At 50.6% G+C, this 60,948-nt stretch overlaps 1 protein-coding gene across 1 annotated transcript; it reads left to right on the top strand.

Moving 5' to 3' along the window:
* Window positions 1–17,867: 17,867 nt before the first annotated feature.
* SLC40A1 (solute carrier family 40 member 1) lies at window positions 17,868–39,160 on the top strand. The gene is made up of 8 exons (XM_059702535.1): window positions 17,868–18,167; window positions 18,606–18,673; window positions 23,232–23,391; window positions 25,943–26,058; window positions 27,046–27,172; window positions 33,611–33,856; window positions 34,770–35,429; window positions 37,577–39,160. Exons 1-8 carry the CDS (start codon window positions 18,125–18,127, stop codon window positions 37,888–37,890), a joined length of 1,734 nt encoding a protein of 577 aa, XP_059558518.1. The 5' UTR covers window positions 17,868–18,124; the 3' UTR covers window positions 37,891–39,160.
* Window positions 39,161–60,948: the final 21,788 nt, after the last annotated feature.

Raw genomic sequence — 60,948 nt, 5'->3', positions numbered from 1 at the left:
GTCAGGTTAGGATCAGAGCACTGGCCACTGCTTTGACCTGAAGGCTGTATAACCTTGTAATTACTGCCCCTCCCTGTGCGGGAGCCGGGAGTTCATTGTCGGATTCATTTTAGGCTGGATATGTAATAACCAGGCTTGGGAAGGGTGTGATGAATCATTGGTTACTGATAGTGTCATTTTTAATAAATAATAATTTATCATGATTAAATGGGGTTAGGGTGTTTTTGTTTCTATAGTTAAAAACACATAGTAAAGAAAGAAAAAGAAAATAAACATGAATAAATATGTTACTCAGACAACATTTAAAATATAATTTTGTATGGAGTTAAAAATGGCAAAATGCTTCACCATTAATACTTTTGGTCCCCCCCCCCATAACAAAATAAATCTGTTATTTTTGATATTGTTGGTATTATAGAGAAGTGTTAATATTTGGTGGCATTACATATATAAATACAATCTTAGCCTTAAATAAAACTGTAAGCAGAATGTGGCATCCATAGGAGCTTGCGGTAAGGTACAGATATTTTTGCATTTAATCTTGGTAAGTTTCATCCTTTATGTTCTGCTCCATTAGAGAGACAGGGGGAAAGGAGCAATCATTGGAGAATGAAGCATTCATCTTTCCCCCCCTGAAATTAAAACAAAATAAAAATATTTCAGCAAAATGCATTTTAATCAATGAATAACGAGCAACCTACCAAAATATGTAATTTGTATGTAAATTAGATATACAGATAGTCTGTATTTTGGAAGAATTTGTACTTTGGGGGAATTTGGTAATTCTGAGATAGAAGATGAGAGAGAAAGAAAAGAGAGGTTGACGTCACGTTTTGTCCATCACACAGTTTTCTAGTCTTTTTACAACTGTTGTGAAATAAAGATCGGCCTTTAGTTCTTCTTCAATGTCCAGTGAAAGTCCCTTCCAACTTCCCAGTTTCCTGTTAAGCACAGACCTGGGTAACAGTATCACACGCTTCTCCATAAAGGGTCTGGTTACTAGTGGTCGGCAAACTGCGGCTCGCGAGCCACATGCGGCTCTTTGGCCCCTTGAGTGTGGCTCTTCCACAAAATACCGACTTCTGCGCATGGGCCACGAAGTTTCCATCGCACTGTACGTGCGCGCCCGCACGTGGTATTTTGTGGAAGAGCCACACTCAAGGAGCCCAAGAGCCGCATGTGGCTCGCGAGCCGCGGTTTGCCAGCCACTGGTAGGCAGAACCTCCGAGTCTCCTGTCAGCTCCTGCCAGCTTAGGTTCCCTCTTAGCTCATCCCGGGTCCTCCTGTCCGCCATGGAGACAGGTTTGCAGGGCGGTGAGCCTGGTCCTTTGTGCTGTGGTGGCGAGTGTCCTCAGAGGGACGCCTGGAAACGGCTGGAGGGCCGGTAGCAGGGGAGCCGGGTCCTGGAGGGTGCCCTCCGAGTGCGCCCGGCTTCTCAGGGGCTAGAGCTGAAGAATTGCAGCGACTCTCATTCTCAGGGTGCTCCCTCAGGTGTGGTGTCAACTGGTGGATCCGAGCCACCTGAATGCCAGGGTTAGCTTGTCCCTGGGCCTGGAGGCGGCCCGGCGATTGGGCGTCTCTGGGCAATGGCAGAAGGCTTCCTCAGCGTGCTCGGACGGACGCTGGCTCCAAGGAACTGAGTCAAGGCTGTTGCCCTGGAGCGGAGTAGTGAGTCCAAGGGCCTACATGCCCCCAGGGCACCCCGTAGCCCTTCCAGTGTAAATATTTCATGAACTCTGAAAACAGCAAAAGGCCAGAGAAAGGCTTTAAAAATTTTCTATCATAGTGAAGCCCTCTGGGACTGGGTAAAAATAAGAATTACAAATGAGTGCTATGGATATGTTTCTAGTCCTTAAAATATGTTAAGGTTTGGGAAAGTCTGAGGAGTTTGCCATGATTGGAAATGCTTTTAAGCATTTGGATAAAAGCTGCTTGGGTAAATAAAAAGAATAAGTCATTTAATAGTAATAATAGTAATTTGGCACTTTAATATAAGGACTTCAATGCACATGAGATACATTAAACACATGGACAGGAGCTGACGTATAAAGGTTCACAGAGCAGTTCACCAGCATAATTTGAATTTCATTCTGTGACTTAGTCTCAATCCGGATAGCACCTATGGTTATACACCTGTACGGTGCTCATTTATTAATTAGCCAACATTTTTTTGAGTGGTGACTATGTACCATGCACTGCAATAGGTGGGGGTCTCCGATAAATACTACCGCGTTCTGCCTAGAGGAGCTTGTGGCCATGTCATGTCCACTCGGTCATCCTGTGGCGGCCACGTGGTGATCCTGGAAGGCTCAGGAGCCTCTTGGGTTTTACTCTGGCTCCAGCCTGGGACTGCGTGTGAAATCTACCCGAGAAATATGTTTTAGAGCTGGACTCACTTAGGCTGTGTGTTTAGCATACACTGAAAATTCAAGGCTGCATGGACCTTTGGGTGGGACCATGGCTTTTGTGATGTGAATGTGTTGAAATGCCCTCTTGGACGTTTTCAAATGTTAAATTATTAACAAATGAACTATGCCATCATCTCTCTTTTCACTCTTCTCTTCTTTTCATTGAAATAATAGATGCTTCTTCCGCTCTTGGGCCAGTTGGTTCTAAGCCATTGATTCCCGCCGCCTGGTATGCGCCCCAGGTTGGCTTCCTTTTGTAAACTCGTTTTGTGTTGATTTCTGACTTTGAAGATCAAAGATTCTTAGAAACTCCTTTCCCCCTTTTCTGTGCGGTGGGTCACTTCCTTGTCTTCCAGACAGATTTCTAAATGTGAGGAGACCTTAGAAACGGGTGCTGCTCCATCTCCACGTCCCCTCAGACCCAGTTTATTCCGAGGGATGAATGAAGCCTCTTTAGTTTCCCTCCATAAATTTCTGGATAGAATGAGAGAAGCAGCTGCCAACCACATTCCCAAGGTAGTAATGCTTATTGCTCACCAACTGTTCCTGTCATATGTTGATACTATGCTATAGCCATAGCCCAATAAAAATGATTTTTAGAAAGATATTTGGAACAGATTGGTGGCTGCCAGAGGCATGGGGGGAAGGGGGCGGGGAGGCCCAGGGGGAGTGAAATGGGTGAAAGGAGTCAAAAGGTTCAAAATTCCGATTAGAGAATAAATCAGTCCTGGGATGTACATACAGTATGGTGTCTAGAGTGACTAGAGTTAATACTGCATTGTATATTTGACAGTTGCTAAGAGACTATATCTTAAGAGTTTTCATCATAAGAGCAAAACATTCTGTAACTATATGTGGTGGTAGATGTTAACTGGACTTATTGTAGTAATCATTTCACAATCTATACAAATATCAAATCATTATGTTGTACACGTGAAACTAATATAATGCTGTGCCAATTATATCTCAATAAAAATACATTAAATTCAGAGCAAAGTAGTGTGTCCCCCCCACTCCAAAAAAAAAAAAAAAAGATATGAAGGTATTTGGGTTACGTTGCCACCATTCCCTATTAGCAGAGATAATGAAGGGAAGATTGTATCATAACACATGTCCCTGGAATGTGTTCTGGACTTGTATTTTAATGCGGGTGTGTCATGCTGAAAATGTATAATAATTCAAATACAATAATGAATTTACCATGAAGCTCATAAAGTGTAGAAGTGCCCTTTTCTTTGTAATCTTCGGGGCTTTTGCTCATCTCCTCCGGGCTCTCCCTCGTGTTGGGGATGGCCGGCATCTCCACTCGGCTAAAGAAATCCCATTCTCTCTGTTCACTGATGTTCCTGTCCATCTCTCCCTCTCCCTTCCTCTTGGAAATCAGTAAAAATATATATATATATTTTAAAAAAAGATATACCAGCCAAAGCAGAGGTGACTTCCCCCACTCCCGCTTGCTCTTGGTTTTCCCCTCCCATGTTCGCCAGGAAGGTAACTAAAATTTTCACTCTCGGCGGCGGCGGTAATTAAAGTCTTTCCCCTCGGGTGTGTTAGACTGTGAATAGACTTGAGGAAACAGTTAAGCAGGAAGATAATGAGGATGTGGAAAGAGATTGTGTTCTGCTACCAATAATTACCATTGTCATTCTGTAACCAAAAATTTACTCTGTTTGAATATTCTTCACGTTGGACAGAAAATTGTGCAGCTGCATTTCTTTTGCTCACGATTGGATTTCTTCCAATGAAATTATCCAGCCAATTAACAGACTTTTCTCTGTACGGTGCCTGTCTAGACATGGTTTACTCATTCCAGTGAGAAGGCCAATCCCGCGGACAATGTCTTTTGTGTTCACTAAGCAAACTGAACTCCTCCCCTTGACCTTCGCTCCTCCGCGTGTGTCCTTTGAGCTCAGGAAGGACAGCAATCCCCACTGTGTGTTTCTTGTGTTCCCAACATCCTTTTAGTTGAAGATAAGGGTCAGCCGGCCACCCTGGGATCTGTGAGTGATGACGGGTGCTGCTCAGGTGAAGGGCCTGGCACGGCCGCATGGTCTGTGTTTGTTTATAAAGAACGCTCATGGATTAAAGAAACTGGATGCTTGCCTGAAAGAGCCCTTCGCCCTGCTTTAAATTCTCTAAGCATCTTTATTTAGGCAACGTCCAACTACTATTTCTTTTAAGAAGGAAAGACAAAAACTTCATACGATGTCAAATAGCTTAATGTCATACAGTAAATAGGAAGTGATGAAGCTGACTTTTGGTGGTTTTAACATTTTTGTTAATTATGCTTTCAATCTAAAAATAGCTATTGCGTGTCTTCCATGTGCCCAGATTGTCCTGATGTGAGACTGTATTTCTATAATCGTTATTCTTAGAGACTACTGACTACAGTCCAAATTGGAGTCATATTTATTGAGGATCCAAAGTGGGAGGGGACTAGGATTTCTCAGTAGCCCTCTGTGTCTTTCTTGGCTGTGAGATCCACAAGTCAGCTGGGTTCAAGAGGGTCCGGGAAAAAGTCCACCCCCTCACCACTTTCCTTGTCAGGAACTAATACCTGAACCCCGAGTTTGCCATAGCAGATGTAAGCCTCATGGGGGTTCTGTTTACTTCTGTATTTCAGGACCTTGGATAGTGCCTGCACCTAGTAGGGCTGCAGGAATGAGCGTTGACTGTCAGCAAAGACATGCCTCTCCCAGCTCTGCTAGAACCCCTGGAAGGCAGCCCTCTCCCCCGTCCCCACCACAGTGCAAGCACCAGTCCTCTCCTCTTTTCCCAACCTCTTCAGTTGTGTCAAGGTTCATGGGGTAAGAACCACTCCTCATACACAAATCGGTAAGCCATGCTTTGCGTTTTTCCTCAGTCTGTACCTCTTGTTTCATTGTTATGTCGATTAATTTATGTTTCTTTTTTCAACATGGATACTATAACAATACTTGAGACCCAATTGCATAATATTAACTCCTAAAAAATCTTATTCTGACCAGAGTAACACAATTTAATATGTCTTGTTGGTTAAAAATAAAAGTTGATTGTTCGATGCTTATACTTCGTTGCTGTTTATGTTCAGTTTAACTACTAAAGATGTGGAGAATCACAAAAGAAAGTAGGCACTTCATATTGAACTTTCAGTCATCCACAAAAGATGCTTTGAGAAACTGCAGTGGTTCCCAGGATGCATCGAGTCTCTTGCTGGGCTGTGGGGTGAGGTTTAGTCACTTGCAACCTGAAAATGAGGTCCTACCTACAGGGGCAGTTAACCCTCCAGAACCAGCCTCTCAGGCATACAGTACTGCAGGTGACCCGGAACAGCACAGGGTCAGAGCTGCGGGCTCCTGGCACAGTTGAAAATCCATGTATATAAAATTGATTTCAGAGAGGAAGGGAGAAGGAGAGAGAGATAGAAACATCCATGATGAGGCTGCCTGCTGCACGCCCTCGACTAGGGATCGAACCCACAATCCTGGCATATGCCCTGATCAGGAATTGAACCGTGACATCCTGGTTCATAGGATGATGCTCAACCACTGAGCCACCAAGGCTGGGCCATGTATAACTTTTGCCTTCACAAAAACTTAGCTACTAATAGCCTAATGTTGATCCGAAGCCTTGCTGTAACATAAATAGTCGCTTAACACGTTTTGTATGCCATATGTATTATATACTCTGTTCTAACAATAAAGTATGCTAGAGAAAAGAAAATGTTATTAAGACAATCATAAGGAAGATAAAATACCTTTACAGTATTTACTGGGGGGAAAATTGGGACATCAGTGGACCTGAGCAGTTCACACCTGTATTGTTCCAGGGTCAGCTATACTTCAGAGCCAGGAGGGTGGATTGTGAGCACAAAGTTGTCCACATCTGTGCACTGCATATGCTCTGTGTGCAATGCATCTGCTCTGTGTGTGCTGCATCTGCTCTGTGTGTGCACTGCATCTGCTCTGTGTGCAATGCATCTGCTCTGTGTGCGCTGCATCTGCTCTGTGTGTGCACTGCATATGCTCTGTGTGCACTGCATCTGCTCTGTGTGCGCTGCATCTGCTCTGTGTGTGCTGCATCTGCTCTGTGTGCGCTGCATCTGCTCTGTGCGCTGCATCTGCTCTGTGTGCGCTGCATGTGCTCTGTGCGCTGCATGTGCTCTGTGCGCTGCATGTGCTCTGTGTGTGCTGCATATGCTCTGTGTGCACTGCATCTGCTCTGTGTGCGCTGCATCTGCTCTGTGTGCGCTGCATCTGCTCTGTGTGCGCTGCATCTGCTCTGTGTGCGCTGCATGTGCTCTGTGTGCGCTGCATCTGCTCTGTGTGCGCTGCATGTGCTCTGTGTGCGCTGCATCTGCTCTGTGTGCGCTGCATCTGCTCTGTGTGTGCGCTGCATCTGCTCTGTGTGCGCTGCATCTGCTCTGTGTGCGCTGCATATGCTCTGTGTGTGTGCTGCATCTGCTCTGTGTGCGCTGCATCTGCTCTGTGTGCGCTGCATCTGCTCTGTGTGTGCGCTGCATCTGCTCTGTGTGCGCTGCATCTGCTCTGTGTGTGCTGCATCTGTTCTGTGTGCGCTGCATCTGCTCTGTGTGTGCGCTGCATCTGCTCTGTGTGCGCTGCATATGCTCTGTGTGCGCTGCATATGCTCTGTGTGCGCTGCATCTGCTCTGTGTGCGCTGGTTGGATGACAACTTGGAGACTCACTCGCCCACAGTTGATCTGGGAAGAGAGCATAGGTTTTGTTTGCAATTCTCTGCTGCTGTCCTCATTCTCAAGAAAGAACAGAGTTGCCGAAGCAGGGCAGGTACCGCCTTGAACAGTAATATGATTGCTGGGGCTATTTCCAGCCAGATATGTGAGGGTGCATGTGGGGTTATTGCTGCTGAAGCGTTTAGCGTCTTAGCTCTCAGGTGTAGAAAATCGGTAAAATGCTCCCCCAGAGAGCTCAGCCTCAGTTTCCTTGTCTGTAAAAGGGGCACAAGAATCATGCTGACTTCTCGGGGTTTACTGTGAGGAGTAAAGGGATTCTTGTATGTCGAGGACTTAGAGTGCGTCAGACACATAGTAAATGCTCTGGAAGTGTTGGCTCTTATTTTAAAACGTGGTTATAACTCCATCATATTTGCTAAACTCAAGGGATACTGTTTATACCACGCTTTTAATTTGCAGAGAGGCACACTCCTTTCCAGGGAAAAGAACTCTCTGTAACATTCCCTCTGTCAGCACCGTGTGCCCCGTGACACCAGATCAGGACACACCAGGCTCCTGGCGGAGAATTAAGTGAGAAGCACGTGAATTGGATGGCGTGAAAGGATGTTCCAAGTAAGTGTGGCAAAGCCACGTAACCCTTATATCTATTCTGATCTTTCTAGGACTACAGTTAGGAAGTTCTCTTTTCCTTGAATGGTACTGACAACTTTTCTGTCTCCTTTCCTCTCTAACGTCCTATCTCCCTCCCTCCCTCCCGCCCCCTCCCTCCCCCTCCCTCCCCTCCCCTCCCCTCCATCGAGGGATTTTCATGCTCAGTTGACAAGCTGACCAAGATAGTCTTCATTTCAGAAGCACAGATTCTGGGATGATCTTCTCTTACATCTTTACAAGCATCCAGCACTCAGTAAATAAGTCCTACAAAAAGAAAGAGTAAACAGATACAAGAGGAAAAAAATCAAATTTGAAAATCTTCAGACTTTATATAATCTACTCGCTAGGAAATGGTGAGGGTGCCACCCATCCTGCATGCTGCGGGATTGTCCCAGTCCCACCAGGAAAGGCTCACATCCTGTAACCCTTACTTTCATATCTGAATCCACGCTTAACACTTTCTGGAGTGCGAGTCAAGCTGTTGGTTGCTTACGACTCATTCCATTACCGCCTCCTGTTTGCCTAGCATGTGCTCTAAAAAGTATGGAAAGCCTGCCCAGGACTATATGAAGACATTTGTTGTGGTTGCCTTTTATAGCAGATAACATTGCAAAGCAAATGCCCTTCCATTGTAATGTATTGTCTATTATTCTTAAAGGTACAGATGAGGTGATTGTTTTGGTTTGATAGCCAGGTTTACTCTTATCTATGTCTGTTTTTAATACAATGTAAATGCAGATCTATTTGGAGGCTTAGTTATCATGGGAAATGGACAAATTATGACTTTTCTCCTTTTATCTTAATGTAATTGTTAATACTCATTTAATAATTACTGGCAACAGCCATGGGCTGTTTGGCTTGGTTAGAGTGTCAGCCCATGGACAAAAGGGCTGTGGGTTCGATTCCCATGTTGTTGGTTGAGCCGGAGTTGACATATATGGCGGGACTTTTAGGGGCGGTTGCATAACCGAATTGTCTTTCTTCAGGACATGTTTGGCAGAGAGCAAGAAGTGTTTTGAACTGGAACTATCAAAACAGCCGGGAGTTAGTCTGAGCTTTTTCTGAATGAAGACAAAAGCTACTTATTGACCAAAAGGCATAGTCAGGGCACTTCTGAGGCATTTATATACTGTACCATGGGGCCTCTATACTGTTATGGTTTGCAAAGCCGTTTGGAACACGCGGTATTGGTGAGCCAACCAGTCCCTGAACTGTGTGAGCAGGAGAAATCCGAAGAGTTGCCATGCACTTTTATTCTAAAAAATGTCAACAGTTTGAAAGAGAAAATGTGCCAGATTTCCCCCGGGGCCAGATAGCACAAGGAAACAAAGATAAATATCAATTTAATGTAATTCCTGAGGTTTTGGTCAGAATTATTTCCTAAATATTGAATCACCAGCTCAGCTTAAGCTCACAGTTGGCAGATGAATACAGTCATTTGTTGTGCTGACCGTCTGTTTGAGCTCGTCACCTGCTGGGAAATGAGATTCTTGTTTTTAGGAGACAAATGCGACGCCTGACACATGTGGACCTTCCCTGAGCCACTTGATCCTTAGGTTCAACTCAAGCTCAGATGGTCCGCCCGCGCAGGACTGACGCACAGCTCATCATGCTGCATCCGTCTGCGTTTACCTCAAGGGCAGCAGATTGCACACAGAGGAAAACAAATTAGGCCTGTGTGGAGTAATTGGTACTGAGAAGACACAACTAACCTCATGTGAGGATACCCTTTCCCCTCACAAGCCGATAATGGCAGCCTAGGTGTTTTTCATTTGCAGCTTTAAATTAGTCAAGACATTCATGTTTCCAGTGTGCCTTCTTGGGATGCAGTATGATTTTTTTTCAAAGGGCGGGTCACCCACTGCTGAGGAGAACACACAGTGGGTTGTTCAAGAAGCGCAGGCCTCGTGACCACAGGGGATGGGGGCCGAGCTGGCCCTGGTGCAGGGATTGGCCATGGCTGTCAGAGGGAAGGGGCACACGGGAGAGGGAGACTCGGTCAGTGTGGATGGGGGTCAGGTGACCCTAAGAAAGCAACCCCTGAAGAAGCTAAAGGCATCCCACGCTGGGCTCCCCAAATCGCATGAAACCTAAAAGTGCAAGGACACATTCTTTGGGATTCACGCTGTGACTATGCTTTTGCCAGTCAGTCTGGTGCATCTTTTCTACATTGTTGGCATCTCTATGGGCATGCGCTGGAGGTCAGTCTTCACACGTAGACAAGATGCTCCTCAGGAAGCAGGACTCCAGGTGTCCGCTGTCACTCTGACCACAGGGACTACGTGATCCAAAGGCGATGAAGGGCAGAAGCGCCAACATCATTACCAGACCAAGGGCCCTACGCGGTGATGCTGTTTTCCAGATGACGAATGTTTGCATCCAGGAGATAAAGGAGTCGAAACAGCAACACGGACCCCATGTCGCCTTAATGAACACTTCACATTTCCTCAGAGGTATAGCAATGGAGTCGATTCAAGTGCAAAATCAAAGCTAGGAAACCATTACCACTTTCCTCTCAAAATAATACCCACATCTATGGCAGGCAGATCTACTGGAGTTTTTTGGACTATTATTGCAGCCCCGATGGTTACAAGTGTCATTGGTATTTTAGGGAGAAGTGTCCTTGGAGGGATCGCCATCAGCCCCGTTCAAAGGTTGAAGGGCATGAACTGACACAAGAAAGCCTTCTTGTGGTCGAAGGAATTGAAACTACAGGAAGTTTAATTTTTTTGTTTTGTTTCTGGATATATAATACATGCTCATCCATAGAAAACTGCTGAGAGGAGAATGTAAAAATATGGAAGCGACTACTGTTATGAACAGCAGACAGTTTCGATGAATTTGATCTCAGAGATCCACAAAGCCCTTCATTTACCAACGAGGGAGCAGACTTGTTACAGGAAAGCAAGTTGCCTGAGGACACCCAGCGGCTGATGGCAAAGAGGGCACTCTGTCCCCGATTTCTAGCCCAAAGCTTGCTCTCATGAACCTTGCTGACCACCCTCCCTCCCTGTTCTTTCATTCATTTTTATCTTCAGCCCCTTCCGTCCCCCTTAACCCAGTCCTCTTTCCAATCCCATAGTATCCCTCATCACCAACTCCCATCACTCAAGACCTCCCTGCTTCCAGAGGGACTGTGTGTGTGTGTGTGTGTGTGTGTGTGTGTGTGTGTGTGTGTGTGAGAGAGAGAGAGAGAGAGAGAGAGAGAGAGAGAGAGAGAGAGAAATATCAATGTGAGAGAGACACATGGAACATGGACTGGTTGCCTCCCGCACACACCCCAACAGGGACCAGGGATTGAACCAGCCAGGGCTGTGCCGTGGGACAGATCTAGGTGTGCGTCCCGGCTCTGCCCTCTGCAGCCCAGTGCCCCGGTGAGGACTTCACCCCCAAGCCTAGCTCCCGTGTGTGCACAGTAGGGATAGAAGCCCAGCTCCCATATGTGCACAGTGGGGATAGAAGCCCAGCTCCCGTGTGTGCACAGTGGGGATAGAAGCCCAGCTCCCGTGTGTGCACAGTGGGGATAGAAGCCCAGCTCCCGTGTGTGCACAGAGGGGATAGAAGCCCAGCTCCCGTGTGTGCACAGAGGGGATAGAAGCCCAGCTCCCGTGTGTGCACAGTGGGGATAGAAGTCCAGCTCCCGTGTGTGCACAGAGGGGATAGAAGCCCAGTTCCCGTGTGTGCACAGTGGGGATAGAAGCCCAGCTCCCGTGTGTGCACAGAGGGGATAGAAGCCCAGCTCCCGTGTGTGCACAGTGGGGATAGAAGCCCAGCTCCCGTGTGTGCACAGAGGGGATAGAAGCCCAGTTCCCGTGTGTGCACAGTGGGGATAGAAGCCCAGCTCCCGTGTGTGCACAGAGGGGATAGAAGCCCAGCTCCCGTGTGTGCACAGAGGGGATAGAAGCCCAGCTCCCGTGTGTGCACAGTGGGGATAGAAGCCCAGCTCCCGTGTGTGCACAGAGGGGATAGAAGCCCAGTTCCCGTGTGTGCACAGTGGGGATAGAAGCCCAGCTCCCGTGTGTGCACAGAGGGGATAGAAGCCCAGTTCCCGTGTGTGCACAGAGGGGATAGAAGCCCAGCTCCCGTGTGTGCACAGAGGGGATAGAAGCCCAGCTCCCGTGTGTGCACAGAGGGGATAGAAGCCCAGCTCCCGTGTGTGCACAGAGGGGATAGAAGCCCAGCTCCCGTGTGTGCACAGAGGGGATAGAAGCCCAGCTCCCGTGTGTGCACAGTGGGGATAGAAGCCCAGCTCCCGTGTGTGCACAGTGGGGATAGAAGCCCAGCTCCCGTGTGTGCACAGTGGGGATAGAAGCCCAGCTCCCGTGTGTGCACAGTGGGGATAGAAGCCCAGCTCCCGTGTGTGCACAGAGGGGATAGAAGCCCAGTTCCCGTGTGTGCACAGTGGGGAATAGAAGCCCAGCTCCCGTGTGTGCACAGTGGGGATAGAAGCCCAGCTCCCGTGTGTGCACAGTGGGGATAGAAGCCCAGCTACCTGTGTGCACAGTGGGGATAGAAGCCCAGCTCCCGTGTGTGCACAGAGGGGATAGAAGCCCAGTTCCCGTGTGTGCACAGTGGGGATAGAAGCCCAGCTCCCGTGTGTGCACAGTGGGGATAGAAGCCCAGCTCCCGTGTGTGCACAGAGGGGATAGAAGCCCAGTTCCCGTGTGTGCACAGAGGGGATAGAAGCCCAGCTCCCGTGTGTGCACAGTGGGGATAGAAGCCCAGCTCCCGTGTGTGCACAGTGGGGAAGAGAAGCCCAGTTCCCGTGTGTGCACAGTGGGGAATAGAAGCCCAGCTCCCGTGTGTGCACAGTGGGGATAGAAGCCCAGCTCCCGTGTGTGCACAGTGGGGATAGAAGCCCAGCTCCCGTGTGTGCACAGTAGGGATAGAAGCCCAGCTCCCGTGTGTGCACAGTGGGGATAGAAGCCCAGCTCTCGTGTGTGCACAGTGGGGATAGAAGCCTAGTTCCCGTGTGTGCACAGTGGGGATAGAAGCCCAGTTCCCGTGTGTGCACAGAGGGGATAGAAGCCCAGCTCCCGTGTGTGCACAGAGGGGATAGAAGCCCAGCTCCCGTGTGTGCACAGAGGGGATAGAAGCCCAGTTCCCGTGTGTGCACAGTGGGGATAGAAGCCCAGCTCCCGTGTGTGCACAGTGGGGATAGAATCCCAGTTCCCGTGTGTGCACAGTGGGGATAGAAGCCTAGTTCCCATGGGTGCACAGTGGGGGATAGAAGCCACAGCACTTCACAAGGTGTCACAGGGTTAGATGACACAATACCTGATACACACCTTGCAGAGTGTCTGCCACTTGTCTGGACTCCAAGTTGATGGCCTCTGTCATGCGCGTGGCTCCGTGCAGGCAGCAGTGCAGTGGCCGGTCTGACAGACTCCTCGGAGGGCCTTGCTGTTGTGATTGAACTGTTCCTAGATGCCAAGGCCATCGCTCTCGTCAGCATGTTCTAATCGCCTGGCGAGGCGGCTGTTCCAGGAGTGGGGAGGGTCTTGGTTGTTTTAGAGCCTTCCTGTTACATGCTGGGCCGTGGGGCCAAAATTCAAGAACAGAAGGTAAGGCATCGCGTCTCACCAGGCCTGGGGACCTGTAAGACACCGTTGTCTTCTCCAGGGTGGCACTCGTAGCTGCCATGCTGTGACAATCAGTCATTTACGAGACTTGAAGGGAGCAAGCCAGCCGCGTGGAAGGAGTCTTTACTCACATAGACCACCAGCAAGGGCGGCGAGCAGGCAAAGGGTCGCACCACTGAGAGGCCGGGGTGGGAGGGGGCTGGAAAGCAGGGCCTCTCGCTCGGGCCACGTGGGCCACGTCCCACAGAGAACACGAAGGAGCCCGAGGCCGTGGCTGAGAGCCCGGCATGTAGGTTTCGTGTGTAAGCACGCGGCGGGCTGAGTGGGAGTCAGCCCTCCCCTGGCTTAGGAGCAGGTGCAGTGCGCAGGGGCCGGGACAGACGACGGAGGGTGGGGATCCTGTCGCTCAGGAGCCCTCGGCTCAGGCGGTGCGGCCCTCGTGCTGTCTCTCAGGAGGGCCTGCAAGCAGATGGCGCGATGGAGAGGGCGCCAAGAAGGCCATCCAAGTGACCGAAGGCCCGGGGTGTCTGTCCCTGTTGGCAGAGCCTGGCTCAGGCCAGCAAGGGCCGGAGATGGGGAGAGCGATGCGATGCTGGGCACTGCCTGCTGGCCGCTGAGAGGGCCGGAGACGGGGAGGGCGATGCGATGCTGGGCACTGCCTGCTGGCCGCTGAGAGGGCCGGAGACGGGGAGGGCGATGCGATGCTGGGCACTGCCTGCTGGCCGCTGAGAGGGCCGGAGACGGGGAGGGCGATGCGATGCTGGGCACTGCCTGCTGGCCGCTGAGAGAGGGCAGGAGCGCGGACGTCATGCTGCAGCACGAGGGACTAAGGGTAGACAGCGGAAGAGAGCTGCCTGTGGCAACAGGCAGGATACCAAAACATGGATTAAATGGAATTTGGATGTATTTTCTGGCCAAACATGGAGAAACTGAACCAGTTAATTCAGTTTCAAGCTTCTTAAGTTTCCATAGAGTCTGATGGGCAAGATACCTCTGCAAATTCTTGCTTTTTGAGGAGACTCTCCTAGGACCTCATGTGGCCTACATTTATCCCAGGGGCCACTCTCCCCCCAATGGCCACCTTCCCACAGAGGAATATGTTTTGAAATGGAGGTAAGCTTCCCATAACATAAAATTCACCATTTTAACGATTTTAAAGCACATTTACAGTGTGCTGCAGCTACCGGCACCATCTAGCTCCAGAACATACTCATCACCCAGAAGGGAACCTGCACCCTGAGGCAGGCACCACCCATTTCACCTCCCACCCCGACACCTACTAGTCATATGCTTTCTGTCTCCATGGATTTGCCATGGGAATGTATTTCTTTAGGAATCTTTTACATTATGCACTTAATTCCTCAATTAGAAACCGTAGACTACTGATACATCTCTCTGTGTGTGTGTGTGTGTGTGTGTGTGTTTGAGAAAGAGAGAGAGAGAGGAGAGAGGGCAAGAAAGATGTCAGAGTAAGAAGTCAGAGTCAGCATTCATGAGAAATCTATTTGAAATATCCAAAGTGGAAACGGGGGGAAATGCTTATTTTTCAAGTAGAGGCCTGCAATTTGAACTAGGTGTCAACTTAAATTTCTCAAGGGCCCAGTCGGTCATAGGTTATAGAAATGTCAGACCGTTCTTGAAATATGCCTGTAACACTGAGAAAGGCTTGTGAATGGCAACATGGCTTTATCGATCCCAAACCACGCCCTAAAGTTTCACATTTTCACATCCGACAGCAGCCCCGGCCGGGACCAGCTCTTTGGAATCGGTGGTGCCAGCCCCGTTGCTTTTACTTGGAGCGGCGTCCTGGTGGCCATGGCTGTCTGCCTTTGTCCCAGTGAGCACGCCCGCTAACGCGGAGGAAGCTCAGAATGCCCTGACCGGTAAGTGAAAAAGCAACTTGAAATAAAATAATACAACCCCTTTATTGGCCAAGCGTAAATACTTACCGATTTCAAATTAGAACACACAGTTTATTCTGGTTGGACTTCTTACAGAGTTAGCTAACCTCGTCACAAACTTAAAAACCTTGGAAACGAACTGGGAAATGGTGTTTAGGGTGCCTGTTCTTTGTAAAATGGTTTAAAAATTGTACGGCCTTCTTGGTCATGATTACATGACAGGGAAGGTGTGTTTTCTGACTTCTGGGAAAATACCTAAAGATTTTGAAAGAAATCTGGATTTCCAACCCGTCAAATGACTCCTAGGAAAAGTAGCCAGGAGGTGCTTTGTGATCGCGAATGTCAAGGCCAGGAGATGACCGTCACTTTGCATTTACACATATTTTGAGGGTTTTTATTACATTTCACTTTTCATTCCTTTATATTTCATGCGCCCCAGCTACTCTATCTGGACTGCTCCCAGGAATACTAGGGTTCCCCTGCCAAGGCTCACCCCTCGCTGGTTTGGATGCTGTGGATCTTGCTCGTTTTCTTCCCAAAGTCCCTGTGTCTTTCCTACCGGCGTCACCGTGGTCCCTGTCTGATCTCTTCTCCATCCTCTTAGTGTTGGCTTCTGGGGTCTCCTCCCTGACAGTGGAAAACAATCTCTGTATCATGTTATGAGGTATACACTGACTAGGCTGCTACTCCCACAGACACTTCTCAAGCAGTGGTGACCAGAGGTACATTAAAAAATATATTGATTTGTATTGATTTCTGAGAGGGAGGGAGAGAGAGAGAGAAACATCCGCGATGAGAGAGAATCATTGATCTGCGGCCTCCTGCAGGCCCCCTACTCGGGGTTGAGCCTGAAACCCCCTGAGATGGAATCCAACCATGACCTGGTTCATAGGTTGATGCCCAACCAGTGAGCCACACTGGCCTGGCCAGAAATAAAATAAAAATATTTTTTCCCCTTTACTGATTTTTAGAGAGAGGGAGAGGGATAGAGAGAGAGAAACATCGTCCATCAGCTGCCTCCTGCATGCCCCCCACTGGGGATCAAGCCCACAAGCCCAGGCATGTGCCCTGACTGGGAATTAAACCATGACCTCCTGGTTCATAGGTCAATACTCAACCACTGAGCCACACCAGCTGGGCCAGACATAAACTTTTAAAAAAACAACGGAACCTCCTTGAAGGCACCTGGGAGTTGGCAGCACAGGGCTCCTCTGTGGCCCGGAGGCCTGTTGGCGAGAGGCCTGAGCAAACACCATTATCCCTGTGCTTTGCTGTGGACCCACCCGTCACAAGATCACCTCCAGGGAGAGGTGCCGCCTGGAGGGCTCACTCCTGTCTCCCCCCAGGAGCTGCCTCGGTTTACCTCCAGGGCGTGTGGATACCTGGCCCTCTCCTCCCAACCTCAGAGGACAGCCCCTCACCCCCCTGGGAGTGAAGAGGAAGGACGTGAAGGCCTGGGAAGAGGGGAGAGCGGTGCTGGAAGGGAGAAGGCGGTTGACAGCAGTAGCTAAACTGCACCCCTATCTCTGCCCTCCAGACCGAGCGCCAACCGAACCCCCTGCGCCCCGCCCGCCGCCACCCGCGGCTCCTGATGGCCGATCTGATACAGGGCGGTGTGCACGCGTGTCCCCGCACACCAGGCGCAGTCGGGCCTGGGCCCGCGGGTGGATCCGGCCGCTGTGGCACCTGTAGGACCCCCTCCCGGGATTTGGCGAGTTGGCGAAGGGTAAGGTCACGCCTGGGAGGCAGAGGGGCCGGGGCAGGCGGGATGAGGGGCGGGGAGGAGGGTGAGTCTGAGTCTGGTCGCTCCAGAATCCTTCACCTGCCCCTCGGGAGCGCGGAAAGGCTCTGTCTGGGCCGGGCCGGGCCAGGAATGACCGGGATAGCCGGTATTCCCGGTCCCTCAGTCCCTCACCGGCCGGGGCAGAGGGAGGGCGGGGGGGGGGGGGTGCAGGATGGGGAGCAGGATGGGGGAAGGAAGGGAGAAGCCTGGCTGCAGCCGGGGCGCCTCGGAGACCCGAGTTCTGGGCTGGACTCGACCTTCCCGCCGCGTTTCTCCCCGAGGCGGCTCGGTTCCCTGCGCCCTTCCTGCCCTTTGATGCTGGGCTCGGAGGGACCCGCTGTGCGTCCGTCCGGGCAGACCGGCGGGCCGACGGGAAGCCGGAGAGCGGCAGGGGACACACCTCTACGTGAAGGTTTTCGTTTAAAAAGAAAAGAAAAGAAAAAAGGCTTCCGCACGCCCAGGCTGCAGCTCGGCAGCGCTGCCCTCCTTGCCGTGCGCCCCTCTCGCCGCCCGTGCGCCCCTCTCGCCGCCCGTGCGCCCCTCTCCCCGCCCGTGCGCCCCTCTCCCCACTGCCCTCGCAGCCGGGGTCCGAGCCCGACGCCTGCGCCTCCCGATATCCCGGCCGCCGGAGCGCGCTCCCTGGCGGGGAGTCACCGGGAGGCCCCGCGGCCGCAGCTGTCCGCAGCCGGAGGGGGACGTGGGGACGCGGGGACACGGGCGGCGGCATGGGGAGCGGGGCGTGGAGGCGGCACCGCGGGTCTGTCCGGGCGGCCGGGCTCGCGCCCGGGGCGGGGAGCGAGGGGGAGGGAGGGGCGGCCGCACGGAGCCCCGCCCCGGGCGCCTATAAGGTCGGGCCGGGCCGGGCGGCGGCGGCGGCGCGCGGGGCAGCGATCGGCTCGCGCGGTCCGGCAGCAGCTCCGGCGCGTCCATAAGGCTTTGCCTTCCGACTTCAGCTACAGTGATAGCTAAGTTAGGAAGGAACCCCGGACCCCCAGACCCGCCTCTGCCCCGCAGCTGCCGTCGCTCCGGGCTGGGCTGCTGCGTTCCCGGAGGCGCTCCCGCCGTTCCTCGCACTCCCGTCCCGAGCACCTGAGCCAGGGCGCCGGCCATGACCCGGCCACGCGAGCAGGACCGCCCGGGAGGATGCTGCGGTGAGTGCCCGCAGGTGCCGGGCTCGCGGGCTCCCGGGACTGTGGCTGAAGGGCGAGCAGAGCGCCCGGTAGCTCCTCTGACTCCTGTTTTGGAGGGGGCTGGAGGGAGCCATGGGAGTCCGGGGGGGGGGGGGGGGGAGAGAGGCTTGCAGGCCGGACGGGACGAGTGGGCTGGGCAGCCGGGCGCCCTCGGTGGAGACCTGGAGCCCAGGAAGGCTGGCCCTGCTCTCCCGCTGCCGGGGAAGGCGCGCAGCCCACTGGCCAAGGTCCTGCTGAATGCGAGCGCGCGGGCCTGATAACATGACCGTGGCCGACCCCACCACGTCGTTCCTGATCGTCCTGCTTCACGGTCCTTTAAAACGGACACACATTCCAACCTCCTCTAACTCCAGGGACAAAATATGCTTTTGATCTCCCGCCCCGTGTGTGTCTTTGCAGGATCCTTAACAAACTACCTGACCTCGGCGAAGTTCCTTCTCTACGTGGGCCATTTCTTATCCACTTGGGTAAGTGAGCCTGTGCAGTCATTCTTACCTCACACTTGCACAATTCTGGTTTCCTTTGACTGGGGCCAGCTGTTTTAAGCCACCCTCCTGTTTGTCGGGCAGCGAGAGACATAACATTATCCAAACACATGCCTTTATGGAAAAGTGTTCCCCCCGCCAGGGTATTTTCCCATAGGGTTAGTAAATACTATTTAATTATCAGGTTATTACACTCTATGTAGGTTGAACAAGTAGTGAAGGACAGCTTTAACCCCAGCAGTAATACTTGCCTTGTTTGTCAATGGTTTGTTTTTTTCGTTACCAGGCTTAGTAAGTGGTCATATCTGCTGCTAAGAATGAATGGCTGTCTCAGATACCTCCTATTCTTTCCTTCATGTTCTATTTCTTGATTTTCTTTCGTTACATTTTTGTTTCGGCATACTGCACTATGAGATGACAGGAGAATAGTGGAGTGACGGACCTAGGCTGAACATAGCATCCTAAGGTTAATGTAAATAAAATGGACCCCCAACACAAATGTCTGAGTGATGAAAAGCCTGGTCTTTAAAAATGTTACCTGTAGGCAGGTATGGGTGGGGCCCCTCAGGCTATGTTGAAACCATCATGCACTGAAAGTCATCACCTGACCCAGTTTTTCCTCTGACTTCCTCTGTGGTGTTGTAAGGGGCCCTGTGTTTCTGTGGGCCTGGGTTCTGTCCTCAAACCGCTCCCCCCCTCCCCCCAAGAAAGACTAATCCCAAAAGGGTGTTGGATGTGTATTTAACTCATGATTAGACTCTTTAAAATTAAGCAATTGTTCTTCTGGTTTAGAAGCAATGAGTCTGAGTATATTCTCTTCACACCTTGTGTATGTTTAAGAAGAACCGTAGGTAAGGAGAAAGAGTTTAGAGAGGACCTTTGGTGATGGCTGCTTTCCTTTTAAGTTGGAAACGTCTCATAAATCGTCCTGAAGACGTGCATGCCCACTATCGTAGGAGGAAATCTGCGCCCGGGCCCTGGGGGAATGCTCAGCCGGGTTATCAGCTCCTGAAGAAACAGCAGCAGAGCCGGCCTTGCGGGAGGCAGGCGCCTCTCTCCGGGAGCCTAGACAGGGGCCCTGCAGGCACATGTGAGCACGGAGGAATCCCGCAGGTTTCATTTCCAGTAGCTGCCGGTTCTGGGTGGAAAGCTAGTGAGAGTACTCTCCATTAATCTAACTCAGTGGTTTGGTGTTCCAGTTTAACTCAGTAAGTATGAAGTATTGAAAAAGCACACAAAACAATCACCGGTGATGGAGAGGATCTGAAATTCTCACCTGTGGTCTGGCCTGTCCATTAGGGCAGCGATGTGCCTCATTTCCAAATCCCGGAACGTTTAGGGTTTGTGTGACCTTCTGTTCACAGGTGGGGAGGTCAGATTTGCCAAAAGAGGGTTGTTTGGTCAGAATGTAAATTCCATAGCAAAGTGACAAGCTTATGGCAATTTTACAAGTAAGTTGAGCAAAGGGAGTTCTTGTGGGAAAATTGTATTTAAAGCAAGCCCCCCCCTGCCGAAACCGGTTTGGCTCAGTGGATAGAGCGTCGGCCTGCGGACTGAAAGGTCCCGGGTTCGATTCCGGTCAAGGGCATGTGCCTGGGTTGCGGGCATATCCCCAGTGGGAGATGTGCAGGAGGCAGCTGATCGATGTTTCTCTCTCATCGATGTTTCTAACTCTCTATCTCTCTCCCTTCCTCTCTGTAAAAAATCAATAAAGTATATATTAAAAAAAATAAAAATAAAAAAAATAAAAAAAATAAAGCAAGCCCCCCCCAAAAAACAAACAAACAAACAAACAAACAAACAAACAAACAAACAGCAACTACAATCATAGCTGATGCATCTACATCTATCTATCTATTTCCCTGCCAACTCTGCCACACCATAGCTTCCTGTACACTGAATATGGAGGTGTTACCGTAGAAGGTTATACGAGCTTAAATGTGTGTAGGGTTGAAAGCTTTTATTTCTGACTTCATTTCTACCTGCCAGTGGATCCATACGTTTTCCTCTAGACCAGTGGTTCTCAACCTTCTGGCCCTTTAAATACAGTTCCTCATGTGGTGACCCAACCATAAAATTATTTTTGTTGCTACTTCCAGTCATGTTGCTACTGTGATGAATCGTCATGTAAATATCTGATATGCAGGATGGTCTTAGGCGACCCCTGTGAAAGGGTCGTTCGACCGCCAAAGGGGTCGCGACCCACAGGCTGAGAACCGCTGCTCTAGACACTATATCAAATACTAAGTAGTGTAAGAAGTGAATTCTATCAGGGAGCTTTTAATATAGGTTAGTATGGGCGTTAACAACTGTATCTAATCACAGAAAGATAACCGGTAGTGAAAGGCATTGAAAGGATGCCAGTTGCTTCCATCTTATGTCACCATCCTATGACCTGTCTCCCTTTATACCCCAGATGTCTGCGTGGCCCAGCCCTCCCTTCCTTCCGGTCCCTGCTCATAGAGGTCTCTGTCACTGCCTCATGCAGAATGCCACCTTCCAACCCCATCCTACCTTTATTTTTTGTCATGCATTTACACTGCTTGACCTATTCTAGATGTATTTTTGGTCTTTGTTCACTGGGATGCAAGCTGCATGGGACCATGGACCTTGATTTTCATGCACTTGAATCTCTGGTTCCTCCGTAGTCCCTCTCAACAAGAGAGGAACGTATTGAGGAATGACTGATTGTTCACACACTGATATGCAGTGGGTCTTCAGCTCTTAGTCCACTGGGTGCAGATGGACATGTAAGCAAGTATGGCCGGAGCTTATGGGAAGGCAGGGAGTGAACGTAAGGAAGGAACGGGTGGGCTTGCAGTTGTACTTGGTCAACATTTACTTAGAGTTTACCCGATTTGGGGGTTTTGTGAGCATAGAAGCTGTTACTGCTTACAATGAAAAGGCTTTGGAAATTGGGGTAACTGGAGCAATTTTATTCCCTTCTATCAAGGAAGGGCCATGCCATACGGGATAAGCAAGACAGAAAGTTGCCTCTGAATAGCACCCGTTTTGATGCTCTGGAGGAATCTAAAACAAATTCCGTTGGAAAAAAGATAGGAATAGAAAAACAAAACAAAGAAAGAGGAAGAAGCAATAGTGGTGGAATAATATTTCTTACTCTTTAGGTTAAAAAAGAGGAAACTCACTTGTTGAGGCAACCTCTCATTTGGCGCATTTATGTGTTTTAGTCTTCCTTGGGAGCTGTTCAGAGGAATGGAGGTCAGAATCAAGTACCTCCTCTCCCCCATCCCATAAGAATCTAGCCTGGAAATGTGTCCTGTAGTGATTTCCAGGGGTAGGTTATGATAGAACAGTGTTGTCCTGTTTTATGTTAACCTGTTAGGAATGGAGCCTAAAATATAACAAAGTCCATTATAGATTTCTTATACATTAATTTAACTGATTCATTGAAAAGTCTGTCATGCCACATTTTGCAGTGGCGAATTCCCAAATTCCCTGTATACTCTGGAATCCTATATAATAAGAGGCTAATATGCAAATAGACCCAACAGTGGAACAACTGGTTGCTATGACATGCACTGACCACCAGGGGGCAGACGCTCAATGCAGGAGCTGCCCCCTGGTGGTCAGTGTACTTCCACAGGGGGAGCGCTGCTCAGCTAGAAGCCGGGCTCACAGCTGGTGAGCATAGCGGCGGTGGCAGGAGCCTCTCCTGCCTCCACAGCAGCACTAAGGATGTCCAGCTGATGGGGAGTGGGCCTAAGCCGTCAGTCGGACATCCCCCAAGGGCTCCTGGACTGTGAGAGGGCGCAGGCTGGGCTGAGGGGCCCCCCACCCCACCCTCAGTGCACGGATTTTGTGCACCAGGCCTCTAGTGAAGAAATAAGTAGTTTCTTTCCCCTTTCAAAACCCATCTTTGTTAAAGTGTAAAAATGGCTGCTTGCTATGCATTTATTTCTGATGTCTTCTTTTATGCGGTGCCAGAGTTGGCCCATACTAATTTCATCCTCCTGATTGCCCTGCTGTTTTATGACTTTGAAATTTGTTTGTGAAATGGAGCATAGATTTTAGAACATTCGAGGTACAAAAGGCTTTAGAGATAGTTCATTCTTATCATTTTACAAATTAGGAAACTGGTGGTGTTTTTTGTTGTTGTTGTTTTTTGGCATTCAAGGCACCCTACTGTTCGTAAGCTCTGCTCTAGGTTCATGCTGATTCAGAGGTAAACTACCTCAGGACAGGCCCTTCCAGGCTCGGAACCTGACACACTAGGCATCGGCTTTTGTCTTAAAACACCTTCTTAGGTCCGGAAACGTGTTTTTTCTGGAATGGGAAGGATTCTGTGTGTTTCACTAATAGCATGTTCTTTCTGGTTTGCTTAGCCCTTGAGCCAGAGCAGCTTCCACGTGGCAGGATGGACAGTCTTGCCCGTGGCCAGTGCTCCATCCATAGAGGACCCGACCTTGAAAACCTCCTGAGGGACCAGAAAGTGTCCTCAGAGAAGCAAGCCGCTTCCTGAGAATAACTAACCAGAAACGAAAACGGTTCGGCCACCATTGTCTCCCTCTGGTTCCAGGGGGACCGGATGTGGCACTTCGCGGTGTCCGTGTTCCTGGTGGAGCTCTACGGGAACAGCCTGCTGCTGACGGCCGTCTACGGGCTGGTGGTGGCTGGGTCCGTGCTGGTCCTTGGGGCCATCATCGGCGACTGGGTGGATAAAAACGCCAGGCTCAAAGGTGAGTGCTGCCCGGCCGGCGTGGCTCAGGGGCTGAGCGTGGACCCATGAACCAGGAGGTCACGGTTCGATTCCCCGTCAGGGCACATGACCAGTAGGGGGCATGCAGGAGGCAGCCGATCAGTGATTCTCTCTCATCACCGGTGTTTCTCCTCCTTCTCTCTCTCCCTCTCCCTTCCTCTCTCTGAAATCAATAAAAACACATTTGAAAAAATAATCATAAAGGTGAGTGTTGTTACAGCCATGCCTTTGTATTCATGGACCAGCGCCTGAGCTGCAGGGAAACCCCTGTGGCGGCCCACTGTGTGCCCCGCTGAGTGCTGGGGGGCTGGGCAGCACCTCCCCACGGAGGCTCTGGGCCCCTGCGCCAGGCTAGGGCGACAGGATACTGAGCTCATAGGTTGGGGGAGCACCTCTGGCTGTTCAGACATCCCACATGTCAATGATTAACCCTGTAGGCTTTTCTGAGAACCGTGTTAAACATTGAAAGTTTGCTAGACTCTGGGTTCTTCCTAACCAGGACTCACACTGGAGTCTCTTTAGTGTGAGGCTCCTGGGCAGCGCTGGCTCCTGCGCCCTGGGCGACTATCTCACACAGAGGTGTGTGCAGGGAATTGGAAAGTACAGATTCAAGAGAGAATGTCTGAGTCTGCCGCGTGGAGGACCAAGTTATACATGTTTTAGGGCAAAGAAGAGAGAAATACATTCACATTTACTCCGGGCATGAATGCCGGCATCGTCAGGTTGCTACAGGAAAGGGAGACCGTGGGTGAGCAGTTCAGGTATCCGGACGAATAGGGCAGCGTTTCCCTCGGTTGCTCCGTTGATCCTGCGAAGGCCCGGCCGGGAGTTTGTCTGGACGCTGGGGGAGGGCTGGGCTACCCTTTGTTCCCGTCAGTGTAAGGAGAGCCCTGATGATCAAACCCCGGGGCCTTTTAGTAAAACGGTCAAGATGCACTTCTTTCTGTTGTGAGGATTCATAGACCCAAACGCGGATAGAAAAATGTTTTCTATCCCGGAAAGAATTCCTGGCTTTTTACATCATCATTCACAGGAACAGAGACATGGTATCCGTGGGGGTGTTTAGCCTATGATTGTGGCGCACTGACGCTGTAGGGCAGAGGGACGCCGAGTTGGAGGAGAGCTGGTGGGCCAGCAGGCGCCTGCTTGGGGCCCGTGGAATCAGCTCGTTGGCACCTCCATGAGAGTCTCCTCTGGTCTCCAGGCGGAGCTAACCCTTCTCCCTCTGTGCCCATCAGCCTCAGCTCATGCCTCTGCTGTGCTGCGTACACCCTGGTGGTTACCTGTTCACCTGTCCATCCTCCCTGGAGCCGGTGGGGTCCCGAGAGCTAAGAACCTTGTTCCGTTGCTATTCGGTCCTCGTGCAATCCGTGAATGCACCCATGGATGAGTTACACATCCGGGTTCTACTTCAGGCTAATTTCAAAGGGCTGTTTGTTGTTTCTTGATTTCTTACATAGAGAAAGGGAGAGAGAGAGAGAGAGAGTTAGAAACATCGATGAGAGAGAAACATCGGTCAGCTGCCTCCTGCACACCCCCCACTGGGGATGTGCGCAACCCAGGTACATGCCCTTGACCGGAATCGAACCTGGGACCTTTCAGTCCGCAGGCCGACGCTCTATCCACTGAGCCAAACTGGTTTCAGCTGTTTCTTGAGGCTGTGATGTGGCCTCCAAGCCAGGCTGCACGTGGCTGTCCTTGAAGACGAGCTGTCATGACACGCACACACGGCGCTTTGCTTAAGGAGCGCTCGGTGAGCGTTTCATTGGAGCATCAGACTCTGTGCAGGAAGGCAGGCAGGTGTGCGCTGGCCTCACCATCCAGACACAGCGTGGGGACCTCGGCGTCCTGCCCGGGGTCCTCTGCCTGGCAGGTGGGAGAGGAGACGCCCAGGGGTCCTCACCGGGCGTCACCTGTCCTGACGCCCGCGCTTCACTACAGGGATGGCTGCCTCCGCTCTGAGAAAGCCGCGTTTTCTGGGGGGGGAAGGGTAGCGTAGAGCATCACAGCGGTGACAGACCTCGATGCCAAAGGAAACACGCGCTGCCTCCCCGGCAGACTTTCACCCGTCTCTTCTGGGTGCCCGCACTTCCTATTGGATCAGGGTTGGCCTGTGCGGGGAGGTTATGGATCCAGGACCCCTCCTTCCCTTCTCTCACCACTTCCTACCTGTTCTGGCGTGAGCATCCATGGGTGAGAGAGCTGGGAGCTGGATCGCGCCTGTGTAATCTGTGTATCTGCCTGTGATAGTGAGCCTTCATGAGACTCAGTGGAATGGAACTGTGTCATTATGAAGGGCTCCAACTAAGGAAAAGGGATGGGCTCTCCATCCTTCTGTCTGCGATGCCAGTGCAGGGTGTGACCTGGTGGCTGTCCTGGGAGTGGGGAGGCGGGATCCGCCGCAGTCAGGCTGGTTTTATTTCCTGCCGTAGTTGGCATGGCACTGGGCAGTGGTACAGTGATGGGTGGGTAGGAGCAGCCCGCTGGGACGTCCTGGCATGGCGTGTAGTGAGCATGGTCTCTCCCTGCAGTGGCCCAGACATCGCTGGTGATACAGAACGTGTCGGTCATCCTGTGTGGCATCATCCTGATGATGGTCTTCTTGCACAAGGACGAGCTGCTGACCATGTACCACGGATGGGTCCTCGTAAGTCCTCCCCACCATCCGCACGGCGGGAGCTGAGCGTGGGGAGTGGTGCGAGAAAGCCCTCGGAGGCCAGGGAGTGTCTGTTTTTCAAATGGGACCTTTTAACGCTGATCTCTGTGCTTACAATATCCCCCCAATTTTTTGTTTTATTTAGTTACTGGTTTGTTGTTTTGGGGTGTGTGTGTGTGTGTGTGTGTGTGTGTGTGTGTGTGTGTATGTTTTGCCCATAACAGGTACTCATTAAGAGTTGTTTGAATTTAAATTTTGTCCTATGGGTTTTTTTCCTATTTGTTTTCAAAAGCATTTCTAAGAGTTCATAATATAATTCAGTTGTTAGTTTTCAGCCCATTAGTATTAACCTGTAATTCGTTCATACTACATAAGAAATATTATCTATATATGTTAATCAGTCATGATTGTGTTCTTCCAATAAAATTGGTATTTTTGGAGACGGGGCTTGGACTAGATAGCTCCTCACACTATGATTTTATGAGAGCTTCATGGAAAAGAGAGATGGGTCTTGTGGAAAGGGATGGATTTGATGTCACCATTGGATCTTCTCATGTATATTTGGGGCGATGTTGGGGAGTGTCCAAGCCAGGAATGACTGTAGAAATCTTCAGGCCCATTCCCTTTTTGTTGATGAAAAGACTAAGACAGCACTTTCCCCTTAACACTTTCTCCAAAGGAGACATCTGGGGGCGAAACAGTAAAACGGCCCCTATGTTAACACTTTACGGTAACCGTCACGTGACTATTCATGTGACTAGTATGATTTTTATATGTGCTACAGGGGGTACAGATTAGGAAGATACTGTGCTCTTTAGCTGGACCCTGGGGATCTATGGTTTCATGTGTATAAGAGAAAATGGTTGGTTAGAATGAAATTAAAATCAGTTTGATTGTTATGCCACCAACGGCCATGTTGACGGACGTTGCACGCTGAGGTGTAGGACCCTGACACTCCGCCTTTCCCTGTGACTGTAGACTTCCTGCTACATCCTGATCATCACCATCGCCAACATCGCCAACCTGGCCAGCACCGCCACTGCCATCACCATCCAGCGGGACTGGATCGTCGTGGTCGCAGGCGAAGACAGGAGCAGACTAGCAGGTGCTTCGCTTTTCTCTTTCCCCTAGTCAGCGGTTCTCAACCTGTGGGTCGCGACCCCTGAAAGTACATCCTGCATATCAGATATTTATATGACGATTCATAACAGCAGCAAAATTACAGTTATGAAGTAGCAACGAAAATCAGTTTATGGTTGGGGGTCACCACAACATGAGGGGCTGTATTAAAGGGTCGCGGCATTAGGAAGGTTGAGAACCACTGCTAGATGGACCATGTTAGGGTTCACTGTTCATCAGTGGTGAATAGGACTGCGAGCCTTCGTTTCTGGGTATTTCTTAAGGACAAATGGAAAGGATCGTCTTTTTCTTACCACATTATTGGTCTCAGTGCAAAGATTTATCTCCATGCTATGAAGCTAATTTATAGGATAATGAAGAACTTTTTTATTCTATGCAGGCCTGGCAAAGGAAGAACATTTCCTTTGAGCGGTTACTTTTTTAAAAGTTCTGTTAATGGTTTCTAAATGTTCACTTAATACTTAGAACATTGAAAATGTCACATGGGGTTTTATTGGCCATACTATGGAGATGATCACCAGTACTTACAGTCATACTGTGGATATTATTTTTCTCCAAACCAAATAGAAACAGCTTAATTCTAGGAGAGATTCTATACGTTAATTCCTCCTCCTTTAAAGTTATAACCTATAACTTCTATTACATTATATCTGATGGAATATAATCGCAGTTACAAATACTAAGGAAATAGAGGAGCGAATAGAGTTTTAGGAAGCTTATAGTCTTAGTCCTTCATTAGAAAACATACACAAGAGGCCACAGAAAGACTGAAGAATGCCTGCAAAGCTTCATGCCCTGTTACGTAGGCATTCCCAGGGCTCAGCATAACCTACCTCACTCAGCATCCCCCCCCCCCCCCAGCCCCTCACACAGCACAGACACCAACTGGATTGATAATGGCAGGTGGAGGAGGAAGACCACACCTATCTGCTGATCAGATCGGCTGAATCAGCACCGAGACAATGCGAATCACAAACACGTTGCCCAACCGTCCTGCCAGACAAGAAAGGCTTTCCTCACGCCTTAACCAGCTTTTCTAGGGCACAGAAGGCAAGATGAGTGCTGAGGTTAGCAAACAACTTTGGACCATGCGGTTAAAAAAAAAAAAGATAGAAAGGAAGGGGAGAGAGGAGGAGCAGAACCTGTGGCAGGCTAGAAGGGAGAGAATCTGCTGGAATCCTCACTTAGGGGTGCAGAGCGATGCTAGGTAGGATGGTGCGCACAGGATGCCGTTAGCTCAGGCGAATCTGCTGCAGGAAGTGCTCCCTGGAGCTGAAGTGCCCATTCGCATTGAGTTTTCTTCCCGTGGCCATTTACCGAGAGGAAGTAATCCCATATCTCTTTTTGTCGTATTGAACTGTAAGATAAGTCTTTTTTAACATACGAGTTTAGGTATGTAAGACATGTCCATGTTTTCAAATTCAGAGGGCATAAAAGGATATATTTTGAAAATAATATATCTGATGGAATATATTTGGGGGGGGGTGGTTTTCAAATGATTTTCTTTCCCTTATTTGAATTTCTTAACTCATTTAGACTCTGAAGTCTGAATAATCTGTAAAAAAAAAAAAAAAAGAAAAGTATTGCTTAAAGACAAAGTTACTTAGAATCTTTCATTTTTTTCTAAATATATAAACAAAACAAAGAAAAGGAAAGAAATAATATAACTTTGTGGGATCTTTTTGGCTGGGCAGTGATGCAGAATAACAGGAAATACATGACTGGCTGTTTCTCAGCAAGCTTTCTTTTTAAAAAAAATTTTTTTAAATTGAAATCAGAGGGAGAAAGGGAGAGGGAGAGAGAGATAGAAACACCTCCTGCACACCCCTCTCTGGGGATCAAGCTCACAACCCGGGCATGTGCCTGACCTGGAACCCAACCGTGACCTCCTGGTTCATAGGTCGATGCTCAAACATGGGCCACACGGGCGGGGCTCAGCTGTCTGTCTTCATGTTAGGAATGATTTTGGAGTGGGGAAGCTAGGCCAATCAGGCTGCTTTCCAGCCTCTGGAGTGTCTCGAGTTGAAGGAAGGAAGGGAGCTGCCCGCGTTAGCTTTTGGCCAGTGGTGCTCACTCGGCCAGCAGTCCGGCCAGTGGCCCCAGTGCAGGCAAACCTAGGCCTTGTCTTCTCAGCGTCTCACCCCGGGACTTGTGTTATAGGAACCATGTTTCAACACAGGATACAAAACCTTTCAGTCCTGAGGGCCAGCAGGGGTCTCACCATGGGCTTTGGGTGCCGTTTCTGCTTTAAGGCAGCGTTAAAGGACAACAGAAAGGGGTTAAAGAGCAACAAAGAAGGTAGAATAAAGGAAAAAGAGAAGAGAGAAGGAGGGGATTCCCGGTAGCTCTGAGCTTGTGTCTCTACACAGTGCGACCTCCTCCAGGCAGGAATCATACATGTGGTTCAGGCAAAGATTTAGGAGCCCAGCAGGCAGGGTTGTGGGTGCTCTGTGCGTGTGCTGTGCGTGTGTGAGCGGGTGGAGGGGAAGGGATGTGTATAAAGAGGACAGGTGAGCTGTGTGCTAACTGCTCCCATTCCCTTTCCCGTTGTTTCTTTCTTTTTTTAATTGCTGACTGTATTAAGATGTCCCCCCCTCACCATGCTTGCTCCCCTCCACCCAGCCCCCGCCCCACCCCAGGCCTTCACCGCACTATTGTCTGTGTCCGTGGGCTGTGCCTATATGCACACAAGGCTTTGGTTCATCCTTTCTGGTCCCCCCCGGCACCCCCGCCCCGAGATCAGTCAGTCTTGATTTCCGAGGAGTTTTGAAGTTGGGAGTTTACACTGTGGGTAAAGACAGGAGGACATGTCTGTGGGGGGTTGAAAAGTTTAGAATTTCGGGGGCATCAGGCTAGAGTAGCGCTGTTGCCACCTGGCTCAGACAGCTGCAGAAAAAGCAGTTTTTCACATAAATGCTGTCCACGGATCTGCTAACTGATTTGTCCAGGCGCGTGATTCAGGGTTTTTATTGAAACATCCTCTTGTGCCCCTCAAACCTGTTCAAAACTCACGTCCTTCTCACAGGCCTTTCGCTCCATCTGTTGCTTAACATCCTTTCCCCGCCCCTTTGCTGATCTCTCCTTATGAACAGCTTCGGGGGTTTTCCTCGCCCACCATCCTGAAGAAACACCTGCTGGCTAGCTTGGTCGAGAATGGCAGATAAGTTTCCTGTTTGAACTCTGTTGACGAAAAATTGATTTCGTGTTCGATGTGTACAAACCCGCCGGCTGCTATTTGCTCAGCAAATCTGCTGTTTTAAACGATTAGTCTGTGAGATGTAATATGCCCTGCATAACAGCCAGGGGCTGTTTAATGTCGTGTTCTGTGTCACAGCTGCTGAAAACAGTTAAATGGGTTTCGAATGAGCACACACTTGTCTGTTTGCGTAGATTTGTAAAGAGGACATGTTTGCACATTGGGGTGACTGATTCTTCTCGTGCCTGGGGCCAGGGAGGCGATTAGGTCTTTAAAAAAGCTGTTATCTAGTTCATTCTGCTTCAGAAAAACAAAAGCTTCTGACACTAGATCACGCCCAGGCGTTCCTGCGTTCCTAATAGAATGTAAGAGACAGAGGCGGTGGCATAGAAGTTTCCTGCTGAAAAGAGCAACAAGTTATGGTAACGAACTGATTCTGGGGCTTTCAGACCCGAGGGTCTCTCCTCACTAGAGCCTGGATTCAAATGGTCAAGTGGTGTGGATGGATGCTGGGCGTTGCTGTCGGCGCAGGAGTTGGGAATGTGTTCGTGGGGGCGGGCGGGAGCAGCGAACCTCAGCCGACAGGGTCGTGGCTGAGATGGGAGCGCTGCCTTCGCCTCTCGGGTGAAGGGGCCGTGTCAAAGTTCTCCTGTTATCACAGCAGCGTCACACACTCCGGGGACTGATTGGGAGGTAATTGAGGAGCAGGAAGCACGGGGAAGGAGTGAAGGCAATGTCCCTGACTGCGCTGTCGGTCACGTATGGCTTTTCCTCCGGGCGCCCTGCTGGCTGATAGGCCGCCTCATTAATTTCCACTCCATGAGATAGAGAAGGAGACAGTAGGGCATTTTCTTGACTTCTCTCCTTCGCTCCTCTTGTCCTCCACTCTGACTCAGCTGTATATTTCCATGGTCACAGCCTCGGCCTTGCCATCAGCACTAACTCCTCCCTTCCTTGATCTCCGCCGTAGGCGTCCACATCTTGGACGGCCACCTCCTATTTCCGGCTCACTCCTCCGGGACCCCAGCCCCAGCAATCCTCCCGCCTGGTCGTTACCTACCAGTCATCAATTCCACCACCTTTCCCGTGTCTGACCCTCTCGGCTCCCTGTTTACCAGCTTACATTCCAGGGTCCTGTGGTCATCACTCACCTGGCCTTCTCCCCTCTGTCACTGTCCTTTTATAAGACCCTGGGGAAGTCCACCTCTCACAGCAGAACATGGAGAAACGCACCCAACCTCGCTCACTGTTCTGAAAATTCATGACCACCGGGTGCAAGTTGGCCCTTTCATACCATTTTCTCCGCTCCCTGCCTCCGCCCCCTTCCTGAGGGACGATGCCATGCCGTCTCCCTTGTCCGGTAGTCAGGGGCTCCTCTCCCGTTCTCGCTTTCACCTGCCATCTTGCTTGTATTTTCCTGGGAAAATGAAAGTGAGAGGAGAACGTCCATGTGCTCCCAGCAGCTCAGCGCTCTTTCCGCCCGGACTTGAAGCCGTACGCGTGGCCCACACCCCTGTGTGTGCTCCTAAGAACAACTCTGCCACCTGGGCCGCAGATGTACACCCCGCATCTTCTCGTCTACTGTGTCATTCCCGTTACAGCATAGAAACAGGCTATCGTCTTTCTCTTCTCAATATCCCTCCCTGTCTCGCCCTAGCCGGTGTGGCTCAGTGGATAGAGTGTTGGCCCATGGACTAAAGGGTCCTGGGTTAGGTTCTGGTCAAGGGCAAATACCTCAGTTGCAGGCTCCATCCTGGCCCTGTCGGGGCTCATGCGGGAGGCAACTAATCGATGTGTTTCTCTCACATCGATGTTTCTCTTTCTCTGTCTCTCCCCCTCCCTTCCACTCTCTCTAAAAAATCAATGGAAAAATATTCTCGGATGAGGATTAACAACAAAAAAAAATCTCTCTCTTCACCCACCTACCACCCCATTTCTGTGTGTGTGTGTGTGTGTGTGTGTGTGTGTGTGTCTGCTCACCAGCTCCTTTCCTTGGTCAGGGCCTTGTTTCAGAGGCCAGGGAGCAGCGCTGACATTGTGCATGCAGGCCACACCACTCACTCAATATAGACGGTGTCCCCTGGAGTGGGCAGCAGTCTCTTAAGTCAACTTCAGCCAAGCATTTGTCCTCCCTGCTCCCCCAGACGGCCCTGTGTGATGTCCCCAGTACCTGCCTGTGACCAGCCTAGAGCTTCTGCTAGGGCGCATTTTCTTGCCGTAGCAGCAGCACCTCCTTGCTGGTTACTCCCTGATCTTTGAAGCACTGTTACCTCTGAGCTGCTGGGGCACCATCTCTCCTGGTCTTTCTCCTGTTTGATTAGTTCCTCCTCACCTTCTTGACCTCCAGACAGCAGCGTGCCCAGGACTCAGTTTTCAAACCTTTCCTCTTCTTTTTTTCTTTTTAAAAAATATAATTTATTGATTTTTTACAGAGAGGAAGGGAGAGGGATAGAGAGTTAGAAACATCGATAATAGAGAAATATCGATCAGCTGCCTCCTGCACACTCCCTACTGGGGATGTGCCTGCAACCAAGGTACATGCCCTTGACCGGAACCGAACCCGGGACCCTTCAGTCCGCAGGCCGACGCTCTATCCACTGAGCCAAACCAGTTAGGGCCCTTTTCTCTTCTTGATCTACACTCACTCCCTAGGCGACCTCATCTAGTCTCATTACATTTAAAACCAACCAGCTGATGGATTCCGAACCTGCTGCCTACTTCTTCCCTAAACCCACATGCATGTGCTTGACTGTCTGCCTGGTGTGTCCTCCTGAATGCCAGTGGTCCTTTCAGAACCAAAGTCTCTAGAACCAAACGTTTCTTCTTTTACCCCAAACTTAATTCTTCTGAAGAGGCGATTCTTCATTCTCTTTAAGGTGCCGAAGGTGCCCAGCTCATCATCAGCATTTAATTAATGTTTATGGGGCGGGCGGGGAATGAATGGAGACTCACAATTGTATTCATTTTGAAAGCTGATATTAGATGATTTTCTATAATCCCAAGGGAATCATGATTTTTGAAGAACATTTATTATGACTTGATCCAAACAACAAATACTTTTCTAAAAAAATGGTCATGGTTTGCTGATAGAGCGCTTTTACAGATTTACACGTTAGGAGCCTGCACACATGGCCTCCGAATCAGTACGTGTTGGCCGGCCGTCTCCATGGTCGCAGACTTATCTGCGTCTTTCGCCTGCCCCTGTAGATATGAATGCCACGGTTCGCAGGATCGACCAGTTAACCAACATCTTGGCGCCCATGGCTGTTGGCCAGATTATGACCTTTGGCTCCGCGGTCATCGGCTGTGGCTTCATTTCCGGGTGGAATCTGGTGTCCATGTGCGTGGAGTACTTTCTGCTCTGGAAGGTTTACCAGAAGACCCCTGCGTTAGCCGTGAAAGCCACTCTCAAAGTGGAGGAAGCTGAGCTGAAACAGCTGAATGTACACAAAGGTAAACCCAACACAACGATCAGTCCTTTCCCTCTGCTGTCAGACCTTAGGTGCTGGGGAAGCCCAGACTGTTTCTAATTTATATCAGAGTTCACTCCCCCGAAGGCCTGCATGAGGCTGCACATGCCACTTTGGTGGGCGAGTCACCACCCAGGCTTTGGGGGGCCTGAGGAGGGACTCCCCGGGGGTTGGAATGGGACCCCTGGCCCTCTTCCTTCCTGAGCCGTAGACACAGAGGGGCAGCTCATTGAGGGGTGGCTGAGCAAAGTGGAGCCATAGGAATGGGAAGAAAGCTGAGAAGAGCAGAATTCCTAGGAGTCACACGCCCTGAGGTGCTTTGTCGGACGGTGGAAGGGAGCGAGGACCTGAAGGTGGCTATTCCCAAAGAGGAGGAAGATGGGCTTCCAGACAACGGAGCCTGAACAGGTTCCCCAAATCCGATGCTTTGTTCGCCCCGACAACCACTGTGCTTGTCTCTGACGTGGCCTCCTGAATGTCAGTGATCCTATCGGAACCAAAGTCTCGAGAACCAAACGTTTCTTCTTTTGCCCCAAACTGAGTGCTTCTGAAGGGGCGGTTCTCCGTTCTCTTTACCGCGCCGAGGGGGCCCAGCCCATCACAGGCGTTTAATTAATGTTTGCGTCTGATGGGTTTTACTTTGGTGGGCGCTGAGTTTCAGAGAGAGCACGTGGATCGAAATCAACAGCGTTTTGTTTATGCAACGCAGTTGCCACTGGGAGCTGGTTCCTCGGCTGTGATGCCCAGAGGAGTAGAAGAAAATGCCTCTTATACCATAGTAGCCCAGGGCCCCCATGGGGGAGGGAAAGAGAAGAAAGAACATTGAGTGGAATAACTGGCTCCCCCCCCACCACGCATGTCCTCTCCCCTCAATAACCGATGTATTTTATTCGCAGAAACTGAGCCCAAACCCCTGGAGTCCACTCATCTGATGGGGGACAAGGACCCCGCCGTGCACGCGCTGGAGCCGGAGCCCGAGCCCAGCTGCAGCGAGCAGCTGGCCGAGCCCTTCCGCACCTTCCGCGACGGCTGGGTCTCCTACTACCGCCAGCCCGTGTTCCTGGCCGGCCTGGGCCTCGCCTTCCTCTACATGACGGTGCTGGGCTTCGACTGCATCACCACGGGCTACGCCTACACGCAGGGCCTGAGCGGCTCGGTGCTCAGCCTCCTGATGGGCGCCTCGGCCGTCACCGGCATCGGGGGCACCGTGGCCTTCACGTGGCTGCGGCGCCGCTGCGGCCTGGTGCGCACCGGGCTCATCTCGGGCTGCGCGCAGCTCTCCTGCCTGGTGCTGTGCGTGGTGTCCGTGTTCATGCCGGGCAGCCCGCTGGACCTGTCCGTGTCCCCCTTCCAAGACATCCGCTCCAGGTTCATCCAGGCCGAGCCCCTGCCCGCGATGCCCACGGGCGCCCCCGGCCCCCTCTTCTCCACGGGCGGGCCCGCGGCCAACGGCTCCGTGACCACCCTCGCCGCCCCGGAGTGGGAGCTGGGGCTGAGCGCCGAGTCCGTCCTCTCCGTCAGCCTGCTGTTCGCGGGCGTCATTGCTGCTAGGATCGGTGAGTCCGCCTTGGGGTTGCGGGGTGGAGGGGCTCTGGTCTGCGGGGTTCAGGGGTTGAGCATCGCCCTGTGAACCGGGAGGTCACAGTTCGGTTCCCGGTCAGGGCGCATGTCCGGGGTGTGGGCTCCATCCCCAGTGGGGGGTGCGTGCAGGAGGCAGGCGATCCATGATTCTCTCTCATCATGGCTGTCACTCTCTCTCCCTCTCCCTTCTCCTCTGAAATCAGTAAAAAGACATATGAACACAGAATAAAATGCCCGCAATAGGGGTTCAGAGAATTCACCAATATTCCCTGAGTGTTAATATAAGCAGAATTCACTGTCCACCCCATGTATAATAGTCTCTCATAATGGCATTTTTATAGTTCAAAAAAGTATATTTGTGCTTTTATAAAACGTGGTTAGAGCTTGAAAGTTTTTCCTAAATGGATATTTTAAGTATTGCTGTTGTAATGTTATTAATTAACTCCTAAAAAGAGATTAGCGATGATAATTATATTGCCTTTGGTAATTTAGAGTCTTTATATGGCTATAACTCTCCCCATAGGACTATAATTTGGAGAATGTTTCTATGGTACAAGGCAAAAAGATAAGTACACAGTTGGTGGGTGTTTTTGGTTTAAATTTTTAAAAAGGACATGGCAGTTAGGAAAAAAAACCTTCCAAAGGTTCCTGTATTTATTATATACTCTGCCAAACAAATGGATTTTACTGCTCTGGAAGGCAACCTAGTGCAAAGACTTCTTTTACAAAGCAAAATGTAAGTAATCATTAATAGAGTACCGAGGGATTATTCTGGAAATGAAACCGTATTTTTATCTTCTGGTACAAAGCAGTTTGTTAATTTATCAGAGACATTAATATTCCGAGTGAGACAGCTTTATTGCAGGGGCTTTAGAACCCAAGCAGTAAAGGTAATAATGGTTTAACGTTTCCTTACACTCTAATCATGACAATATATAGGTCAGTTCATTTAAACTTGAAAAATACCAGCACAGTCATGTGCTTCTTAACGAGGCGGAAACGTGCTGAGAAGTGTGTCGGGAGGCGGTTTGGTTGTGTGAGCACGAAGGAGCGCCTTACGCAAACCTCATGGCATGGCCTACTGTCCACCAGGCCGATGGCACGGCCTGTGAGTCTCAGCCTCCAAGCCTGCCCAGCTCGCTCCTGTGCAAAACACCAGATTAAATCAAGCTCCAGAGAAATGATGCAACCAGGAGACGCGGTAACTTGAGACGGACGAGGCTGCTGCCAGCATAACATGACACACTATCTCACAGCAAACTTTTATTTTTTATCTTTTTTATTGATTTCAGAGAGGAAGGGAGAGGGAGGGGGAGAGAGAGAGAAACATCAATGATGACAGAGAATAATTGATTGGCTGCCTCCTGCACGCCCCCTACTGGGGATCCAGGAGGGAACCCAACCGTGACTTCCTGGTTCATAGGTCTAGGGACGCTCAAGCCACTGAACCACACCGTCGGGGCAAACTTTTTTTTATTAATAAGTAGAAAGAGCACATTTTAAAATAAGGAGAAAAGGTTGGTATAGTAAATACATAAACCAATAACCTAGTCAGGTATTATCATTATCAAGTATTATGTACTGGGTGTAACTGAACGTGCTATATTTTCTACATCTGTCAGGGCAGTGGGTGTGTTTACACCAGCATCATCCAAACGTGTAACACATCTCGCTAGCATGTCACCATGGCTATGATGTCACCAGGCAATAGGAATTTTGCAGCTCTAGTAGAACCTTGCGGGGCCACCATTGAATATGTGGTCTGTTGTTGACCATAACATCATTGTTTGGCACATGACTGTACTTACGATGGAATTATGTCTGTGATTTCACAGCTTTGCTTTCATAGTGTGAATAATCACAGAGAAACAGAATTAAGAAGTTTGTAGAGTCAGGTGGCTGTAAATATCATTTCTTAGAGCCACTGGTAACCCAGTACTGTTCCTTAATGAAAAATAACTCTCTAAGGCAAGGCTGTGATCAATATATATATGGTGGCTTTAAAGAATGGGGCCAACGTGACTTTTTCACGTGTCGACAGATTTTCAACCTATAAGTCTGAAATATATGGCTATAAATTCTAGAGACTGACCGTTTCTAAAAAAAATATTCTTCCTCACAGGCCTTTGGTCCTTCGATTTAACTGTGACACAGTTGCTGCAAGAAAATGTAATAGAATCAGAAAGAGGCATTATAAACGGCGTCCAGAACTCCATGAACTACCTTCTCGACCTCCTGCACTTCATCATGGTGATCCTGGCCCCCAACCCGGAGGCCTTCGGCCTGCTCGTGCTCATCTCCGTCTCCTTCGTGGCCATGGGCCACGCCATGTATTTCCGGTTCGCCCAGAAGACCCTGGGCAACCAGCTCTTCGCCTGCGGTCCTGTCGAAAAGGACGCCCCGAGCGCAGACCAAGCTTCCACGTCTGCTGTGTGAGCCCGTCTCGCCGGCTGATCCCTGTTACTAGGTTACACCGAGCGCCTGCTTGTTTTGTGCTTCACATTCCCCTACCTGGCTGGGTGTCCCTCTGGTTTTACCACAACGGTGTCTTGAAGGCTAAACGCTGTTTCCGAAACCTCAGTCAGCTGAGTGAACTGGTTGGCTTCCCTTCCATTCCAGGATGGGGAAAAGTAGGAAAGGAAAAAGCCTAAAGAGAGAGAGACTAAAATGGCACATACACTGATTTTCCCCTGTTTCTACCGAGTAGAGAAAATTTTCCATAAAAGAGTGGTGAGTCGGATGAATTAAGTTAATTTTTGGCAGAGATTTATTCTCTGTAGTAGAATTCAGATGTCAGTTTGCCCTAAGACTCACTCTCGTTCAAGTCCAGCTAATTTACTTTTCTTTGTGTTTTATTCCATTATAAAAACCAGTTCTCCTCCTAGCAGGAAGACTAAAGTTTCATAACCAGTATTATCCTCATTGATCCTGACAATCTTAAGGGATTTACATAAATGTGGAAAACAACACATTTCAGTAGAATTCTCTAACAGGGTTATGGTTGAACTCGAGAGAGCACCTTGGTATTTGTATTATCAGAGAGGGCGACATACCGTATTAACCTACACAGCACTCTGTAAAACGCTCATACGCTGCAGGTAGAAGCAACGCTGCACAGTAGATTTATAACACTGAATGCATAATGACTTCCAACGCGCCAACAGTCTGGCCACAGAAACTCGCACCGAAGGGCCAAGATCTGGAGGTAACTCCCGCCACCCTCACTGATGGCCTCTCTCAGCCGGGGAGGGAGTCTGCTTGCTGCCCGCAGGCTGAATGGAAAGCAGGCCCACAGGCGAAAGGGGCTGTGTTGTCGGTCACGTGACTTGTTAGGAGCTCGCTGGGGTGGGGCGTTTTCCCCTTGATTGTACCCAGGAGCTATTTTTACCCAGTCGCAGAGCAAGACTGCCCCTAAACGAATTCCTTTCAAATGTCTCTGAGAAGCATGGGGGGGGGGGGCGGGGGGGCGGGAGACGTTTGTATATATTTTTAAAAACTGTTTGGCGAGTCCTTTTGCAACATGCCAGTACCAGCAGGCACTCTGCCTTAACGTTTATGCACTTTCGTGGAGACGGCAATACGTCACGATGAGCACTTTCCTAATCCTTGAGGTCGAGTCTTTTTCTTCTTTCTATGGTATGTCATGATTTGCTACGTTGTGAAATCTTTGTAAAATATTTCTATATAAAACTATTTTTAAAATCTTGATGGCTTTGGCCTCAGTTGTGTTCTTTAATTTTTAAAAACAACTTATTTTGTCGCCAGTCCTCTGTTTTGATCGTGTGTTTTGTTCTCTGGGAAGGGCTACAGCCTCTTGGTGACCCGTCATGGCTGTGTGGCTGTAGTGGCGGGGGCGGGGGGGGGGGGGGAGGGGAGGACTAGTGAGTGTGAGGCCCGGCCCCCTTGCTTGGACCGGGAGGGACTGCATGAAGCTCCGAGCTCTCTGTTCTCTTCGTGAACTGGGGTGGTGGCATAAAGCCAGCTCTGCCCACCTCCCCGCCGTCCTGGTGGAGTCAAATCCTACGGAAGCACTTCGGCGACTGGAAGACGGGGCAGTCTCCTATCACTAGAAGTGGAGCCTAACCCATGACAGCTGAAACAGATTCCGCCCCCCGACATGGCTCAGGGGTTGAGCATGGGCCTAGGAACCAGGAGGTCACGGTTTGATTCCCGGCCAGGGCACATGCCTGGGTTTCGGGCTCGATCCTCAGTCGGGGGCGTGCAGGAGGCAGCTGATCCATGATTCTCTGTCATCATGGATGTTTCTCTCCCTTCCTCTCTGAAATCAATAAAAATATATTTAAAAAAATAGATTCCTGCTGATCGTCCCGAGAGTAGAGCCACAGTCTATCTTCAACACATTTACTGATGGGCGCCCCCATGTACTGGGGGCGCATTTGTGACTCACAGGATCAGAGGCGCCTTTTCTTCACCCTAAGTTGGGAGCTTGGGAGCCTGTGGCCTCACCCCGCAGCTACTGATCTGCGCGTGACTTCTGAACAGACTGCAGAGGCCTCCGTTGGGCTGGCAGCTGCCTGGAACCCATCCCTGACTCTCCCCGGGGGCGGAGCCGGGGCTGGAGATCGGCCCTGAGTGTTTGCAGCTGTGACTGAGGGCCGGCGACCTTGGGAAATGAATAGGAACGTGTTAGCCAAGGAAAGGCCAGCTCCTCATCGGGCCTCTTGCCAGGCTGTGGGCCCGGGGAGAGGGCCCCTGTGGGAGGAAGGAGCTTGGCGTTGCAGAGTCAAGAGGAGTGTTTACAGCTGCCCCCTTCTCTTCGCGGAGGGAGTGCGTTCAGGGCAGGAAGAGGAGGGGCGTGGAAGAGGAGCTGCTGGGCTGGGCGGCTTTTGCTGCTGATCCTCAAGGGCACAGAGGAGGATGGGGTAGGTGATGAGGTGGGCATCTCTCTGGTGTGTTTCTAAATGGCAGAACGAACTCAAATCCATGTAAGGCCAATCAGCTAAGGCAGACGAGGGGAGTAGTTAGATGCAGGAGGACAGCCTTTTCGTTAACACGTCAGTGCGTTTCACAAAAGTATCACATTTAAGTGTTTCCACTTAAAAGCAAATTCCTCACTTTAAAAAAAACATATTTTTACTGATCTCAGAGAGGAAGGGAGGAAGAGAGGAAACATCAATGATGAGAGAGAATCATGGGTCGGCTGCCTCCTGCAGGCCCCCCGCTGGGGATCCAGCTCACCACCTGGGCCTGTGCCCTGATCGGGAATCAAACTGTGACCTTCTGGTTCATAGGTCCAGGCTCAACCCCTGAGCCATGCCGGCCGGGCCCTCACTTTTTTTCATGCTTTTTACTATTCCATGCTGACTTCTTACTGTGGTTATTCAGTTATTTCAACATGGACATCCTTTGTTTGCCTACCAAACACAGGAACGCTAGCTATATTCACTTCAATAAGGAAATATGCATTACTGCCCTCCCCTTTTTTTTCTTGAAACCTTTGGCTTCCTTGATATTCCTTTTGTTACTGAGCCCCCTTTATTAAAAAAGGGACTATAAGGGTGTAAGTAAGAAATTACTTTCCGACTCACCATAAGACAAGAAGCAATGCCCGAGGGGCTGCTGGGAGGCAGAGTGTGGGCAGAGCTGTGGTGAGCAGGAGGGCAGGCACTAGGCTAAGAGACTGCCCTCAGCAATCCCAGCTGCCAGGCAGGAATGTGGGCCCTGTGTCCGCAGATCTTTTGATCTTTCAAGAGAGTGATTAAACGTAGACCCATGAACCAGGAGGTCACGGTTCAATTCCCGGTCAGGGCACTTGCCTGGGTTGCTGACTTGATTCCCAGTACTGGGCGTGCAGGAGGCAGCCGATCAATGATTCTCTCTCATCACTGATGTTTCTATCTCTCTCTCCCTCCCTCTCTAAAATCAATAAAAACTATATTTAAAAAACAACAACAAGAGAAGCTGAGAATCTTGAGTTTGATGTTAAATCTCAAAATTTTAAATACTGGCAACTAATTTGAAATTGCTTTTCTAGTCAAATAAAAATACATCTGTGGACTACCCGCGAGTCACCCTTGGGCTGCCGTTTTTTATTTTATTTTTTTAGCTTTTCTCTAAGAGATTGGTTTGTGAACAAGAGAATGGTATTTGAATAAAGTGTAGGAAGAGAGGATATATATATATATATATATATATATATATATATATATATATATATATATATATACAAAAATTGTGGAGTATAGCGAACAAGAAAAAATGGGGCAAACACATGTTTGTAGTGAAAAATGTTAAACTATTGGGCATTTAAAAATAAAAAAATCGATGGCATAGTGATGTCAGTGAGAATTCTGCCCCGTACTAGCTCCTTGTTCTGTGTGTTGTTTGCACTGATGGGTTAAAGGATAATGATTATTTATTAAAAAGGTTAATGATTCTTTAACTTAAAACACACACCAATGTTTAAAGCTGTCTGAATTATGAGTATAGTATGCTCCTGTTTTAACAAAGAAAGCACAGAATTTTAAATTGTCTGGATCCGGGCTTCCCGCCCACTCCCTCAATTCTCAGAAGTCCTCACTGTGAGCCGTTGAATGTATCTTTATGGATAATCTCTCCTAAATGAAATTACAAGAAATAACTTAAAGTCTCCCTTGGTTTGTTTACCAAGATTATATTGATACCTATATCTGTCGACTAACCAATCAATATATACCCCCCCCCCGAATTCTGAGGGTTAAAGTTATGTTTGCATTAAGACTCTTGTTATAGTAATTAAAATAAAACAATATATAGAACAGGGTAATTAAAAACTTCGAAAACACAGAAGTAGGCATACACATTACCTAGTCTAATGTGTTGATTCTGACAGAAATAAATTTAGTCTGAGATTCCTTTCAACCAAGACTAACGACTCCTGAGTTTTGCCTTTTTCCTCCCAAATGACACTTACTGAAAACCCGTTTCCAGTTAAATATTGCTTCTTTTCAAATAGTGCCTCTTTTTCTCTTTGGATCTGCTTTTCAGAAAAATCTCTGCTATCAGAACACTTTTCTTGTTTTGATTTACAAAACAGCAATTCGAAGACGAGAGTCCAGACGTTAGACGAACCCGTGACGTTTATCACGAACCAGCCTGGCCTGGCGACATGAAGCCATGACTGGAAGGTTGAGTGACTTTTTGCCTTGTATGGGGATGTGTTTACATTTCCCAAGTCCAAAAGGGAGCAAATATTTTATCCAAAGAGCGAACGAAGGAGAGTTCAAAGTACAGGTAAGCGCTTCCCGCCACGGTCTTCGCCGGCCTCTGGCTGAGCGCGTGCACGGTTCCTATCGGACACGTTCCTTCCTGCACGGACCGGGCGAACGGCCCTGGGGGTCCTGGGCTGCTGTGGGCAGGCTCGTCCGGAGAGCGGCTGTCCTGCCCCCTGTGAGGGGCTGTCCTGCCCGGTGTGAGCAGCGAGGACAGCCCGGGCGCTCGCGGGATGCAGGACCCTGGAGGTGGAGGCGGGTCACTGTTCTATAGGAAGCAGAATACCCCGGGAGAGACAGGTGTTTTGCAGGACTCAGTTTCAGAGATCTTACAGCAAATAACTCCTAATAAGTAGGACTTGGTCACATGGTAAATTATACCGAAAGGAACACTTGAACTTGGTGTATGTATATTCCAAAACGAATGGTGGTTCACTGATAGACTGACGTAACTTCTATTGAGGGCAATGCATTGACCAAATAGATACAGATCTTCTTGTCTATTCTTTCTAAAGCATTTAAGTAAAAGACATGACCTGGAATGGAACTAACATGTAAACATCTTTTACTTCTCAGCACTTTCTTCACTTAATCCTCACCACAGCAGAAATACATTATATGCGCTTAATAGGTGAGTCCTAGAACAAGGGCCCTGAGCTTACAGCTGGGAGTGGCAGATTCCAAACCCATTCCTGCCTCTCCTCAAAGGCTGTCCTCTCTCCTCCAGAGCCCACAACCCCAGCAGGACCTCTTTCTAACCGGCAGGTTCAGAAAATCTGTAATGTCCTTCCGGGATCCACTTGCTCATGGCAAGCACTTCAGCTTACACCGTGAAATGAGGATAGCTCAAATAACGGATCCATTAAGCACGAGGATTTCTAAATGCGTTTCCAGGGAGCTGAAGTTTCCCCCCGATATTGATAGATGGCATAAGTTCTAAATATCTCGGTAGGTGCCTGGGCAGAGCCTACAATACCATGGGCTCTTCTAGTTCCTTATGAGGCTGAACAGGGAAATGGTTAGGGGCGGCGGAGAGACCTGGGTCTGAGTGTTGGTCTTGCCGATTACTAGCTTCTGTGTTCTTGGGAAAATTGTTTAGTTTCCCTAAACTTCTGTGTTTGTGCAATGGGAGTGGGAATACCTGTCTCATAGGAGATTGGCACTCTGAGCCCAGTACCTGGTATGCATAGTTCTCTTAAATTCATGTGAGGAAAAACTGAGGATATGATTTCTTTCAGTACAAGTTGTTACCAATTAATTTTACCTGTTGATTGTTTTTCAAATGTGACATATTCACTTTGATAGTGGAAGTCAACACAGAGTGTCTAGAACAGTGGTTCTCAACCTCGGCTGCACATTAGAATCACCTGGGAATCTTGTTAAAATCCTGATTTCTGGGCCTCATCCTCCGGAAATTCTGTTTCTCTGTGACTAATGTTGTGGCCCCACCCCATAACAAAGAAACAGAATTTCTGGAGGATGGGGCCCAGAAATCAGGATTTTAAAAAGATTCCCAGGTGATTCTCATGTGCAGCCGAGGTTGAGAACCCCTGGCCTAGAACGAAGGAGAGAGGAACAGAGAGGGGAGGGTGGGGGAGGAGGGAGCGTACTGGGGGGAAGAGAGAGGAAATGCTCTGGTCCTTAGCCACAGGCAGTCAATGGAGCACAGGTATTTATCCACCCTTCCTTTTCCAACGCCACTGAAACGCCAGGAAGAGAGCAGCAGCCCTCAGCATGCTCCTTTGAGAACAGGCGAACCCTTTCCAGATCAGAGATAAATGCCTGGCGAAGGAAGACAAGGGGAACATGTTTACCGACAGGCCCCGGCCCAGAAGGCGGAGCACAGGTGTGAGGTCTGAGCGGCCTTTCCCGGAAAAGCCTGGGTTGGCAGGCACCTGAGAGCCGGTGAGGGAGGTGGGCAGAGGGTGGCCTGGAAAACAGCTGCTGCTTCCCACAGGCCCCGCGGGCAGAGCGCATCAGCCCGCAGAGGGCCCGGCTCCAGAAAAAGCCGGGTCTCCATATCGGGTGAACCCCTGCCTACCTCGTGTTTCCTGCCCAGGTACTTCATGCTGTTAGCGGCTACTGACTTGACTCAATATGTGGCAGGTTGCCTTCGTTTGAGAGTGAAAAGTATATTCGTGTGAAGTGGAAGGAAAGACTGTGTGATCTTGGAACTCTACGTTAATTGCAGTGTTGATCATGTAAATATATGTCCCGTTGTGTTCGAAATTATGTCATGTTCTCTTCATCAGATGCCATTGTGCTGACAGTAGCTGGTGGGTTACTTGCGTCTGGTACCTGTTTTTCGCTCTTCCCATTCCTAGTCCTTCTTGTTCCCTCTGTCTTCCTGGCGGTGTTTTCTCCATGGTCCCAGCGTGCTGCATTCCTGAGAGCTTGGGGCCGTGGTTCCCAGCCTTGGCTGCACGTTAGAATCAGCTGGGACTCTTGTTAAAGTCCTGATTTCTGGGCCTCATCCTCTGGAACTTCTGTTTCTCTGTTACTAATGTTGTGGCGCCCCCCCCCCCCCCATAACAAAGAAACAGAAGTTCCGGAGGATGAGGCCCAGAAATCAGGATTTTAACAAGATTCCCAGGTGATTCTAATGTGCAGCCGAGGCTGAGAACCGCTGGCTTGGGGCCTGTTGGTGTTAGGAAAATACCCACAGGTGCGAGAAGCAGCTTTCTGTTACCTTCAAAACGATGACACGTGCTCAGTGCAACACATGGTAGACACTCCAAGCTTAGTTTCCAAAAGATGAAGCAAACACTCGGAAAGACACCGCCTGACCTGTCCCGGTCAATATTTAGAGAACAGGAGTCACCGCCTTCACGCGATTGCGCAAAGCTGGCGCTTCCGCTGGCGGAGGCAGGTCCCCAGGCAGAGGAGGAGCCTCAGCGTGAGCGCCACCCAGAGAGCCAGGCTCATGTGCAGGGATGACCGCCAGCTGGTGCACCGAAGGCTGGCACGGCGACTGTGCACTGCTGCCATTTTATGTTTGAAATTCTACGTGCAGCAATAGCACCGCCAACGCCACACAACCGTCACTGTCCATGGACCATTCGGGCATGGAGTTTCGGCCTTCCAGTGTTTCCTGTAGGACTCCTTTTTACTTTCGGGGTATCTGATATGTTTTCCCCGTTTCTACCTTCAAGCAAGACACAGGGACTCAATAAATTCACTAACACCCACTCAGAACCCTCTGGTGAGGACCACTGGGAATGTCTTGGCGATGGGTATTTTATATTCCATGTGAATATCTAATAATAGCTACTATTTAAGGACCACTTTCCACCTAAATTACTATTGTTCAAAGGTACTAACCCCAGAATACAACTGGTAACCTGGCTAAATGGAAAACTCACACGGTGAACGCAGCAAATTGCTAAGAGGAGCCCATCGTGAAACATTTTTGTGGCACGCAGTGCCAAAACTTTGTTTTCCGATGTCAGAGTAGAGACCGAGTTCCCAGGAGATGGTGGAACTGGGGCACACACTGCTAGCTAGTCCTTCTCACTGGTCACTGGTGGCAGGGGCTGGCTGCTTGGTGAATTCGTCTCATTTCCAGGTTGCAGGTGCAGAAAGTGAGAGTTCCAGGAGAGTAGACACACTTTCGGTGACAAATCATGCCAGTCATCGCCAAGACGTACCCAGTGGTCCTCACCAGAGGGTTCCGAGTGGGTGTTAGTGAATTTATTGAGTCCCTGTGTCTTGCTTGAAGGTAGATTTATCCATTAAAAAAAGAGGCCATCCCTTCACATTTCTCCACAATTTATCCCATTCAAACCATTGAAAATACCTATTTTTGCCCGCTAGCATGGCTCAGTGGTTGAGCACTGACCCATGAACCAGGGCGTCATGGTCAGGGCACATGCCCGGGTGGTGAGCTTGATCCCCAGTGTGGGGTGTGCAGGAGGCAGCCAATCAATGATTCTCATCATTGATGTTTCTCTCTCTCCCTCTCCCTTCCTCTCTGAACTCAATAAAAATATATATTTTTAAAAAAGATATTAACTCCCCCAAATTAGAAGCATCCATAATGGGAAGGATGGTCCACTGGTAGATTCAGGACTTGCACATTAAAAAAAAAGAAGAAGAAGAAAGAAAAAGAAATTAACTATCTTCACCTCATAAAGCTCAATACAATACATCCCTTGGCAGGACGTTTGGTTGACTTCTCAAATAGGTTGAGTCACTGAGTGCTTGTTACGTGCTGGTCTCTGAGTCTGGTGAATGGAAGAAAAAAAAATAGATCTTGGGGAGATTCAGGAGCGGGTGGTCAATGTCTTCACATTGTCATGTGGATGTCCTGTGGTTGAGGTGTACACTGGGTGCTATGGGAGGTCAGAGGGCAACGCGTAACCAATCTGGAGGCAGGGAAGGCTTCCTGGAGAAGGCGATGTTCCAGCTGTGACCCTCCTGTCTCCTTGATGAGCGAGCGGTATTGACGGTGTTAGTGTAGACATAACTTTACTACATAAATGTGGCCATATCCCATGTGTTAGCTAGTCTCTTCATTTGTTTCTCATCCAGTGATATATCCTGGCCATCTTTCCAGATCAATGAATTTAGAATTGCATCACCGCTTCATGGCTGCTAGTACATAGCATTCCATTCTATTTTGTGCCCCAGTTTGCTTATCTAGTCCTTGATTACAGTACAATTGAGTTGTTGCCTTTTTTTTTCTGTGTTGAATAACGCCGTACTTAATGTCATTGCCCGTGATCTATATCTCTGCAAACTTGGGCAGTTATTTCCACAGATAATTCTCTGGGAGAATTGCTAGATCACGTTATACACATTTGAAATTTTGATTCACAAACACCAAACTGCTCGCCAGAAAGGTTCACCAATACAAATTCCATGTTTTCCTTCGCCTTTGTCAACATCAAATTTTATCTAGTATGTCTTTGCCAATCTGATAAATGAAAAGTGGTCTTTTATTCTAATGTGCGTTTCATTAATCATTAGTAAGTTTAAACATTGTATGTTTTTTAACCTATTTTACTTGTTTGGTTTTTTTTTTTAAGATAACATCTATGTTTTTATCGGCATGTTTATCAGCAGCTGGTTGATTTGTGAAAGATCTCGGTAAGCCAGGGATGTTTGTGTCTGCCTGTCACACATTCCATACTTATTACTTCACCCGGCGTGACTTTAATTGTGGTTTGGAAGTATTTGAGTCAGGTTTACCAGTCTTTTCTATTTTGATTTTGACTTTTGTGGGGACCGTCAAAAGGCCTGTCCGCCTTTAAAACAACAACACGCACCCATATTTTCCTCTATCACTTTTAGGGTTTTGTTTTCACAGTTACGTGTTGATAAGCCTCTGGAATCAGCTGTGATAGGAGATGTGAGGTAGAGTTTCTGTTCGTCACCCATGCTGCGTGACCTCGCCCCCTGAGTGGTAAGTGCTGCGTGGGAATACAGTGTGTAAGGGAACGGGTCTTGGCGTTAGGCTGCCCCGGTCCACATTCTGGCTCCATTGTTTGCTTCCTGGTGCGCCTGGCTCCTCCTACATCAGTGATGGCGAACCTCTTGAGCTCGGCGTGTCAGCATTTTGAAAAACCCTAACTTAACTCTGGTGCCGTGTCACAGGTAGAAATTTTTTGATATTTGCAACCATAGTAAAACAAAGACTTATATTTTTGATATTTATTTTATACTAGAGGCCCGGTGCACAAAAATTTGTGCACTCGGGGAGGGAGGGGGGGTCCCTCAGCCTGGCCTGTGCCCTCTCCCAGTCTGGGAACCCTCGGGAGATAACGACCTGCTGGCTTAGGCCTGCTCCCAGGTGGCAGAGGGCAGGCCCAATCCCTAGGTGCAGCCCCTGGTCGGGCTCAGAACAGGGCCATTTGGGGAGTTGGGGCACCGCCCCATGTCATGCACAGAGCAGGGAGGATCAGGAGGTTGCGATGCCACCCTCAGTCACGCTCAGGGTAGGGCCAATTGGGGGATTGGGGCACCGCCCCCTGTCACACTCAAGGCAGGGTCGATGGGGAGGTTGCGGTGCAACCCCCTGTCACGCACAGAGCAGGGCCAATCAGGGGGTTGGGGCGCTGGCCCCTGTCACTCACAGAGCAGAGCCCATCAGAGGGGTTGGGGCGCCGCCACTCTCACACTCAGGGCAGGGCCGAAGGGGAGGTTATGGCTCTACCCCGTCACACACATAGCAGGACTCGTTGGGGGGGGTGGGGTGGGGGGGGAGGGGGTTGGGGCACCACACCCTGTCACACACAGAGCAGGGCCGATCAGGGGGTTGGGGCACTGCACCCTGTCACACACAGAGCCGCAGAGCGATCAGGGGGTTGGGCAGCTCCCCCCTATCAGGTACAGAGCAGGGCTGATCAGGGGGTTGGGGCTCCTTCCCCTGTCCCGAACAGAGCAGGGCGGATAGGGAGGTTGTGGCCCCGCCCCCTGTCGCACACAGAGCCGCAGGGCGATCAGGGGGTTCAGGGGGTTTGGGCACTGCCCCCTGTCACACTGATGCCGGTGCTGGGAGGCCTCGCGGCTCCGCTGATCCCCGTGAACTGGGTGTGTGTGTGTGGGGGGAGTGTCCCTCAGCCCAGCCTGCCCCCTCTCACATACTGGGAGCCCTCAGGCGTTGACTCCCATCACCCTCCAATCGCAGGATCGGCCCCTTGCCCAGGCCTGATGCCTCTGGCCTAGGCGTTCGGCCCAGGCAGCGGCAGCGGGGACCCGCAGCTGCAGCGGCCCCACGATCGTGGGCTTTGCTTTAGGCCCAGGCAAGGGACCCCTAGCTCCTGGGACTGCCAGCTTCGACCGTGCCCAGCTCCCATCGCTGGCTCCACCCCTACTTCCTGCTATCACTGGCCAGGGCAGAAAAGGCACCTGATTCTCCTATCATGGCTGGGGGGCAGGGCAAAGGCGGCCCCAGGGCCACCTTTGCCCTGCCCCCCAGCTCTTAGCTCCCCCCTGGGTTTCCGATCACTGTCAGTGGCAGGGGGCTTCTTCCTGCTTTCCCTTTGGCCTCCCTGCATTGTGCCTACATATGCAAATTAACCGCCATCTTGTTGGCAGTTAACTGCCATCTCAGTTGGCAGTTAATTTGCATATAGCCCTGATTAGCCAATGAAAAGGGTAGCTTGTACGCCAATTACCATTTTTCTCTTTTATTAGTGTTGATATTTAAATGCCATTGAACAAAGAAACATCAACCAAAAAAATGAGTTCGCATGTCACCTCTGACACGCGTGTCATAGGTTCGCCGTCACTGTCCTACATGATGGGGACCGTACCAGCGCCCGTGTGTCGGGGCTGCCAGGGCTGCCTGGGTTAGAGTTTGTAAAGGCCTTAGTAGAGTACATGGCACGTAGTAAGCGCTCACTAAATAGTAGCTGTTATCGGGCCTCAGAGTCACATGTCATGTAAGACTATTTCTAGACGATTCTGTTAGACTCAGTAAGTCTGGACATTTATAAGTCGGTGCCCCTTCTAGCTGTGTGACCTACTTGGACAAGTTCCTCATTCTTTTCCAGGTTTCTCCTGATGCTTTGAGCACCTTCATTTTCCTAGATGAGCTTTAGGGTCACTTTTCCAACGTCTAACAAGCCTGTCCAGATGTTGATTGTCCTTGCAGAGAGTGGTTCCCCGTGGGGAAGTGGATCTTAGTAATTTCTAGTTTTCTTTTCCGTGTGCCCAGTGTTTCCTGGTGTCAGTGCCGGTGTAGGTGTCGGGCTTGAGGGACACAGGTCCTGTTCGTTTCTTGACACTGAATATTCTGAGCTCTGCCTGGAAGGATGCAGGCGTGAGCCAGACAGGCATGGAGACCCGGTCTCTGGTAAGTGCCTGGTCGGTGCCAGAAGCCCCAGCTCCGCGGGGAACATTCCTAGAAATAGCGTTGCTCAGTCAACGCCCAGGAGACCCGAGCAGTGAGCTGAGCTGGGAAATGCTCTTCCCTGCAGGAAGCCTGCCGGCCGGCAGCCACAGCAAGAAGCCCGAGCAGCTGCTGCCGGCCCAGTCCAGGAGCTCCTGGCGCCGGCACAGCAGCCGGTTCTGCTTCCCTGAACCGACTGGCGGCTTTCAACGCACCCAGTGCAACGTGCTTCTAACCTGCACGTGGGAAGCCAGGGTCTCGCTGTGGACCGGTGTGCGCTGTGGGTGCTTTGAACAGAGCAGAGTGGGATGTAGGCAGGTTTGGGGGGCGGTTCCGTGTTCCCTCCTTTGCCATTTGATCTCACTTTCAGCCCATCCCACCTCAGCCTCAGCACCGTGACCTTGGACCATGTCACCTCGAGGGTGAGTTTCCTGCTCAGGGACTGTGTTCTGGGCCCTGGTCAGGCTGACACGAAACAGACCCCTCAAGTCATCGCTCTGCTGGGTTCAGTCACCCGCTCAGCCAGGGGAAGGACACAGGACACGCTGCTGTTTCCTGCTGCAGAATGTGCCCAGAGCCCTCTGTCCTGAGTGTCCTTCGGATCTCAGCACTGTACACGGATTCATGAGGGCCCCTCCTGGCCTCTATACCACCCGGGAGGTCGGGCTGTGCTCTCCCCTTGACCAGCCCTTGGAAACACGGTGCATGTTTGGATCAGGGCACAAGTCCAGGTCATGAGTCCAGGTCACGAGTCTAAGGGCATGAGTCCAACCGACAACACAACTGCTGCAAAGAGCACTAATTAGGCCATGGCTGCTTCCTGTCTACCAGCTTAGTCCACCTTAACCCCCGGTGAGACAGCCAGGAAGACAGAGCTCATCCAGTGTTGTCTGCACATTAATGAAAATTTCACCCTGGCCAGGTGCTCAGTGGTTAGACCGTTGGCTGCGGACTGAAGGGTTGCTGGTTTGATTCCCATTCAAGGGCATGACCTCAGTTGTAGGTTCAATCCCCGGCCTGGGTCAGGGCATGTGCAGGAGGCAACCAATCGATGTGTCTCATCGATGTCTCTCTCTCTCTCTCTCCCTCCCTCCCCCCTCTCCTCCTTCCCTCCCTTCCACTCTCTCTAAAAATCAATGAAAAAGTATGCTCTGGTGAGGATTAAAAAAATTTTTTTTTAAATTTCTACACCTTCCCAACTTAAAAAACACTGGCAGTTTTGTTAATCAAGTGGTTCCCTCTACTATCCAACATAGCCTACAGGGACTGTAGGAAGAATGGTAAAGAGCAAATAGAGGACAATAACTTAAAAAAAAAAATTAGCTAATTTACTATGGAAAAAGCCTAGATCAGAAATGTTCTCAAGTTAAGTTGTAATGATGGTTGCGCAATTCTGTAGATACACTAACAGCCATTTCATTGTACACTTTGCCCACCCGAGGACAGCCGGCCAGCGCGCAGAGCCTGGCCTGCAGGGCCGGGCCACAGAGGCGGGACGGACACACAGCCAGGGGCGCCGTCAGCAGGAGGGCTCTGGGCAGGCGTGGCCACCGGAGGAGATGGCTCCGGCACAGGAGGTGGAGACGCAGGGCGGTGCTGTCTTTGCGATTCAGTGTCGCCGGGAACATGAAACGCCGGCCGCCCTCTCACCAAGTCGCCTTTTGTGTAAGTTTAGGCTTTGACAGCTCATCGCGGCTGCACCTGGTTTGGCTGAAGATTCGCACGGTGCAGTGGAAACCCCGTCTGGCCGAGTTGCTGAGTGGGCGGCGGGCCTGCCGTTCCTGTGGGCGCCTGTGTGCGCTCAGCTGCATGCGTGTCTGTTTACACGACCTTTAGAGGTGGTCCCTGGGCCAACGCTCTTCTCCCCGCAGGGAGGCAAACAACCCGATTCTGGCTGACTCGCACTGGCTTAAAACGTGATTTCATAAAACACGATGTAAATCCATCCAGGGATGAAATATTGCTGAAATCTGAGTTAGGCTCCTCTTCTCTCAAACTAAGAATAGCCAGGGCTTTCAAATGATCATACTGTGTGTGTGTGTGTGTGTGTGAGAGAGAGGGAGAGGGAGAGGGATAACTACAAATCACCCATGAAATAAACTGTCGAAATAAACCTCCTGAATCCAAGACCAAGAGGCCGTGGTGCCTCATGGTGACACCATGAGTTCCTGTCTGCCTGGGACACACTTACCTCCTTTCGTTGGTTCTTCCGGTTCTCTGTCCAGTGCTTTTCAGAGATGAAGGTCAAAGTACTAGCCTTTCACCAGCAGATTAAGAAAACACACAGAACTCTGCCTGGCTGGCTAATGAGGCAGTTGTTCACGTCAGGACGAAGGAAGGGGAGAAGGGGTGACCGCTGTGAGGACTGAGCACCTGTGAGGGAGGCCAGCGGGATCAGCACAGCCGAGTGATGATAATGAGCTACACCTGCTCAGCCCCTGCGTTTGGGAACGGAGGGAAGGGGGGGTGAAGGAGGGTGGGGTCCCCAGTTCTCCACCATCCGTCCCGTTCCTGGGTCCCCCGATGGCGGAGACCTGGAGACGCCGCTGTCCTACAAGACGCGGCTGCCACTCAGCTGCTTGCTGCCATGGAGAGGGCCAGCCTCTGGCAGACTTCCTCCGTTACGAAGAGGACAGGTGGATTTGTTAAATGTCAGGCCTTCTGTTTTTTAAATGTTGGGAACTGTATTCGTTTCCTGTCGCTGCTGTAACACATCTGGTGGCTCAACCAGCACAAACGTGTGATCTTACATTTCTGGAGGTCGGATGTTTGAGGTGGTTCCACGGGGCCCAAACCAGGGTGTGGCCGGCCATGGTCCCTCTAGCACAGCGGTTCTCAACCTTGGCTGCACATTAGAATCACCTGGGAATCTTTTTAAAATCCTGATTTCTGGGCCTCATCCTCCGGAATCAGGATTTTAAGAAGATTCCCAGGTGATTCTAATGTGCAGCCAAGGTTGAGAACCACTGCGCTAGCAGCTTTAGAGGAGAAGCGATTTCTTCACCTTTCCTGGCTTCTGGGGGCTGCCTGCATTCGTTGGTTTGTAACCTCTTCCTCCATCTTCAAAGCCAACAGCAGCCTCTTCTGATCTCTCTCTGTTTCACCTTCTCCTTTCTTCATCCCACATCCTTTCTGACTCTAACCCCTCCCCCCCGCTGTCCTCTTTCCTTATAAGAAACAGTGTGATGATGTCAGGCCCCCCTGAGTAACCCAAGACGCCCCCATCCTAAGATCCTCAGTCACACCTGCAAAGGCCCGTTTGCCTTGGGAGGTCACACAGTCACAGGTTCTGGGGATTAGGACTCGCACACCTGGGGCGGGCATTGCTCAGTCTGCCCCAAACTGGTTCTTCTCCTTGTAAGCGAGGGCCCAGCTAAAACACTGCTGTGGCCACTGCTTTGTGATTGGTGGCTGACCTCTGGCTGTGCCCTCTCTGAGAGCGAATGCAGGGCCTTCAGCGATGTGTGGGTCTGAGCCAGCAGTAAGCTCTGGATTTCTCAAGCAAGAGGATGCCTGCAGCTCACAGGGGTGGGGCGCTCTCCGAAGGGACCTGGACATGATGGTTCACACCCACCGGGACCGCTTTGCATGACGGGGAATTCCACACGCCCCCGTGGGCCGTCCAGCTGGAGCCCCTGGGCACGTAGTCTACCTGGAATGACTTGGGGCGAGGAGCAGTGACGGAAGGGCAACCACGGGGGGCCAGAGTGGGTTTCGCAGTGATGGAGGGCGGCATGGCACGGATTCTGTGTAAGGGGCCGAGACGGCACAGGAAACACAGGCAGGGCAGCAGGGGGAGGGGGAGGGTCACGTAGGGACTGCTGCAGGGGCTTACGCTTGTTGGGTGCTTCGCCCCGAGACTCTGCTCTTGAACCCAGTGACTCCTGGTCCTGTTCTGGCGTTACCGCGGCAATTTAGTAAAGGCGGGTGCATCGCGCAGCTGCACAGGGCGATGCTGGAAAACATGGGTCCAGCAGAACAAGGAATGGCCTGTCTTGTCTGCCCGTCTCCACGAGGGCAGCCTCCTCAAAAGGGCCGGGATTGCCAGGTCTAGATGCTTCTCTGATGCAAAAGGAGCCGTGCAGGGCGGGCGCCAGAGCGCAGAGCGAGGAGGGGGAGGAGCCGCCCTGACGGTGTAGCCCAGGAAAGATGTGGGGACAAGGCCCGTTCCAGAATCTACCAGAGGAGGCGTCTCAGGGGAGAAGTGGGCAGCGAGGGAGGTGGAGGGGAGCTGGACAGAGCTTGCGTCCTTCGCTCGGTTTCACAGGCTGGGATCGCTCACTCATCGCACCATCCCCTTGGCCTGTGGCCAGCAATGTGGAAGTTTGACATATTGGGGTTCTGACGACATTTCAGTGGAATTTAGGGGACAAGAGGGTGAACACTAATTCATGGCACCGGATTCCACTTGCGAGATCCGCAGAGCGACTTTGTATGTATATCTGAGCTATGGTCACCTGTGGCCCCTTTCAGGGCATGGCTCTCTCTGAGCTAACGTGGCTTCCTCTGGGTTTTTGCGAGGGAGGAGCTGGGCAGAGACGCAGCCTGGCACGATGCATGTCGCATGAACTGCCCTCGTACCACCGCTGCTTATTCCGGTTGCTTCTCACTCAGCGTGGCGGCCCCGGTGTGGTCTGGCAGAGCAGCGTGGGTGCGGTGCTCAGCGGCCTTGCTGTCGCGGCTTGTGATCTGCCCAGGTCCAGCGCAGCGGGGCGGGGGCTGAATGGAGCCATCCCGGCTGCCGGCGTCCTGTCTGCTGGCAGACACACTGCTCACCAGCTCATCCAGCGCGTGCCAGACACTTGACGGAGACGGTGCGCACACACAAGGCACACAAGGGTGAGGAAGGACCCGCCTTGCTCAGTGTTACAACCCGAACCCCTCAGTGTGGGCACCGGGTGGTCCGCAGTGAAGGAAGAACCCTGAGGGGAGTTGGCTGTGGTCATGTAGCACCGGTGTCACATCAGGCAGTTCTCAGCTTGTGAAATAAGAGACTCTGAAAGCGTGTGAGGACTGAGAGGCGTGGTTAAGGCGCTCTGTCCCTCCGAAGCCACACGCACGTGTGGGTTGTTATTGGTGCAACCTGGGTTAGGGTTGGCCTTCCTGTGCACTGCGTCCGTGAGGAGAAAACACGAAGAGTCCCACTGATTATCGGGCCCAGGTCCCTTCTACATATCACAGTCCTGTTCAAGGCCATCCCAGCTACCTAAGCTCTGAGGGTCCCGGTGCTGTTAGTCTAAGCAAATTGTTTTTGAACGCTTTTCCTTGAAAAAAACAACAACAAAAAAGCCAGAACTAAGTCCCGGTCCCGATCAAATAGAGCAGGGGTCCTCAAACTACGGCCGGCGGGCCACATGCAAATACAAATATTGTATTTGTTCCCGTTTTGTTTTTTTACTTCAAAATAAGATATGTGCCGTGTGCATAGGAATGTGTTCATAGTTTTTTTAAACTATAGTCCGGCCCTCCAACGGTCTGAGGGGCAGTGAACTGGCCCCCTGTTTAAAAGTTTGAGGACCCCTGGCCTAGAGTCTCCTGGGGACGAAACAGAGAAGGCTTTGCTGCGCTTGTAGGACAACGTGTAAATCCTAAGAACTGCTCAAGGTGGAGAGTGAAAGTGTGGCTGACGGCCGGAGAAGACGCCAGCAGAGGGAAAGGTGAGACGGCTGACACACTGCGTTCATGCTGTCGCTCATTCACTCACTGCTGTCGTGGCCGCAGGTACAGAGAAGGGAAAAGAATCAGGCGCAACTCTTATCCTCCTGGTCTTACACGACATTATGCCATCAGTGAGGCTGCAAGAGACACTGCGCACGCTGATGGAATAAGAAATAGAGATTTATAGATGGTGTTATTTAGTTTTAAAATATATCTTTATTGATTTCAGAGAGGAAGGGAGAGGGAGAGAGATAGAAACATCAGTGATGAGGGAGAATTGTTAAGCAGCTACCTCCTGCACTCCCCCTACTGGGGATCAAGCCCACAATCTGGGCCTGTGCCCTGACTGGGAATCGAACTGTGACCTCCTGGTTCATAGGTTGACACTCAACCCCTGAGCCACGCTGGTTGGGCTATCGTATTATTTAAAGATATAAAGATAACTAATAGAAAAACCTATAAATACACTGAGAAAAGTAGAAAGAATTTAGGCTCTCATAAACGACATGCATTCAGTGTTGACTAAAGTAGAGAAATCAAAGCAGAGATACAGTCATGGCGTCAGAATCAGGGCGACCACCCAAACTACCACCGGGAGCAGCTGACGGAGTTTGCTCTGGCTGTGGCCCTGAGGGGAGGAGGAGGAGACCGTCCATGTTGCTTTCCTCACAGTCCTATTTGCTTGGCTACCACTCGCATGTATTATATTGACTAATGGACACGTTTTAAATTAAGTGACTTCTAAGAACAGTTATCAAAGAATGAGACTCATTTTTCTTCTATTAACTGTCACCAGGTTGGGCATGAAATCGTTAGACATGGCTTTTCCCTTCTGAGCTTTGTAGTAAGTGTTTAAAAATAGTTCTGTCATTGTCTTCTCTTGGCTCTAATGAGTGAGGGAGTCCAAGGACAGGTTTGCGAAGGGAAGTGCTGGAAGTCGGAGATGCCGAGCAGCCTGGAGAGTGTGGGGTGGAGGGGGCCCGGGAGCCTGGTGCTCCCCCTTGTCTCCTGCCAATGGCGGTGGCGGGGAGGGAAGGCCTCTGTGGGGGTGTCAGTGCTTCTGGGCCCCCTGCTCTCCAGGGTCATTGTCCGCTCAGGGTCTGTCTCCGCCAGGGTACACTTTTGGTTTCCTTCTCAGCTTTAGGGTTCATGCTGACGTTCAGTTATTTCTCCACTTCAGCAGGGGCTGGAGGAAGGCGCTGCACCCAGGCGGGGCCTGTGGCTCTCTTGGCAGCCCCAGGGCCGTGAACATGCTTAGCGCCTCCCAGGAGCTCCTCGATACATGGCTCCTGAGTGAGTGAGGAAGGAAAGCATGAGGGTGTTCACTGACAGGAGGGCCACGTGTGCAGGGCGAGGAGGCCGCCTTCAAAGAGGCTGGCGTTCAAGGCCGAGGGTGCGTCTCGCTCTGCTCCTCTCTGGGCAGCACGGCCCGTAGGGCTCATTTGCTCTGGCTGCTGCACACGGGACAGTGCGGTTCACGTCTCAGCATGTGGGAGGGGTGTGCCAGGCAACCTCAGCTGCAGGGCAACAGGCAGAGCACCTCCCAGACCTCCCCGAGGACGCGGGCTCATGAGCAACACGTGTGTGGACACGGGCGATGGGAGCTGGTGGAAACACAGGAGTAGCCCTCCAGGTGGGCCGCGTGGGGGGCAACGCACTGGGGAACCGGCTTATCTGGTGGCTCCTTCGGGGTCAGAAGATTGACAGTCGGTTCTCCATCTTCACGGTGACTCGACTTCTTTTCTGTTTCTTTCTGGAGCGCTCTGTCATGACCGAGCAGGTATGTTATTCCTCACCCTCCATGTCTGTCGGCTTCCTCCTGGCCGGTGGTTCTGCTTACTCATTGTTTCTCCTTAGTGACCCAACAGTGTGCTGAGCATCGTGGCGAATCTTCCTCATCCTCCCCCTCGTCGCCGCCCTGATGTCTGTGCCCGTTGCACCTCTCAATCTCCAGTTGCCCAATGCCCGTGTTTACTCTGTGGCTTTAAGAAGATGCTGCCCAGTGGTTTCCTGCCCTCCCAGGCGTGTCTCTCCCTGTGCCAGGAGGTTGAGGTCCTCGTTTCTGATTTGATAGCAACTGGCCCGGCTTCCCCTGAAGCCCCCGGAAAGAGCAGGTGGACGAGGAGCGTCGGTCCTCATGTCAGTCTCCCTGGACCGCGAGACTTCTTTTCCTCCTCCGAGGTGTCCACGAAGGAGGTGGGTCTCTCGTCTCTGGAAATCTCTCTCAGCCCCCAGGTTCATCGCGCGTCTTTCTCCATCGCCTTCCAGACTCCTGTTCCTGGTGAGATGCTACGGGGGAAGCGAGCTTCCTGGGCCACGGCAGCGCCGGCTGGTCTCGGCCTCCGCGGGGCAGGCAGTGTGGGGTGCACTGTGCCGGCTGCCGTCTTAGCTTTAGCTTTTCTATTGGTGTCGCTCCGTGGTCTCCGCCCTCCAGCTGAGGATCAGTGTGTGTCGAGGTACTTGATTGGATGGCACCGCCTCGGTGCCCTGTGAGAAGTTCACAGTGGCGATTTCACTTGGCGCGACGTCCTCAAGGTTCACCCATGTCTGCACACATTACAGGATGTCCTTCTCTTAAAGGCTGGACAATAGTCCATTGGGAGTGTACACACATTTTCTTCATCCATTCATCGGACTGTGGGCATTTAGGGTGTACCCACCTCTTGGCCATTGTGAATGGAGCTGCAGGAGTGCTGAGATCTTGTCAAGATCCTGGTTTCAATTGCTGCGTAATTGTACTTAAATGAGGTCTTCAAAATAGTCAGATTCATAGACTCAGAGCATGAAACGGTGGTGGCCAGGGGCTGGGAGAGGGAGAAAAGGCCTGAAGTTTCAGGTAAGCAAGACCAGTAAGCCCTCGTGATCAGCGTATTCACCTGATACCTCTAGTCAGCAAACATGTGCTTTACCCTTAAAAGTTGAGAGTGGCTCTCGTGTTGTGTACTTGCCAGAAAAAGATAAGTAAATACAAGTTTTTGAAAAGTTGAGACTAATCTTCCCCATGAACATCTCTTCGCATTTCCACTTCAGTTAAAGCAGATCTAGGGTTCACCTTCCATCACCTCTCCCGTGCCCTCACTCTACACACGGACCCAGTTGGCTAATCTTCAATATTTTTAACATCTCCTTCCTCTTCCCTATTCCTGTTGCTCTTCTGTTCATTCAGGGTCCGACCATCACTCACAGGAACCAACACCGTGGCTTTTGCACTGGAAATTCTGCCTCTACTCTCCACCCCCTTCCTTCCTTCCTCCACACGCTGAGGACGGCCTTTGTAACGCTTAAACCTAGCTACTTCCTGGATTTCTACCTTCCCATGGGCATCTGTTGCCTTCAGGATAAAGTTAAACCCATTCTCATGCCATGGAAAGCCCTTCATCACTCACCTTCTGGATGCATCTCCCCCGTCCTGCTCCATCGCACTGCACCCTCGTCCCATCGGTAACAAACCACCAGCAGGTGCCTGGATTCGCCCTCATGCTCTTGGCCCTGTGGCTGCCTGGCAGAGTCCTCTGAACTCAACTCAAAACAGCTGCCATTTGTGAATGTCGCCTTGATCCGTCTCTGGCCAGAATGGACCCCTTCTCGTCTGTGCTTACCTCTTTCACTTCACTGGCAGCACAGTGACTAGTTTTCCTGACTGTCTCCCTGTTAGATCGAGAGTAACTGAGGCAGGATCTGTGTCTTATCCTGGTGTCCCACGTCCCAGAAGAACACCTGACCCTTTGCAGGTCCTCAGTGAAAGGTTGGAAAGTGAATGAGGCTCCTCTGTGTTTTCTAATTTTTTCATATCAGATTTTCATAAACAGAAAATGGGAGAACAAGTTATAGAGAGATTCGTTCTTTCCCTCACCTTGCCTGTGACATTAGGGTTTAGAAGACTGTAGAGTGGGAAATGCAAAGAGAAGTAGTATGTGGTCTGACTTTGGCAAATAAAAATATTTGTGAGCTCAGCCGGTGTGGCTCTGTGGTTGGGCATTGACCTATGAACCAGGAGGTCGTGGTTCAATTCCCGGTCAGAGCTTATGCCTGGGCTGTGGGCTCGATCCCCAGTGGGGGCGTGCAGGAGGCAGCTGATCCATGATTCTCTCTCATCATTGATGTTTCTATCTCTCCCTCCCTTTCCCTTCCTCTCTGAAATCAATACAAATATTTAAAAAATAAAAATAAACAAATATATAAAAATATTTGTGAGACTTAAGTTGAGAAGGACGTGGAGAGCTTAGTCCACCTGTGTTTCTGCCCGGCTGTCTCCACGGGAAGTGTGTGTGTTGCCGAGCGCCCACGATGGAGAAGTCGGCACATTTTGGGGAAGGAAAGGAGCAGCAGTGAAACATAGTTCACACTTCTCACGCGCACCCTGTTTACGGCTTGTCCTGCCAGGACCTCTGCTTTCTTCCCCGGCAGTTGGAGTCACGTGGGGGTTTACAGAGCCGGGCCCAGGGTGACTTCAGGCAAATCTTTATGGTTTTCTTCCTTTAAAGACCAGGCAGTTGAAGAAAAGTGCTTACTCCTCCTGTCTTGCTATCCACATTGGAATGCACTGAAAAGAATTTCTGGCGACAGCTGTTAATAATTACAGAGAAAGCCTACGGCTTCCCGGGCAGAGCATCTGTGTGTGTGTCTGAGACAATACCGCATTGGTTGAGGGCGCCTTCCTCTACTTCGCCTGTTTGTATGATCTTACCTTCAAGTGCCTCTATTTCTAAGACAGACGCCACAGCTGCCCCGCTAACCGACTCTATGTCCTTTCTTGCTGGCTAAGGACTCCACCAAGTCAAATCAGACTCT

The sequence above is a fragment of the Myotis daubentonii genome, chromosome 7 (assembly GCF_963259705.1).
Source record: "Myotis daubentonii chromosome 7, mMyoDau2.1, whole genome shotgun sequence".
In the NCBI taxonomy this organism is placed as follows: domain Eukaryota; kingdom Metazoa; phylum Chordata; class Mammalia; order Chiroptera; family Vespertilionidae; genus Myotis; species Myotis daubentonii.
This window is presented reverse-complemented; position numbering and strand designations above follow the sequence as displayed.

What these genes read in the sequence shown, in the direction of transcription:
- SLC40A1 (XM_059702535.1), top strand. Translation starts at nt 18,125, where the DNA reads ATGACCCGGCCACGCGAGCAGGACCGCCCGGGAGGATGCTGCG. An exon ending in GCCATTTCTTATCCACTTGG is followed by an intron (nt 18,674 to 23,231) that starts GTAAGTGAGCCT and finishes CTCTGGTTCCAG; the next exon opens with GGGGACCGGATGTGGCACTT. An exon ending in TGTACCACGGATGGGTCCTC is followed by an intron (nt 26,059 to 27,045) that starts GTAAGTCCTCCC and finishes CTGTGACTGTAG; the next exon opens with ACTTCCTGCTACATCCTGAT.